This window comes from Sus scrofa, chromosome 12, assembly GCF_000003025.6.
Source record: "Sus scrofa isolate TJ Tabasco breed Duroc chromosome 12, Sscrofa11.1, whole genome shotgun sequence".
Taxonomy (NCBI): domain Eukaryota; kingdom Metazoa; phylum Chordata; class Mammalia; order Artiodactyla; family Suidae; genus Sus; species Sus scrofa.
The window spans coordinates 22,389,770-22,459,363 of NC_010454.4; the positions used below are offsets into that span (position 1 = coordinate 22,389,770).

The following is a 69,594-nucleotide window of genomic DNA, read 5'->3' on the forward strand; positions in this document are numbered from 1 at the left end:
AGAAAAATCTCAAGGAAAAGTACTGCAAGGAACAGCAGTAGCTGTTGGATCAGGCTCTGAAGGAAAGGGTGGAGAGAGTCAACAAGTTGTGTGAAACTTGGAAATAAAGTTCTTCTGTCAGAACATGGAGGCTCCAAAGCAGTTCTGGACGACAAGGATTATTTCTTACTTAGAGCTGGTGATGTCCTCGGAAAGTATGTAGGCTGAAATAAGCCACGATTGAAATGGCATCACCTGAAGCTGCCCATTCCACTGAAGTTCTGAGATCTTTTCATCATGTAATTAATTTTTATGCCTCTCTTTTATTTTTGTCTCTCTTTTATAATAAATTAATGATATCCATACTAACGACATCCACTGTCTCTAAAATTTGGTTTCACGGTACCAATACAAATGTTTTTGAATAACAACATAGTAATGAAAAAAAAAGTCCTTAGAAAAGAGAAGAGTGGTATTTTCATAAAAGAAGAAAATGCAAAAAAAATGAAAATAAAAATAAAGGACAAAAAAAGGAGTTTCCATTTGGCGCAGCAGAGACGAATCTGACTAGGAACCATGAGGTTGCGGGTTCGATCCCTGGCCTTGCTCCATGGGTTAAGGATCCAGCGTAGCAGTGAGCTGTGGTGTAGGTCGCACATGCGGTTTGGATCTGGCATTGCTGTGTCTGTGGTGTAGGCTGGCAGCTGCAGCTCTGATTAGACCCCTAGCCTGGGAACCTCCATGTGCCATGGGTGCGACCCTAAAAATACAGGAAAAAAAAGAAAAGAAAGAAAATGCCATTATTAGGGGAACTGGATGAGAGGCTGGCATAGAAGGGAGAGGTCCGTTAGCATGCCCTAATGACAGGCGAGGTTGCAGGGAGACTCAAGGGCTGTGGGAGGGAAGGAGCCAGGAGCAAGCGTGGGTGTGGGTGGGGTGGGGCCGAGAAAGCATCTTGGAGACTTGCAACTCTGAACCCGGCAGCGGTGAGGGGGGGGTGGAATGGCCCCTGCAGTCTTGCTTCCCTTCTCCAGGGTGGCTCCCTTCAGCATCTCCCAGCTCGGTCACCACATATAGTCGGGCTCACCCCATGCTCCTGGAGCTTCTTTAGCTTTTTGTGCTGGTTGGGGCAGAGCTGGCTCTGAGTGGGCGGGGCTCTTTTCCTGTCTGTGTCCAGCTCCCTCTGTGGCACCCCTGGGTCCACCCTTGGCAGAGAAGAGTGTGTGTGTGTGTATCTCAGGGGGACAGGCAGCCTGTGGCTGCTCCTCTTGGTTCTTCCGTGACTCCCTCTGTGACCTTGGATGACTCACCATCCCTCTCTGGGCCTTGTTTTTGTTTTTTGTTTTTTTTTTTTTTGTGGCTTTTTAGGGCTGCACCTACGGCATATGGGAGTTCCCAGGCAAGGGGTTGTCTATAGCCCAAGCACCACCAGATCAGAGCTGCCTCTTCGACCTAGGGCACAGCTCACGGGAACTTGGGATCCTTAACCCACTGAGCAAAGCCAGGGATCGCACCTATATCCTCACGGATACTAGTAGGGTTTGTAACCCCCTGAGCCACAATGGGAACTCCTCTGGGCCATTTTGTAAACTGAAGATCCCTGCCAGCTCTGTTCTGGATGGAGACGTGGCCCTTGGTGTCAGCATCCTTGGCTGGTCTGGAATCCTCAACCTGCCTCTCCCCTCCCTGCTCTGCAGCTCACCTGTTCTTAGATTTTCCAGATCATTCGCAAGGCTAAAGTGTGGGATATCCAGGGAGTTCTGACATTTGCTGTTGACTGTGACAGAGATTTTTAGCAGGAGCCCTAGGACTGCAGTCTTGGTAATCTCAGAGAATTTCTTTGTTCTCCTGGACAGACACCCTGCCCTGGTGCTTCTTCCCACACATCCCTTGAGGGAATTTTCCCTAATGGTTTGACTCTGCATCATAAATGGCCCTGGGGAATTCCCGTCGTGGCGCAGTGGTTAACGAATCCGACTAGGAACCATGAGGTTGCGGGTTCGGTCCCTGCCCTTGCTCAGTGGGTTAAGGATCCGGCGTTGCTGTGAGCTGTGGTGTAGGTTGCAGATGCGGCTCGGATCCCGCGTTGCTGTGGCTCTGGTGTAGGCCGGTGGATACAGCTCCGATTCAGCCCCTAGCCTGGGAACCTCCATATGCCGAGGGAGCGGGCCAAGAAATAGCAACAATAACAACAACAACAACAAAAAAGACAAAAGACAAAAAAAAAAAAAAAAAAAAAAAAAAAAAAGATAAATGGCCCTGACCCCAAAAGTGAATGAGAATTGACGGCTGACCTCAGACGTTAATTTTAGTATGAAGACTTGAGAAGTTTTTTTCTTTTTTTGGTATTGTATTTAATTAATTATTTTTTTTAACATTCTTTTTTTTTTTTTTTTTTTTTGTCTTTCTGCCTTTTCTGCCGCTCCCAGGGCATATGGAGGTTCCTGGGCTAGGGGTTGAATCGGAGCTGTAGCCGACGGCCTACACCACAGCCACAGCAACGTGGGATCTGAGCTGCGTCTGTAACCTACACCACAGCTCATGGCAACGCCGGATCCTTAACCCACTGAGCGAGGCCAGGGATCGAACCCGCAACCTCATGGTTCCTAGTCGGATTCGTTAACCATTGTGCCACGACGGGAACTCCTATTTTTTTTAACATTCTAAAAGAGGAGGACAATGATCATCCGAAGTGCAGACATGAGTATTGTGACCTGGAGGAGATAAACTGGATTCCAGGAACCCGAGGCATGTGCGTGGGTGTGACGGTGGTCATGGGACATTCTTCAGGGACTCAGAGATGAGGACAGAGAAGGACAGTGATGTGCTGACTCAGGGGCTGGAGACTCCAGAGCCATCTTCACTCATCCAAAGGGCCCTTGTGTCCCAGGGAGACTGGGCTACTCGGCACAGCCCCAGGGCACATTCCCGTCCGGTGGGAGGAAGGAACAGGGAGGCAGCCAGGCAGAATGAGCATTTTCCAACAGTCGCTCTGCATTCTTTTCTCCTGCCCTGACAGGAAGGAAACTTTCTCAAATGTATCACCTGTTCCCTGTCCCTGAGAGTAGACACTCCGAGATTTGACCTTTCTGGCAGGTAAGTCAATGAGATTAAGATTGTGTGCTTTCTGGAGTTCCCGTCGTGGCGCAGTGGTTAACGAATCCGACTAGGAACCATGAGGTTGCGGGTTCGGTCCCTGCCCTTGCTCAGTGGGTTAACGATCCGGCGTTGCCGTGAGCTGTGGTGTAGGTTGCAGACGTGGCTCGGATCCCGCGTTGCTGTGGCTCTGGCGTAGGCCGGTGGCTACAGCTCCGATTGGACCCCTAGTCTGGGAACCTCCATATGCCGCGGGAGCAGCCCAAGAAATAGCAAAAAGACAAAAAAACAAAAAAACTACCACCTGCCAATCTGGAGTGGTCTACCTCTTTCTTCTATCTTTCCTTCCCCATGATATGTGCAGGCCAGTTTGTGGACAAGTGCCTGGGAACCTTAGGCAATGTATACATCTAATCTGTTACTGAGTTCTCTTGTAGTTAAAAAAAAAAAAAAAAAAAAAAAAAAAAAAGATTGTGTGCTTTCTATTTGCAATAGCCAAGACATGGAAACAACCTAAATGTCCATCGCCAGAGGAGTGGCTCAAGAAGATGTGGTATCTATACACAATGGAATATCACTCAGCCATTAAAAGGAATGAAATACTAGCATTTTTAGCAACATGGATGGACCTAGAAATTATCATGCTAAGTGAAGCCAGCCATACAATGAGATGCCAACATCCAATGCTTTCACTGATGTGTGGAATCTGAAAAAAGGACAGACGGAACTTCTTTGCAGAACAGATGCTGACTCTCAGACTTTGAAAAACTTATGGTCTCCGAAGGAGATAGTTTGGGGGGTGGGGGGATGTGCTTGGGGTGTGGGATGGAAATCCTGTGAAATTGGATTGTGATGATCATTATACAACTACAGAAGTGATAAATTCATTGAGTAATAAAAAAAAGATTGTGCACTTTGCCAGTGTCCATAGGCCCCTTTGTCCACACAGGGCCATTTAGAAGACCCTCCAGGGCCTGAATGCACTGCTTTTTGAGTTATATATATATATACATTTTTTTTTTTGGTCTTTTTAGGGCACCCGCAGCATATGGAAATTTCCAGGCTACGGGTCAAATCAGAGCTGCAGCAACCGGCCTACACCACAGCCACAGCAATGTAGGATCTGAGTTGCATCTGTGACCTACACCACAGCTCATGGTAATGCTGGATCCTTAACCCACTGAGTGAGGACAGGGATCGAACCTGCCTCCTCGTGGACCCTAGTCAGGTTCGTTATGACTGAGCCATGATGGGGACTCCTATAAATACGTTTAATAATGTCCCTCCCGGCTGTTGTCCCTCACAGCTGTTATTCTGTCTGTAATGAACTTTTACCTCCTTCAAATATACTTCTTCTAACCTGTCGTATACAGGACACCATAGTTCCAAAATGATTAGAACTCTACGTAAAATAAGACTTTAAAAATGAATATGGAGTTTCTGTTCTGGCTTACTGGATATTATTTCTGTGAGGATGTGGGTTTAATCCCTGGCCTCATTCAGTGGGTTAAGGATCCAGCATTGCCACAAGCTGTGGCATAGGCTGCAGCTGCAGCTCTGATTTGACCTCTGGCCCAGGGACTTCCATATGCTACAGGTGTGGCCATAAAGAGTAAAAATAAAAATGGGTAAAATAGGAGTTTCTGCTGTGGCCCAATGGGCTCGGCAGCATCTCTGCAGCACCAGGATGCAGAGAAACCCCTTCATCTGAGCCAACTGAGTTAGAACTCAGTTGGGGGCTGGGATGTCAGAAGCTGTAGCTTCAGCTCAGCTTGTCACAGGAGACTGGACAAAGTGGGAGCCTCACAGACTCAAAGAAGCTCCTGCTGCAGTGACAGTCTCCTGAGACCTTCCCTCGGCACCCTGGCATCCAGGTTGTGCTTGTTCACTGGGCAGGCAGGAAGGAGTGGTGTTCCTAGTTTTACCTCCATCCTTATTTCTGCCAGAGACCCGTGGCCATAGGATAGTGTTCCGAGACGCCACCTTGGCCCAGGCAAGGCAGCTGGGTGGCCTCATTTTTGTTGCCTGCTCCTGGACCTCCTGCCTGGTGCTGAGGAAGAGGGGGACACACCATGTCAAGACTAACTTGTCCCGGCGGCATATCCTGGAGCCAGGAGCAAAGCGGCCAGGTACCAAGAGATCCCAGCCATGTGCCCAGTCCAGCTCTGAAGCAAGAACCCAGGAAGGCTTGACCCTGCCTTGGCACCATTGGCAGCATGGCTCCTGTAGCCAGCAGGCTTGGGGTGGGGTGGGGAGGCAGGAGAGGAGAGCCCTTCCCTCAGCCCTTCCGCCACCAGCTTCTTCCGGCCCTGTGGAGCCAAGCCTGGAGCAGCAGAGAAAGCAGATGCTGCCCTCAGGGAAGCCTCAGTCTACAGAGGAGAGTGAGGACCCTAATTCTCAGGGAACTCTTGGACTAATGGAAGGAAGCAGGTCCTTTCTCTTTGGGGAGCTCTGATGCTGGTGAGACCAAGATGCCTCTCAGACCCAGAGACCAAGCACCTGTAAAACCTGGTTATCTACCAAAGAAGGTGGATAGAGATCAAACTGAGTATGAGGGAGCTGAGGGAGGCAGTTACGAAGCAGCAGGTGGGGGCATTCCTGTCATGGCTCAGTGGTAACAAACCCAACTAGTATCCATGAGGACATAGGTTCCATCCCTGGCCCCGCTCAGTGGGTGAAGGATCCAGCGTTGCTGTGAGCTGTGGTGTAAGTTGCAGATGCAACTTGGATCTTCTGCCCCATTTGTCCTCCCTCTTCCCTTCCCTCTTGTCCTAGCTCAGAATTTGAGCCAGATGGGAGCCATGGGGACAACTAGTGGGACATTTGTTATCCAGGGAGCCAGGGCCCAACCTGATCTGGGCTCCAGGCAAAGCGTCCCTCCTGGATTTTTCCCATCCTGAACTCACCTTTGAGAATTGGGGTTGGGGTCAGGGTAGGGGAGCCCACTCTTTGCAGGCCTTAAAGATGCTATCTCTGCTGCTCAGGATGATGGGAGCTAAGTGAGGCTCCAGGAATGGGCACCAATGAAAGGGACATGGGGCCCCAGCTGTCACCCACCTTCTATCCCCACAGGTTGCCACAGTCTGTTTCCCAGAACCCGGTGAGATGTGTCCCAGCCTGATTCCAGAAAGGGTGGGACAGATTCTGAGAGTGGCAGGAGAGGGACTGATGCAGGGTTGGGTAGGGATGGGGCCAGGATTCCAAGGCCAGGGCAGGATGTGGCTGGGATGGATGATCAAAGGTACAACCCCAAACGTCTCATATCCAAGTTCTGGAGAGGGAGGCCCGGGTCTCCTGAGAAAAGAAGATAGAAGTGTGTGGGCCGGGGTGTCCCAGGTTTTCCTGAGATAAGCTAAGCTGAGGTTTCCGGATGATGTGGGCTTTTCGGCCTTGGAGTGATGGGAGGAGGGAGGCGGCGGCAGGGCTGGAGAGGAGACAGGGAAGCCAGGATGGGTCAGAAGGACCCGCCTCTTCGCTTTGCTGCTCCTTTGCTGCTCCTTCCTAGTCTGCCCCAGGCTCTGCCACAAGTTGGGGGGAACCCTGGTTCGGTGGTTCGTATCTTCAGTGCCTACTGGGGCTCCCATGAGCTTCCTTAAAGTGGCTGTTTCCTCCATAGAAGCCACACGGGTGAGTCACCCCATAGGGGTGGCAAGGGACAGGGTGTTTTGGCCCTTTTGGGTCCCTTGAGAAACCTCTTTGGAGACAGGGATCTCTCACACCGCCCCTCCCCCTCTATCCAGGAACTTTTTTTTTTTTTTTTTTTTCTTATTAGGGCTGCATCCACAGCAAGCACACGTAATTCCCAGGCTAGCAATGTGGAATCTAAGCTGCGTCTGTGATCTACACCACAGATCACAGCAACACTGGATCTCTGACCCACTGAGCAGGGCCAGGGATCAATCCCACAGCCTCTTGGATACAAGTCATATTTGTTTCTGCCGCGCCACAACAGGAACGCCAGGAATTCTTTTAGTGACTTTGAGCACCTCTGGTTTCTCCCTACCGCCCACTTGGACTGCCTGCTCCAACTCCCACCCAGAGGAGCTGATGGCTACGAGAGCAGCGGCTCCCTCTCGCTTTGCTCTCTGGGGCCCATCCGGCAGGCTAGAGGCTGATGCCCGGGCTTTGCCCTCCTTTTCTCCTCCCTGGTTGCCCTCCCTCCAGGTCTCCATCCAGCCCTCATCCTTCCTGGTCTCTCATCATTAATGCATGAGCCCTGCCATAGACTCTGGTTTCAGGAGCCGGGAGGTTGTGGGGAAGAGAGCAGTTTGCACCCAGCCCAGCGGGAGCCTCTCTCACCAAAGATGTGGTGGAGGTGACAGTGAAGGAGTCAGCCCCCTCCCTCTCCTCACTGCAGGGCCACCTGTGTTCAATGAAATGAACAGTAAGAGAGAGGTTGGGGGAGTTTCCGCTGTGGCTCAGCAGTAACAAACCAGACTAGTGTCCACAGGACCCGACTAGTGTCCATCCCTGGCCTCGCTCAATGGTTAAGGATCTGGCATTGCCGTGAGCTGTGGCGGAGGTCGCAGATGCAGCTCAGATCTGGTATGGCTGGGGCTCTGTTGTAGGCCAGCGGCTGCAGCTCTGATTGAACCCCTAGCCTGGGAACCTCCATATGCTGTGGGTGTGGCCCTAAAAAGAGAGAAAGCAACAAACAAACAAAAAACAAGAAAGAGATCAGGGGTATTGATGAAGGGACTTTATTGAATTGTCCAGCGATATTCTGGGGGTGGAAAACCCCCTATCCCCACAACCCCTGCATCCTGCTTCCAGCTTCTAGTGACCCATCTCCAGCCCAGGTGTAGCCGAGACCGCTTTTCTCCCAAGGGAAAGCCCTTCTGTGCATAAAGGAGAGAGCAGACAGATAGAGTATGTCTGGAAAAGGAAGCAGAGAACCCTGAGCCAGGGGCTCTGCAAGAGAAGGTACAGGGAGAGAAGCCTGGGGCCACGAGAGAGGCGAGAAGCAGTCCCACCATCTCCTTTGCCTCTCTGCACCCTCTGCTCCAGCTCCCAGGCGGGTCTTGCCGCTGCCTGGACAGTCCAAGTTCTTTTCCATCTTCTTCACTGTTGTTCTCTTCCTTCTTCTGCTGGAAATCTTCCTTGTTCTTTTTCTTTTTTTGGTCTTTTTAGGGCCACTCCCACGGCATATGGAAATGCCCAGGCTAGGGATCGAATCGGAGCTGGAGCTGCCGGCTACACCACAGCCACAGCAACGCCAGATCTGAGCTGTGTCTGTGACCTACACCATGGCTCACGGCAATGCCGGATCCTTAACCCGCTGAGAGAGACTGGGGATTGAACCTGCATCCTCATGGGTACCAGTTTTGTTCATTACCACTGAGCCACGATGGGAACTCCAGGTCTCCTCATTCTATTTTTTGTTTGTTTGTTTGTTTGTTTTTTTGCCTGTTCTAGGGCCGCTCCCACAGCATATGGAGGTTCCCAGGCTAGGGGTCTAATTGGAGCTGCAGCCGCCGGCCTACACCACAGCCACAGCAACACCGAATCCGAGCCACATCTGCAACCTACACAACAGCTCACGGCAATGCCAGATCCTTAACCCACTGAGCGGGGCCGGGGATCGAACCCGCAACCTCATGGTTTCTAGTCGGATTCGTTAACCACTGAGCCATGACAGGACCTCCTGGGTCTCCTCATTCTTGAAGAGTCAGATCAAACATCCATAAGTAGAGCTTTGAGATTACCTCTGCTACGCTCTCAAGCTGCCCGCTCCTCCTCTGAGTTGGCACACACCCTGCCTGCGGCCGTTCTCTGTTCTGTCGTCCCCTGTCCCCCGACTTGGCTCTGGGCATCTGAGTCTAGCACAATCCCAGCCCAGAGTAGGCACCAAAGATGGTGTTGGTGGTGTGAGAGAGAGCAGACCTTTCCAGGAGACAGAGGGAGAAGAGGGATGGCCTTGGGGGATGGGAAGGGGCTGCAGAGGAGGGGGGAGGGGTCGAAGGGAGGAGAGGGCAAAGGGCACGGGGCCAGAGGGGTGGCCTTGGTCATCAGACTACTGTGCTGAGGATGGAGGAGTCCTCAGAGCGCACAGGCAGCATGCGGACCCGCTTGAGAGGACGGCGGCTCTCATCTCGGTTCTGCCACACGTAGTGGACCAGATAAGCCACCACGAGCACCAGCCAGCCCCCCATGGTGACCAGGAGGGCCACGTCGGTGCTCCTCTGGGCCCCACCCCGCCCCGCCCCACACAGCTCTTCCTCCCCTGCCAGTGGCAGGAACTCCTGGCCCACGAGGTCTGGTCGGGCTCCTGGGCCACACACGATGCCCGTCCCAGTGCCTGGTGCCAGCCTCACCTGCCTGAGCACCTCCTGGAGGGCACAGTCACAGCGCCATGGGTTGGCAGACAGGTTCACTTGGATCTGCAGCCCCATGAAGGCTTCCACGGGCACCGAGGCCAGCTGGTTGGCAGAGAGGTCGAGGTGGCGCAGCGTGCCTGCCAGGCCCTGGAAAGCGGCTCCCGAGAGGTGGGCTAGGATGTTATGGGACAGATCCAGCTCCTCCAGGACAGGAAGGTGCTGAAAGGCGCCCGCGGGCACTGTCACCAGCTGGTTGGCATCCAGGTAGAGCTTGCGGGTGTCGTTGGGGATGCCGGTGGGCACGGCGCTCAGGCCCGCCTGGCTACAGCGGAATGTCCGCTCCCCAGCCTCCTCTGCCACGTAGCAGCCTTGGGGAGATGCTGGGTGGCTGGGCACACTGCCCCCTGTGCCTATCACCAGCAGCAGGGACAGGAGGTGACCAGCTGGTGGGAGCATGGCCACAGATTGGCATAGTCCTGGAGTGGAGCAGGAGCTGGGGAAGAATAAAGCCCCATAAAGGAAGAGTGAGTCAAGAGAACGCCATTCCCAGGAGTTCCCATTGTATCTCAGTGGTAATGAACCCTACTAGAAACCATGAGGATGCAGGTTCGATTCCTGGCCTCACTCAGTGGGTTAGGGATCTGGCATTGTCGTGAGCTGTGGTATAGCTTGCAGACTCAATTCTGCACGGCTGTGGCTCTGGCACAGGCCTGCGTCTACAGCTCTGATTCAACCCTTAGCCTGGGAACGTCCATATGCCGCAGGTGCAGCCCTAAAAAGACAAAAAAGAAGGAAAAAAAGATAGAGAGAATGCTATTCCCTATAGCCAGCTCTCTCTTGCTGGGGCTTCTCCTTTGGGTGATGTTTTTGCTTCTTTGGGGTGTAAGACTCCTTCCTGGGCCCTTTGGGTAAAGGGTCTCCTGGGCCTGAGATTCTTCTAGAGTCTCTTTGATTCTGGACGGCTGATCTATTGGCTCTCAGCCCAAGGTCCTGTTGGCCCTTCTGGATCTGGGGGCTGCTAAGCATTTGCCTCTGCTCACATATTGATTTCCTTCATTGGAATAAAGGCTTTTCCTGCCAGCCTCCCTGGGTGGCTGCCAGGCGGGCCAGGTACCCCCAGAGGGCCCGAATGGCACTTGTGTGAAGGAGCTGAGGAGGACAGATCAGCACTTGGACTTCATGGCACCCAGCGAGGCTAGGTGACTCAGGCCCACCTTCTGTGCCCCTCGCCCCCTTTTCCTGGGACACCCGCCCCTCTGCCCATCCCAGCTTTGTCCCCTCCACCCCACGCTTCCTCCCCCGTCCTCTCCCTCTTCCTCCCAGCCTCTCACCCCTGTTGGTGGGAGAGCCTTCTCCTGTGCTGCCTTCTGCCCGGAAGCACCTCCCTGCTGCTCGGCTCTGGAGACCCGCTTCCTCCACCAGAAGCCCTGCTCGCTCGTAGCTGCTGGAAGTTGGGGGCTGGGACCAAGTATTGGGTTTCCTGGCATGTGACTCTGGGCCCCAGGTGTCGGATACCTGAGCCCTGGCCTGGCCAGATGATGCCAGGAGAGGGCAGATCCTGGACCCTGATGAACTTGGCCATGGGCAGACCAGGCCCCAGTGCCACTCCCTGCCCCAGGCTCCCCTTCCAAGGCCTTGACTTTGCCACCTTCCCTCCTGGCTCGCCCAGCTGAGGCTGAGACACTGCCTTCTAGAACCTCTGCCCTTTGCCCACAGCCTGGCTGAGCAGAAGGATCCCTGCGTGGCAGGCCTGGGGAGACCGTGCAGGGGCAGCCCCATCGTACATCCACTGCCTCCAGCAACCTGCCCCTCCCACCTCCCCCATCCTCTTCTGCCCTCTGCTCTCCTAGGGTGCCCTGTGGCCCCTTCTTCCTCGGTGAATAAACTTCCCTCAGACTTCGCCTTGGAAAACGTACATCTCTCCCGAGGATCTCGCCTCCTGGCTCCCTTCTTGCCTGGGGGTGGGGGACACTGTGGCTCAGCTGTGGTTACTTCTCTACTCTGTTGCTAGATGGCCCCTTAAGGAGATGGAAGGGGTTCTTCAAGGCTTCTGACGACTGACCTGGTCATCTACAAGTTTGCTCACTGATATTCTGTTCTGGCCTGGAGCTGAGTCAGGCTCTCTTAGGTTGCCCGAGGCTTTGAGCTCCAAGTTGGTACTCTTTTATTTCATTTTTACAGCCGCCCTTGCAGCACATAGAGGTTCCCGGGCTGGGGGTTGAATCAGAACTGTGTCTCCGCCACAGTCCCAGCAACTCTGGATCTGAGCCGCCTCTGTGACCTATGCTGCAGGTTGTGGCAACACCAGATCTTTAACCCGGTGGGCGAGGCCAGTGGATGTCCCAGAGATTTGCACAAAGGGCCCTGAGGTCACATGCTGTGAAGACATTTCTGAGAAGGAAAACCTTGCTGGGTTTTGTAAGAGACTATGGGTGACCAGGATCAGACACAACTGCAGGGCCCAGTGTAAAATGAAAATGGGGGCTCCTTTGTTCAAAACCATTACGAATTTCAAGACGGCGACAGCAGCAGGTCACAAAACCAAGCGCAGGGCCTTCTGAATGCAGGGCCTGTGGGCCTGGGGACTGCACAGGTTGCATGCCCCTGAAGGTGACTTTTGAACAAGCAATTTCAGAAGCGTGAGGGAAGCGAGAATCAGAGGGTAGGTAACTGGATGATGTCATCTCTGGGGAGGTGCTCATCACTGACTCATTCTGGTGACATTGACAGAGTCATTTCTCAGACTCAACATTTGTCCAAGGAATGAGATAAGACACATTTTCTTCTTTTCTCTTTCGGTCACTCCTCGGCATATGGAGTTCCCGGGACCAGGGATCAGATCTGATCCTACACTGCAGCTGCAGCAATGCCAGATCCTTTAACCCACTGTGCCAGGTGGCGGTGGCGGGGGATCAAACCTATGTCCTGGCAGTGCAGAGCCGCTGCCACAACGGGAACTCCTGTTGTTTTCTTTTCTTTTTCTTTATTTTTTTATACGTGCCTTTAGCCCAAAACAATCCTTTGAGCTCTCCTAGGTTGCAGATCTGGCGTTGCTATGGCTGTGGTGTAGGCTGGCAGCTGTAGCTCCGATTGGACCCCTAGCCTGCGAACCTCCATATGCTGCGAGTTCGGTCCTAAAAAGACAAAAAAAAAAAAAAAAATGTGGAAAGGGATCAGATCCCTGTGTGTACTATAGAAATTTTCTTTTCTTTTTTCTTTATAGCGCCACACCTGTGGCATGTGGAAGCTCCCAGGCTAGAAGTTGAATTGGAGCTGTAGCTGCTGGCCTACATAACAGCCACAGCAACACCAGATCCAAATTGCATCTTTGACCTGTGCCACATTTCCCAGCAACATGGGATCTCTAACCCATTGAGCAAGACCAGGGATCGAACCTGCATCCTCATAGATACTAGTCTGGTTCTTAACCTGCTGAGCCACAAGGGCAACTCCTACCACAGAAGAATTAGGACTTGGTTCCGTGGGCAATGGAGTGAAGAGTTTTAAAATTAGCATTGATACTGGAGTTCCCACGGTGGCTCAGTGGTAACGAACCCGACTAATGTCCATGAGGGCATGGGTTCGATCCCTGGCCTCGCTCAGCAGGGTAAGGATCCAGTGTTGCCATGAACTGTGGTATAGGTCGCAGATGTGGCTTTGCTGTGGCTGTGGCATAGGCCAGCAGGTGCAGCTCCAACTTGACCGCTAGCCTGGGAACTTCCATATGCCGCAGGTGTGGCCCTAAAAAAAAAAAAAAAGCAAAATTGAAAGGAGGAGGGCTTGCTACTTTACCCATCACATCAGCCAGAGACCCATCTAATGCCAGTCTCTGGGCAGAGGGGCAGGGCACCAAAGGCCTTCGCTATTCTCGTTCCTATGGAAACTGACAAAGGGTGTACACACCTGGTGCTCCTGGCCTCAGTTGTGCTCATTTGTTCAACACACACCTTCTGGGCCTCTCAGGCATTGGGAAGGCAGAGAGAAGTAGAGCAGCCCCCGGATAATGGGGGAACATGGATATGTACACGGATATGGCCGCCTGACAGACTCTAGGCCACCTGGGTGTTTGCAGGTGTCAGAGGAGCCCAGAGGCTGAAGCAGTGGACTTTGCTTGGACAGCTGGAGAAAGCAACAGGTGAGGGATGGCCTTGTGGGACAAATAGGGGTCTCCCAGATGGACAAAGGCATCATAGGTGGAGACAAGAGCAAAAAAAAGCAAGGTGCCTCCTAAGAGTGGGAGGGGTTCGGTGTGGCTGTAGTTTGGCCTGTGTGGGTCTGTGATATCCTTCAGCTAACATTTACTGAGAACCCGCTATATTTAGGAAATGCAAACAGGAGTAAGACAAATATGGAGCAAAGAGCCTACAGGGGAAGCAGATGTGTGAGAAATCACTTGCATACAGCGCCCTCAGTACAGGGTCAGAGTCTTTGCAAGCACCTGTGGAAGCATGAGGGCTATATGGTCGGAGGGGTATGTGTGGCAGGAACGGCTTTTGGGAGAAATGCCACTTCCTAGCTGTGTGACCTTGGGAAGCTATTCAAACTCTCTGTATGACAGTTTGCTCATTTGTAAAGAGGAGACAGTAAAAATATCTACACAGGCCTATTTTATTTATTTTTACTTAGTGAACTATCCATCCTTTTCTTATAGCACTTTGATTATTTATTTCTTTTTCTTATAGCACTTTAAAAATTAAAGTATAAGGAGTTCTCAAGGCGGCTCAGTGGTAACAAACTAGACTAGTATCCAGGAGGGTGTGGGTTTGATCCCTGGCCCTGCTCAGTGGGTTAAGGATCTGGTGTCGCCGTGAGCTGTGGTGTAGGTCGCAGGCGAGGCTTGGATCCCTCATTGCTGTGGCTGTTGCATAGGCTGGCAGCTATAGCTCTGATGTGACCCAAACCCTAGCCCGGGAACTTGCATGTGCCATGGAAAATAAAATAAAAAAATAAATAATAAAACATTATAGTCGATTACAACGTCATGCCAATTTTTGCTTTACAGCAAAGTGAACCAGCCATACATACATACATATATATGTGTGTGTATATATATATATACATTCCCTTTCTTCTATTATCTCCCATCATGGTCTATCCCAAGAGACTGGATGTAGTTCCCTGTGCTGTACAGTAGGACCTCATTGCTTATTGCTTATCCATTCTAAACGGAATAGTTTGCATCTACCAACCCCAAACTCCCCATCCATCCCACTCCTTTTTTTAAATTGAAGTATGGTTGATAGACTATATTGTGTTAATTTCTGCCATACAGCAAAATGATTCAGTTTTACATTTACGTATGTACCCTTTTTTTTGTTTTGTTTTGTTTTTTTTTTTTTGTCTTTTTGCCATTTCTTGGGCCGCTCCCGTGGCATATGGAGGTTCCCAGGCTAGGGGTTGAATTGGAGCTGTAGTCACCAGCCTACGCCACTGCCACAGCAACACAGGATCCGAGCTGCGTCTGCAACCTACACCACAGCTCATGGCAACGCTGGATCCTTAACCCACTGGGCAAGGCCAGGGATTGAACCCGCAACCTCATGGTTCCTAATCGGATTCGTTAACCACTGAGCCACGACGGGAACTCCTGTATGTACTCTTTTAAAAAAATATTGTTTTTCCATTATGGTTTATCATAGGACAACAGTCTGTTTTAAAGATTAAAAGAGTTTATCCATGTAAAATCCTTTGCTCAGTGCCTGGAATGGAACAAATGCTAAAAAATGTTGGCTGTGATTGTTACCGAAGGAGGAGCTGGTGTCAGGAGAGGAAGGAGGAAGGTGCTCTGGAGAGGTGGCCGTCCAGAATTTCTAACGAGGTGGGGCCTCCTGGGGTAGTAATGCAACTGGAAGGGTGCTAGGAGAGCTTTCCTTTCTTTTTAAAACAAATTTAATTTTAAAAAATGGGGGGGGTCGGCTGGGGATTTGGGATGGAGATGCTGTAAAATTGGGTTGTGATGAGCATTGTACAACGATCAATGTAATAAAATTTATCAAGTTAAAACAAATTTTTTTTAATCATTTATTTATATATATATACTATGGCCGCACCTGCAACCTACGTAAGTTCCTGGGCCAGGGATTGAATAGGAACCGATGCGGCAACACAGGATCCTTTAACACACTGTGCCAGGCCAGGGGGCTGCACCTGTGTCCTGGAGCTGCAGAGATGGCACTGATCCTGTGGCACCACAGCAGGAACTCCTTTAATTATTTTTTTTTAATTAAAAAAATTTTTTTATGGGAGATTTTCTTAAAGCTACTGTTTTTATATCCAATGATTGACTTTTTGATCTATAATATTTACAGTTTTCTAAACTGCTTCTTTTCATGGGAGAAAATCTCAATTGTCTGTATCAAAGAGTGTGCAGATTGAGGGGTTCCCAAAGAAGAGCCTGCTCTTGGCTCCCAGACGGAGGTTGTGGTTCCCTGGCCTTGGCTTTGATCCTAGAGGCCCTGGCCAGCTCAGCCCTTTCCCTCTGCAGCCCAAAATAGCGAACCACAGGGCTGGGCGAGGGGAGGAGAGCGGACTGCCTACTGGCCATGCTGCCTGGCCTGGCACCTCCTCCTGTTTCTCACCAGTGCTCTGTCTGCTTGCATCACTGCACCCTCTTCCGCTGCCATCACATGTCTGGGATGCCCTCCCCCCCCCTCAAAAAAATAAACATAACTGCCAAAGAAATAAACAGCTCTTTACGTCCTTGCACTTGCTCTGGGTGTGACCTCAATACCAACCCTTCGGGAAGGAGGGAGGTGAGGTGGAGGGAGCAGGGGGTGGAAGGAATGAATTGGAGGGGAGTAGGGGATGGTAAGAGCGGAGGGGTGCCAGTCATGCCCCAGTGGTCAGGGGAAGGGGCTCTGAATCTCGATGCCCCACCTCCTCCCTTCCCACCACGGCATCACCCCAGGAATGTGTTCCCAGCTTAAACTCCGCCCGTGTTTGCTATCTTGGTCCACACGGGTGTATCTACCGCAAGCAGAGGCCATGCCACCCCGCGAGATGGAAACACCCCAAGGCGGGGAACGCGTCTACTTGAGCAGACTAAGGAGCTCTCAGAGGGCAGGGAGGGTCTGTGAAGGTGGCTCACTCGGTTTTAAAAACACAAACACTTTCCATCAAAAATTTAAAACTAATAATCTCATGTTACACAAAGTTTGAAACTAGAGAATGAAAAAGATCACCCCCAACCCCTCCATCCTAACACAAGATCTGTTTTTATTTTACTGAATTTCCACAGCCTGGTAAAGTAGATGCTCAGATATCATTCAAATGTGGAATGGATTAACATAAGGTGAGACATATGGAGCATGTATTATATGCCAGGAATCGTTCTAAGTGCTTCACGCTTAATGACCCATTTAATCTTCACAACAACATGAGGTAGGCATTAGCGTGAGCATCAACATCCTTCATTTCTAGGAAGTGCAGCACAGAGAGGTTCGGTAACTTGCCTAAGGTCACACAGCTGGGAACTCTAGGAGCTGGGAGTTTACCTTGGTGCCAGGATCTTACCAGTGTTGCTCTCTTTTGTCTCAACATAATGCTTATTGCATGTGCAGGTTTATAAGAACATTTTATTATGGAAAGTTCAAACATAAAAAAGCAGAGAAAATGATGTAAGGAATCTCATATCCCCATTTCCCAGTTTCAATAATTATCTCCTCGGGGCCTGACCTGTTTCTTTTATTCCCGTCCCCCATCCCTAGTGCGGATTATTTTGAAGCAAATCCAGTCACCATATCATTTCCTCCACATTTTAGCAGACACCTCCAAAAGATAAGGAAGATTTTTTTTGTGTGTGTGTGTGTTTTAGGGCCACACCGAGGCATATGGAGGTTCCCAGACTAGGGGTGGAATCGGAGGTGTAGCTGCTTGCCTACATCACAGCCACAGCAATGCCACATCCGAGCTGTACCACAGCTTGCAGCAATGCTGGATCCTTAAACCACTGAGCAAGGCTAGGGATTGAACCCCCATCCTCATGGATACTAGTCAGATTTGTTACCCCTGAGTGACGATGGGAACTCCTGAGTCTTAATTTCTTTTAAGTCTCTCCCTCTCCTTTTTTTCTTCCAATTTTTTTTTTCTGGCTTTGCCTGAGGCACATGGAAGTTCCTGGGCCAGGGATCAACCCACACCACGGCATCAACACAAGCCACTGCAGCGACAACACCCGATGTTCAACCTGCCACATCACAAGGGAACTCCTCCAGTTTGTTTATTTCTTTTTTTTCTTTTCCTTTTTTGTCTTTTTAAGGCCGCACTCGTGGCATATGAACGTTCCAGGCTAGGGGTCGAATCGGAGCTATAGCTGCCGGCCTACGCCAGAGCCACAGCAACGTGGGATCTGAGCCGTGTCTGCAACCTCCACCACAGCTCACAGCAACGCCGGATCCTTAACCCACTGATCGAGGTGAGGGGTTGAACCCATGTCCTCATGGATTCTAGTCGGGTTCGTTAATCGCTGAGCCACAACAGGAAGGCTTCTCCAATTTATTTGTTAAGGGAATGGGGTGTTTGTTTGGTTGACTGCATCCCTGGGGAATGCTCATGAGATTTTACATCCTGACTTTTTCTTTCTTTTCTTTTCTTTCTTTCTTTCTTTCTTTTTTTTTTTTTTTTTTGTCTTTTTGCCATATCTTGGGCCACTCCCGCGGCATATGGAGGTTCCCAGGCTAGGGGTCCAATCGGAGCTGTAGCCACCGGCCTACGCCAGAGCCACAGCAACTCGGGATCTGAGCGGCATCTGCAACCAACACCACAGCTCATGGCAACGCCGGATCCTTAACCCACTGAGCAAGGCCAGGGATTGAACCCGCAACCTCATGGTTCCTAGTCGGATTCATTAACCACTGCGCCACGATGGGAACTCCCTGATCTTTTCATATAACCTAGAAAACATTTTCCCATACTGCCGCATGGTACTCATAATCATTTACTATGTGGCTTCCCATTTTGCCATCCAATGGATAGTACTGTAATGTTTTTTTCTGGGGTATTTAGGTGGCTTTCGGGTTTCCATTGCTATAAATGATGTTGGAACGTCACCCTCAATATATAGGCTGTACTTCCTCAGAACATGCTACCAGAAATGTAATCACGGCTCTGAGGCCTGAACGATTTTTCAGCCTCTTGGCACACAGTTACAGTTGTTTGTCCAAGGGGTTATGCAGTCCCCACACCACATAAGAGCACTGTCAGTGAGTACCTACTCATTCTGAACAATTCTTAGGCCAATTCAAGGCTGAAGGATGTTTGGAGTTCCCATCGTGGCTCAGTGGTTAATAAACCCGACTAGCATCCATGAGGATGGGGGTTCAATCCCTGGCCTTGCTCAGTGGGTTAAGGATCCAGTGCTGCTGTGAGCTGTGGTGTAGGTTGCAGATGCAGCTCAGACCCGGAGTTGCTGTGGCTGTGGGGTAGGCTGGCGGCTATAGCTCCAATTCAACCCCTAGCTTGGGAACCTCTATATGCCACAGGTGCTGCCCTAAAAACAAAACAAAACAAACAAACAAACAAAAGCTTCAAAAAGAGGCCCGAGTTGGAGCGAGGAGGACATGCTTGGGTGAAAGGAATGGGCTGGGGAAGTGCTGGGTGTAGGGAGCAAGAGGCTGCACCAGCCGGGGTCCCCCCACCTCAGATGCCCTTGGGGCCTCAAATGGGCTTCTCCTTCCCTCCTTCCCCACTGCTGCCCACATCCAGCCTCACGTGTTCTCAAGGGCAGCCAGGAGTTGCCTGGGTATCCGGGTCCCCAAGACCTCGACGCTGTGCTTCCTGGACCTGTAGGTGGCCACTTCAAACATCATGTTTTCAGGTAATTTCACTGTCAAACCTCCCTTTGAATCCACGTTGTCTGTAACTCGGAACGGAGCCTTATGGTCTAGAAAGAGAAGGGTAAACATCACACTGAGGCTGACCCAAGACCTCTCGGAAACCCTGCCTGGGGCGCCCTGTCCTGGGCTCCCCTCCGTGATCGCCGCCCCTTCTGAGGACGTCTTCCAGCTGTGGCTCCCCAGACAATACCCTTCTCACCAGGAGTCATTGTGGTCGGAACCCACTCTGCCACCTTCTTACCAAATGACCTTGAATAAGTCCCTAAACCTCTAAATCTGTTTCCTCCCCATAGGAGAATAGGAGCAGTACCTACTTCCTGTGCTTGTGGAAATTAACTAACAAGGCAGTGAAGCACTTAACAAGCGCCTGGGGAGTTCCCACTGTGGCTCAGCAGTAACAAATCCAACTGGCACCCATGAGGACTAGGATTCGATCCCTGGCCTCGATCAGTGGGTTAAGGATCCAGCGTTGCCATGAGCTATGGTGTAGATCACAGACGCAGCTCGGATCCTCTGTTGCTGTGGCTGTGGCATAGGCCGGTGGCTACAGCTCTGATTCGACCCCTAGCCTGGGAACCTCTATGTGCCTTGGGTGTGGCCCTAAAAAGACCAAAAAAAAAAAAAAAAAAAAAAAGGCTGAAGGATGTTTGGTGAAGATGTAGTAATTATGAGGGCAGAGAGCTAGAGAAGAAAGATGATGACAGAGACTCAGGCTAAATTAAGCAGAAAGTGATCCACTATTTACCATGAATGTAGTGTGTGAGTCATTTACTCTGTTCATTCCCATTGTGAAAAAACAAACAAACAAACAAACAAACAAAAAAAACTGACCTGATAACAAAAGCTGTTAATAGCGCACAGCACATCCAGCAATCTTTCTGTTAGACTATGTGTTTGTCGGCCCTTGTTTGTGAGGTGGATCCAGTCTGGGTTACTGAACTTCACAGAGAGTAAGGAAACTGGCAAAGAGCAGAGCCCTGATCAACTTCAGAGAGGCTGGAAGAATCCCAGAGAAAAGGTGAAGGAGTTAAGCAGGCTCACTTCGGGGAGGGGGGAAAGACTTTTTTTTTTTTTTTTTTTGGTCTTTTCTAGGGCCACTCCCTGGGCATATGGAGGTTCCCAGGCTCAGGGTATAATAGGAGCCGTAGCCGCCCGGCCTACATCAGAACCACAGCAACGTGGGATCCAAGCCGTGTCTGCGGCCTACACCACAGCTCACCACAATGCCGGATCCTTAACCCACTGAGCGAGGCCAGGGATCGAACCCATGTCCTCGTGGATACTAGTTGGGTTTGTTGCCGCTGAGCCACAACAGGAACTCTGTTGAGATACATTCTTTTGAATTTGCACAACCTCAGAGGTAGGTTTACACAGGTGTGGAATCAGAGATTAAGAGATGTTATTGGCCTAGGGTTATGCAGGTGGTGAGGAGTGCCTGATAAGTCTACCTGGTAAATCTGTGCCAGGAGAAACCTGTGCTTTAGCCTTTAGAGCCTGCAGATGTGAAAACTACAGACTAGAGACCCTCCCACCCCAAACCACACAGCTGACTTGGGACTGGGACTCAGGGTTGTAGTTATTCAGCAGGGAGTCTTCCCAAGTCACATGTCCTCTTCCCACATCTAATGTGGTGAAGCCCAGGATGTGGCCGGTCCCAGGCCAGCCCGGGTCAGAGGCAACTGAGCAGGAGACAGTCTGCCCACAGACTGCGTTCTCTACCCGCCAGACTCTTATCCTAAAAAACATCGTGAAAAAACCCGCTTCCAGGAGGGCCCAGCAAGGCAAACAGCTAGGCTAGTCGTTTGACGGAGGGCCAGGGCAGAGGCAGAGAGGTGGAATTGAAAATATCTGACTTGGGGTCAGAATTTCTGGGTTCGGGTCCAGCTTGGGGGCGAGCAGGGACCTATGGCAAGTTACTTAAAACTCCAAGTTTCTTCATCTGCAAAACCCGGCAAGAGTGATTTCCACAGGAGCGCGGATGCCAAGGCAGGAATTGTTATGCGCCAAGGCGATACCATCTGAACTTTGTGACGCGCACGTACTATTAAAAACCTCCGTGCGGCCCCAGCGGCCTGGGCTGGAGCAGGGGAGAAAAACTACAACTCCCAGGAGGCGTCGGGCGGGCAGGCGCTGAGCGGTGACGTAATGGGGGCCGGCGCCGGGCGCTGATTCGGCCCGAGCTGCCAGCGGGGTGGCTGCCGCCGCGGGTTATTACAGCTGCTGGAGCAGCAGCGGCCCCCGCCCCCGGGCACCCCTCCCGGGCCCTCGACGTCCGGCCCCGCACGGTGAGTCCGGAGGAGCGGCCTCCAAGTGGCTTAACCGGGAGCCTCCGGGGGCTAGCAGGCGGGACGGGAAAGAAGGTGGGGGCTGTTAAGGAGGCGTCTGGGACTGGAGGGGTCCCGGACTGGCTGAGCGGAGGTTGAGGGGGTGCATCAGCCGAGAAGGGTGCATCACTCGAAGGGATGGGGAAAAGGGCAAGTGGGGACTGGAGGCCGGGGATGGAGCGTCGAGGAGGAGCGCTCGGGCTGGGGGTGGGGGGCGGGGAGCAGCTGGGCTTTGGGGATAAAGGTTTGGCAGCTTCCAGGGCTGGGTGAACGCGGGGGGTGGGGCTCCAGGCCGGGCCAGGCTCCGAGTGAGAGGTCCCAGGCTGGGGAACGGAGCGGAGGCCCCCCATTTCGGCTTGCAGTCTCACTCAGAAAAACCCCAACAATAGTAAGGACTCCGCCTCCTCGCTTCGCCCTCTCCCCTTGCTAGTTAGGGGTTCGCTGCTGTACTCGACATCTTTCCGTTCCCACTGCCCCCCAGAGTCCCGGAGGCAGGGCCAGAGCTGAGAGGTAAGCGAGCGACGGTAGCCCTCCGGGTTAGGGGGTGGGCAGAATGAGAATGGCATTCTGGCGTGCTGCCAGGGACTCCCCGCTGGGGTCCAGGTTGCAGGCTTGGATGCTTTGTGCTCCTCACCCAGAGAAAGATTTGCTGCCCTGACTTGGGGGAGAGACTCGAAAGTGCTCACCTGGCTGCTGGCACTGTGGCCTTGGCTTAGGTGTCTGACAGGCTGGGCAGGGATATTTGTGTTCAGAGCAAGAGGGGAAGAGAGGGAAGGAGTAGGAAAGAACTACCAGCGAGAAAGTGGTTAACAGAACAGAGTTGCTGCAGGCTCTGGTTTGAGGCAGGTTATGAAACCACATCAGGGACTGACGCGAACAGCCACCTGCCAGCTATGGCAGTAGAACTTTTCAGCCTCAGCTGCTGTATGTACACTTTTCTGTCTTTGCCAGCTTCTCCCCACTTCTCCCGTCTGGGCTGGGGGAAGTTGGTTATTTCACTAATGGAAGTGATATGTAGCCTTAGTCACACAGAAGCCTCAAGAGTGCTTCTTGCTGCCTGTCATTTTCTTAGTTTATTGACCTCATCTGTCTGTTGGGGGTGGGGGGGGGCGTCTCCTGGGGTATTCTGCTTTCAGGGCATCTAGTGTTTCAGGCTGCAGAAAGAAGCTTCCCTGGGAATCGGTTAAGTCATAGGTCTGAGTCCTTCCTAGAGTCATCAGGCTTTGTTGGATGCCCTGTTACAGCCAGGAAGGAGTATGGGATGATCTGGGACTCAGCAAGGCTCTTGGCGCTCCTGGGCAAAATACCAGGGAGGGCTAGAGGTCTTGCTCGCTACTTTAACAGCCTTGTAGGTCAAGGTTAGGGAGAAGTGGGGGAGGGCAGCGGTTTCTGGTCAGACTCAGGGAACTCTTTCTCTCTCCTTAGTCAGTAGTTAAGTCCTCAGAGCCCTTACTTCTTAGCGAGTTTCCCCCTCTTCCCCCCCCCAACATTCCACCTGGTGGAAGCATTTGCATGGTAGGTGTCCCAAGAGCTGTGTTAGGGTAACTGAAGCCCTAAGCCCTGGGGAGGTAAACAACCGAGCCAGTCCTGGTTTTCTAGTTCCTTGGGTTTCTGTGAGGCCCAATTATCCAGCTTAATGGGTTGAGCTGATGGGCCGCAGGAGCATCACTGCTGCTAGGGTGTGTCCTAGCTGTCGTTTGTCTGTTTGTATGCTGGCAAGGTGTGTTGTGGGTCATGTTTCCCCTGGGGTCTCTAAGTTTGGAGCCGCCTAAGAAGAGAACATCGTTCCCATTATCCCGGAAGTAGGGAACCGATCCTTGAGAATTCCAGCTCCCATGCAGGCTCTTTGATCCCAGCCAGAGATTGAGGGCAGCTGAGCCTGCGGGTGGGTCTGTTGGTTGCAGCAGGGTGAGGGGGGTGGCCTTCTGGGTGCTTCCAGGATCCCCCCATCTGTATCCCCAGGAAAGATGAGGCTGTTACCATGGCAGTGACCTTAGGGTCTTTATCAGGTAGGATCTTCCCTCAGCTAGGGAGGTGAGCCAGTACAAACGTGCCACCTGTTCAAACCTCCTGCTGGTCACAGGGATCCGGGGACAGCTGAGCTCTGGACAAGGGGCTGCTCGTTCCCCTTCTTACCTGCATCCAGGAATGCAGCTGGGCTGCATTGTTTCCTGGGCATCAGGGGCAGCCCTCCTGATTCCTCCTGCTGCAGGGCTTCTGCCCTTGGAGCTGGGCAGGGGAAGGCATGGTGCTAACTCACACCTGGAAACAGGTGCTGGGCAAGGAGGCCAAGGCGAGGACGGGTGGGCAGTGAGGAAAGGGGGTAGGAGCGAGGCCACAGGTGTGGTTTTGTGTCCCTGGGAGAGCTGTGTTGACGTGGGCCCCAGCCACCCGTGGGAGCTGGAGCCATTGGCCGCGTTCTCCCTCCTTGCGTCTCCTCTGGTGGAGAAAAGCGCCCTGCTGGTGTGGCAGCCAAGTGGGTGTCATCACGAGGGTTAGCTGAGTGGCTGCCAAATGGGTAAAACATCTGGACGGGTTGTTTTCATATGACCAAGAAGACGGCTTCCAGGTCTAGGCAAAGGTTGTCTCTAGTCTGTTTTCTCTTTTTCTCTTTCTTTCTACCCACCAGTCCTGCTGGGTCATGACGGGGGGAGACCCAGGATAGGAGCGTTAGGGAAGATGGGCAGAAGTCGTGATCCCCAAATATTTCATCTATCACTCCCTGCTCTCCCCTCCTTTGATTCCTGCTCATGGGGAGGCTGGGGGCCTCAGAGGTGGCAGTGTCCCACATTGGACCCTCCGCGGCGAGATGGGTCCAGCAGGGGACATGCTGAGTGATTCTCAGGGGACAGGCCTCCTCTCTGGTCCCTTGGGCTTTGTGGGAAGAGGGCCCGCTGGAGGATGAGGTTGTGGGATGGGCAGTGGCTTCCCCGCGCTGGGGCTGGATGCTTTCGGATGATCTGGCCACCCAGGCAGTCCCAGTCCCTGGAAAGGCACCGTCCTGATTGGATGATGTGTGGAGCAGCCTGTGTTTATCTCAACCCGGCAGTGGGACCTGAATAGAGTTACGTCTACTTGCTTGAGAATCAAAACAGTAGACGTGCTCAGAGTTTGTGGGGAGGGTAGAGCCTCTCTCCCCGCAGGATCCGAGGGCATGAGGGGGCAGGGAAAGTGGTATGACCTGTCTCACTTGTGCCGCTTGTGCCGCAGAAGAGCAGCAGGAGAGGGGCGGCAGGATGAATGTGGGAACGGCGCACAGCGAGGTGAACCCCAACACGCGGGTGATGAACAGCCGCGGCATCTGGCTGTCCTATGTGCTGGCCATCGGGCTCCTGCACGTCGTGCTGCTCAGCATCCCCTTTGTGAGCGTCCCCGTTGTCTGGACCCTCACCAACCTCATCCACAACATGGTGAGGGCCTGCCTTCGGGTGCCAAGGAGGGGGAGGAGCCCCCCAGACGGGGGCCACATGTCAGGGTGACAACATACCCATCACTAGACCCCAGACCCAGCTTTCTTGTCTCTGCCCCACTCCCCCTTATTGGAACTCAGATGTTGGGAGTTCCTGTGGTGGCTCAGCAGTAATGAACCCAACTAGTATCCATGAGGATGCAGGTTCGATCCCTGGCCCCACTCAGGGGGTTAAGGATCCAGCATTGCCGTGAGCTGTGGTGTAGGCCGGCAGCCGTAGCTCTGATTTGACCCCTGGCCTGGGAACCTCCATTTGCCACAGGTGTGGCCCTAAAAAAAAAAAAGATCTGCAGATGTGTCCACACCTCGAGGATGGGGTGGCTTGTGGGTCTGGAAGATGGGCCATTGAGAGCTGAACTAAGAGCCCCAAAGAGTCTGCAGGCCCCAGGTGCCTAGCCCGGGGCACAAGTACCCCTTTCCCAAGCTCGGATCTCACAGCGTCTTTCCCTCTTGCCCCTCTTTGCTCCCTCACTGCCTGCTCGCTTCCTGGTGCTCTTGGTGGGCAAGCAGGGCACCAGTTCCTTCCTGTCAGCCTGCCCCCTCCCAGCTGGCCCAGGGAGGCTGGCCCTGGGCTGGAGGGGTGGCACCGCCATGCTGGTTGTGTGCCTGCCTCCTCCCCGTGAGTTCTCCTCATGCCAGGCCTGCCCTCTACCTGGTGGGTCCCCTTATTCTCCACCCAGGCTCCTGGCTGCTCCAGCCTGACCTGCGGCCTGACCTGCCCAGCAAAGGGGGCTCTAGATCCCCTGGAGCCTACGTGTGTGGCTCGGGGGGCGGAGCGGAGCTGGAGGGCCTTTGGCCTCTTGTGTCCTCTGACAATACCCTTCGCTCCAGGGCATGTACATCTTCCTGCACACGGTGAAGGGGACACCCTTTGAGACCCCGGACCAGGGCAAGGCAAGGCTGCTGACCCACTGGGAGCAGATGGACTATGGGGTCCAGTTCACGGCGTCTCGGAAATTCCTGACCATCACCCCCATCGTGCTGTGAGTGGCTTGGGTAGAGGAGGATGCCAGCAGGAAGGCCATGGCCTGGGGGACCCTGGGGCCCGCTAGGCTTAAGCCCTCGCCAGGAGCAGGAGGGCAGGGGGCAGGGGGGGAGCATCCCTGGGTCCTTTGCTGGGTACAGGCCTGTGCTTCCCTGGTCCTGGTTGGGGCTTCCTTTCCCCCAGTGCGCTGGGCCCACAGGCCTGGGGGAGAGCCAGGGGCCGAGTCAGCAGGGGCTTCTTTAGAGCCGGGGGAGGGGGGATCTGGCCACCCTGCATCTGTTCTGGGCGTCTTTTCCATACCTCCTCGGCTGTCAGGATTCTCTCCCCCTGCCCCCGCCAGGGAGTGCAGGAGAAGGGGGTCGTCCGGACAGTCTCACGTCTTTCCCTGCCCTTCCCCACCCAGGTACTTCCTCACCAGCTTCTACACCAAGTACGACCAGATCCACTTCATCCTCAACACTGTGTCCCTGATGAGCGTGCTCATCCCCAAGCTGCCCCAGCTCCACGGCGTGCGGATTTTTGGAATCAACAAGTACTGAGGGTGCAGCCCCTTCCCCTGCCCGGGATGGCAGGGAGGGGCAGAAGCCTGTGCCGTGAGGCTGACGATGACGGAAGGAGCCTCTGGGTACCGCCAGGGATGGAGGTGGCGCCTCGGGGCCCCAGTTTCCCCCTCTCTTCCCCCGCTAGCAGACTCGAAGTAGCTTGTAGTGGGTTGGGGCGGGCCCCGCTGGGGCTCTGACCCCTGCGATTTTTTTGATCTTTTCCTTTTGCCTTTTGGATAGAGACCCTGCAGGGTGGTCTTGGAATGGGCTGGGCCGCTGGGCTGGACACAGACCTGCAAGGTTGAGGCAAGAGGCCAGGGAACGCCCCGGCTCCCTTGCTCATCCTCAGACTGCTAAAGCACTTTACCCCCTGTGACGGGGGCAGAGGGGACGGTACAGCTTCTAGTTTGTTTCACTTTAATTCTTAAGTCTTTAGAACGACACTCAGTGCGTGCTTCTATGTATATATATATATGAAAGCAGGTGTGTGACACGCCTCATCCCTCTGGGTAGCGAATCGTCTAAGCCAGGTCAAAGAGCTCCCGTACAGCCCACCCCGGGTACTGGGTGCGAGTGGGGAGGGTGAGGAGAAGGAGAGCAGGGCTGAGTGTGGCTCGCGTGGTCCCAGGGGTGGGGGGGCCAGGGCTGCCGCCATCCTGGCCCTGGTGGAGGTGGGGAGGGGCTTTGGGGCCGGGGTGGGCATGGTGAATTTAGACTTAGAGGAATGGGGCCACATGGCAGCAGGGGTTGGCGTGGGAGGGGTGGGGGAGAGACTCAACCTCATTCTTTGGGAAGCAGTCTGGGAGGGGGGCAGGCCTGGAGGGGTCCTGTACCCATAGCACAGATCGGGTAATAGGAAGGGAGGCTGCTGTGGGTTGGAAGCTCCTGGGTTGGCGTGAGGGGGTGGAGATGGGTGGGAAGGGCCCATGAGTCATGAAAGCACAGGTCCAGTTTGACGCTGTCTCTGCAGTGGTGTGTGGGGCGTGGGGACACTGGGACTGAAACGATGAATGGTGGCCCGTTTGTAACCTCCTGGTGCAGACTGAGGCAGGGCCTCTCGTGTGACATGCACATCGGGGGCCATCAGGCCACATCCCAGACAGGGTTGCTGGGCTGCAGAGTCCTGCACGGTCCCTGGAGGAGCAGGGAGTGATGGGAGCGACCTCACGGTGCTCCCAGCTCAGGCTGAGGAGGTGGCTGGGCTCTGACTGGGGTCTGTGCTCCTTCTGAGGTGTGGGTGCCAGGGCCTCGGGGGAAGTGGGGGAGGTCACCGGCCCTATTTTCAGCCTCCTGGTCCCCCCAACCCCCACCCCATGTATCATAGGGAACTTTCACCTCAAAATCTTTCTAAGCAAAGTGTGAATAGGATTTTTACTCCCTTTGTACAGTATTCTGAGAAACGCAAATAAAGGACCGTGTGTTCCTATTTCCCCAGAGTCTGGCCTCTGCTTCCTGGAGGGCCCTGGGGGAGGGGGCAAGGGTGAGGGCAGGGCGGGTGCATCAGTGGATGGAGGGGGCTACCTGGGACTGCTGCCCCCAGCAGAGCAAGCTGGAGGGGCTGTGGGGAAACTGGCAGAGGCAGCAAGCCAGCCAGCCAGCGAGCAGCGTTCTGCTTGGGGCTTGGCCTGGCTGTTCCCCAGACAGAACTGATGTCTCTGGGCTCCACCGGCTGGCTGAGCCAGGCCAGGCTGGCAGAGGGATGGATAGCTTGTGCCACGGCCTGGGAGGGCATCGGTTCGGCAATGGCTTCACTAAGAAGCCAGAGGCCCAAGGGCTGCCCAGTCCTTTCCTCTGAATCCCTCCCCTGCCTCACTTCCTTTCTATAAGGGCTGCATCTCCTCCTGGCCTTTGTGTCTTTAGAGGAATCTTCCTGCTTCCTCCTCCCGCCCCAAGCAGGAGTACCAGGGGCAGAGGACTTACTCAGTCTCACATGGCTGGAAGAGGGAGGGGTCCTTCCAGTGTGTTCCGGGCACTGTCATCTGTGTGAATATGTCTACTTCGCACCTGCTCCCTGGGTCCCTCCTTGGTTTTGTTTTTCTTTTTAGGGCTGCACCTGTGGCATATGCAAGTTCCCAGGTTAGGGGGTTGAATCAGAGTTGCAGCTGCTGGCCTACACCACAGCCACTGCCATATGGGATCTGAGCCGCATCTGTGACCTACGCTGAGCTTGAGGCAACACTGGATTCTCAACCCACTGAGCAAGGCCAGGGGTCGAACCTGCAACCTCACGGACACTCTTTTGGGTTCTTAATCTGCTGAGCCACAACAAGAACGCCTTCTGCTGGGTTTCTTACCTTTGGCCTCTCTGCCTCCAGCCCAGCCTCAATTTGGCTTATCAAAAACCTTGAGAGGCGGGGCACCTAGCTTTCCAGTTTTTTTTTTTTTTTTTCATTTCCACATTATAGCTTCCTGAGACAGTGGCCAGGAACTGTGCAGAGAGATCTGACACAGAGGGGATTCGGACAACCTCCAGTTTTGGTGAGTTGCTGAGGACAGAAAAGAGGTTGGGTGGCCCCTGAGCTGGACCTGGGGGTCCTGGGCCCTGCCTTTCCATCACCCAGAAGAATTCCTAGGTTGGGAGTGAGTTGGGAGTCGGCCACCATGATGGGGGCAGGGACAGAGAGGGGAGCATGGGTGAGTAAGGGCCTGGGCTGGCCAGAAAGGACTTGGGGGAGGCGGCCAGGAAGCTTGTGAGGGGTGGCCTGGCCCTAGGAGTGAGGCAAAGGAGTCTAAAGAAAGGGAAAGCGATCTCAAAAGGAAGGAGTTGTAGAGTGATTGATGGAAGGAGAGAGAATAGGAGCTAGAGGAAAGAGAGCCCAGAGGGTCCAGCGGGGTGAGGACATAGCTGTTGCTGGAGCTCCTGTCGTGGCTCAGCAGTAATGAACCGGACTAGTATCCATGAGGACGGGGGTTCGATCCCTGGCCCCACTCAGTGGGTTAAGGATCCAGCATTGCCGTGAGCTGTGGTATAGGTCGCAGACATGGCTTGGATCCCACGTCGCTGTGGCATAGGTAGGCCAGCAGTTACAGCTCTGCTTCAACTCCTAGCCTAGGAACTTCCATATGCCTCAGGTGTGGCCCTAAAAAGAAAAAAAAAAAGAAAAAAAAAAAAAAAAGAGCTGCTGCTTAGAGGTATTGAACTGGCGATGGGCCTACAGAGGGTCCCACAGGGCAGGTGCCGTGGAGGCTACAGGCAGACCAGGAGAGGGTGAAGGGGTGAGTGGGTAGGAGGAGATGCCCCAGGTGGGGTTTTGGGGTTCATTTTATTTTACCAAGTGTGAGGAGACCCTTCAGAACGTGACTAGAAACTGAGGTGACAGGACTTGGGGGTGGGGGGCACTCTCCAGGGCGCCCAGCTCCAAGCCACTCTTGTACTTTCTCTTTCCTTCTGAGGCCAATGTATCACTGGAAAATGGTGGGTGGGGCCACCCATTCTGCTGCCTTGCAGAAAAGGAAGGGAGGGAAGCCCAGCAGTCAGAACCCAGGGGAGAAGTGATCTGTTGGGGTCCATAACGTGAGGTCTGGCAGCCAGGCCCCTTGCCTCTTCCTAGGAGAGAGACTGGCTGGGGGCTGGCTGGGGTTGCTGGGCCTGCCTCCCCACCTGTCAGGCCCCTCTGAGCAAGGGGGCATCTCTGCTGTGGAAGCTGCAGAAAACAGGTCTCAGTTTCCTACGGGGCCATCAGCGCTCCGTCTTTCCTCCAGAAGGGTTCCACGAGGGCCAGAGGGGAACCTGAGTGGGTAGGGAACACCACACCCTCCAGAAACAGGGAAGGCAAATCATTGCAAGTTCGGGTGGTCCTAGAACTTCTGGCTCATGCTTGACCCCCAGGCTGCCAAAGATAGAAGGTGAAAAAACCTGAACCTGTATCCCCTTCCCCTCAACAGAAATTGGCATCCTTTCCCCAGTTGGCCCAGGCACAATGCCCAAGGAGTTTGAGGCAGCCACAAGAGCTGTGGTCCGAGAGGTGGATCCTCAGGGGGATTGGATTGCCGTCCGAAGCCTCACTGATGCTGACAGATTCCACTGCCTCTACCTGGTGAAGAAGAAGAAACGGTTCTTTGGCCACCAGTACGACAAGGCAGACCTTAGACTAGTGGACATCCTGGAGGTGCAGGAGGGTGACGAGCTCTTTGATAAGCTGGTGTCTGGGCTCCAAGGTCAGTACCAAATGGCTGAGAGACATTGTCAACTCCTACCCAACCCGACTCTCAACTCCCCATTGCGATCCACTAAGTCAACTAGTCAGCAAAGAAACGGTGGAGGAGTTCCTGTTGTGGTGCAGCAGTTAATGAATCTGACCAGGAACCATGAGGTTTCGGGTTTGATCCCTGGCCTTGCTCAGTGGCTTAAGGATCCGGCGTTGCTGTGAGCTGTGGTGTAGGTCGCAGACATGGCTCGGATCCCATGTTGCTATGGCTCTGGCATAGGCTGGTGGCTACAGCTCCGATTAGACCCCTAGCCTGGGAACTTCCATATGCCGAGGGAGCGGCCCTAGAAAAGGCAAAAAGATAAAAAAGACCAAAAAAAAAAAAAAAAAAAAAAAGACGCTGTGGAGTTCATACGTATGCGTCCATACACCTCAATTTAAGCAATGTGCAGAAGAGGAATTCCCATTGTGGCTCAGAAGGGTTAAGAATTTGACAAATATCCATGAAGATGTGGGTTCGATCCCTGGCCTCGATCAGGCACTGCTGCAAGTTACAGTGTCGGTCACAGGTGCAGCTCAGATCCGGCATTGCTGTGGCTGTGGCAGGCGGGCAGCTGCAGCTCCAATTGGACCCCCAGCCTGGGAAGTTTCATATGCCATAGATGCAGCCCTAAAAAGAAAAACGATAAAAAACTGTATGGAAGATCTGCATGAGGAAAAGGGAAAAGGAATCATGGAAATTTCTTTTCTTTTTTTTTTTTTTCTTTTTTAGGGCTGCACCTGCAGCATATGGACGTTCCCAGACTATGGGAAGCTTGATCCCAGCGAGGCCAGGGACTGACCCCTCATCCTCATGGATACTAGTTGGATTCTTAACCCACTGAGACACAACAGTGGGAAACATTTTTATGGGAAACGCTTCCTAAATAGTCTTCTTTAGTAGTTTTTCCCCTTTGTGAATAGTTCACCTTAATTTATTAATTGTCTTTTTAGGGCCGCTCCCGAGGCATATGGAGGTTCCCAGGCTAGGGGTCGAATCAGAGCTATAGCTGCTGGCCTACACCACAGCCACAGCAACGTGGGATCCATGCCGCATCTGGGATCTACAGCACAGTTCATGTCAACGCTGGATCTCTAACCCACTGTGCAAGGCCAGGGATCGAACCTATGTCCTCATGGATGCTAGTCAGATTTGTTTGTGCTGTGCTATGGTGGGAACTCCTTAATTCTCTTTTAAATTAGCAGAAGTCTTCTCATGTGTTTATGTTTATCATTTAAATGGGTAAATAAAGGGAGGTTGTTTGCTTAGTGACTAAGAAAGGACTCAGGCTAGAGCTGGGGGCATCTCACTTCTTTTTTTTTTTTTTTTTTTTTTTTTTTGTCTTTTTGCTATTTCTTGGGCCACTCCCTCGGCACATGGAGGTTCCCAGGCTAGGGGTTGAATCAGAGCTACAGCCGCCGCCCTACGCCAGAGCCACAGCAACACGGGATCCGAGCCTCGTCTGCAACCTACACCACAGCTCACGGCATCGCTGGGTCATTAACCCACTGATCAAGGCCAGGGATCAAACCTGCAACCTCATGGTTCCCAGTTGGATTCGTTAGCCACTGAGCCACAACGGGAACTCCATAGCCTGGCTCTGCCTCTAACCATTTGTGTGACCTCTGGACAAGTTGCTTTATCTAAGTTTGTTTGCTCATCTATCAACTGGAGAAGACTGTTGCAAACATCAAATGATATAAATTTTGTAAATCATTTACCACTGTGTCTGCACAGAGGGAGCTTTTCATAGATGCTCGCCCCAGTCACTCTGCTGCTGGCGGTTATTATTCCTTCCTGTCCCCTGGAGATCTTGACTGAAATGGGAAGTTGCTGGTGAGCACAACTCCCTCAGGGCTCCTTAGCAGAGGAGTCTGTTCCATCCCCCTGCATCCAAGCTCAGCGATTCCTGGGGTTCTGGCGGTTTCAGAAGCCCCAGGGTAGGTGTTGATGAACACTCACTTGGAGACTTATTTCAGCATTTCATGCCCCCCCCACCCACCCCCCGCTCCGGTGAGGAGTTTTATAGCTCAGACGTCCCTGGCAAAGTCCTTTTGGGTCTCACCCAGAGATGGAAAACACTTCTACCACCACCACTGTACAGGTTTACAGCTCCTGCCATGTGCCAAGCGCTGCTGTTAATATGGCCAAGAAGGTGCCTAGATTACCCAGAGGTGGGGGCTTTTCCACAAGTGGAGTTTATTTTATTTTTTGCTTTTTAGGGCCGCACCCATGGCATAGGGAGGTACCCCGGCTGGGGGTTACATTGGAGCTACAGCGGTCACCACAGGTCATGGCAACGCTGGATCCTTAACCCACTGAGCCAGGCCAGGAATCAAACCTGCAACCTCCTGGTTACTAGTTGGATTCGTTTCTGCTGAGCCACAGTGGGAACTCCCCACAAGTGGAGTTTAACTAAGCAAGGCAGGGCCTTTAGGAAAATTTCAGCTTAGCATTTTTCAGGCTCTGAGTCAATTCTCTAAAAAAGAGAATTGCCCAGAGTCAAAATACTAAATGCCAGGTCTCAAAAAAAAAAAAAAAAAAAAAAAATCAGTTGGCCAAACAAGTTCACTGAAAACAGAGAAAAACTCTAAACCCACTAGGATGTTTTGCAATGATCATATAACTCCCCAGGGGCCGGGGCAAAGTTTAGGTATGGAAAAACTAATTTGATTAAGTCAGTTAATTTCCTTTCAGGCAAAGTTTCTTTGCATAAAAACTTCAGAGGCAAAGGTGAAACTTAAAAACTTGAAAAAAAAAATCCTTAAGAATGAGGTGAACTGGTAATTTAAATTGATTTTCAGCAACTTGGCCTGCTCTCTTTTCGAATGGATTATTATTTTTTCAACTATATGTTCAGTTTGGTGTGCATAGGTGTTTTTGTTTGCTTTTTGTTTTTGCTTTTTGGCTGCACCCGCAGCATATGGAAGTTCCCTGGGTAGGACTGAATCTGAGCCTCAGCTGTGACCTACATCACAGCTGTGGCAATACGGGAACCTTAACCCACTGTGCCAGGCTAGGGATCCAACCTGTGCCTCTGCAGTGACCTGAGCTGCTGCAGTCAGATCCTTTATCCGCTGTGCCACAGCAGGAACTCCTACATAGGTGTTTTTTTTTTGTTGTTTTTTTTTTTTTTTTTTTTTTATAACTGAAGTCCTTTATTCAGATTCCCTTAAGTTTATTTTTTTAATTTATTTTATTTTTTTATCTTTTGTCTTTTTAGGGCCGCACCCGCAGCATATGGAGGTTCCCAGGCTAGGGGTCTAATCGGAGCTGTAGCCGCTGGCCTACACCACAGCTCATGGCAACGCCAGATCCTTAACCCACTGAGCAAGGCCAGGGGTTGAACCCCCAACCTCATGGTTCCTAGTCAGATTTGTTTCCGCTGCTCCACGAGGGGAACTCCAGATTTCCTTAGTTTTTATCTAGTGTCTTTTTTTTTTTTTCCCTCTATTCCAGGATCCCATCCAGGACACCCTGTTACATTTCGTTGTCATGTCCCCTTAGGCTCCTCTTGACTGTGACAATATTTCAGACTTTCCTTTGTGTGCATGTGTGCGTTTTGTATTTGTTTTTGTCTTTTTTTAGGGCTGCACTCTTGGCATATGGAGGTTCCCAGGCTAGGGGTCGAATTGGAGCTACAGCTGCTGTCCTACACCACAGCCCCAGCCACGCTGGATCTGAGCCATGTCTGTGACCTACACTACAGCTCATGGCAACACCGGATCCTTGACCCACTGAGCAACTCCAGGGATCAAACCTGTGTCCTCATGGGTACTAGTCGGATGGGTTACCGCTGAGCCACAACAGGAACTTCCAGACTATCCTTGTTTTTGATGGCTTTGACAGTTTTAGGTAATACTGCTCAGCCCGTTGGAGGTTGCCCCTATACTGGAATTTGATGCTTTCCTCTCGTGGTTAGACCTAGGTCATGGGTTTGGGGGAGGAAGACTGCAGAGGTCAAGGGCCGTTCACATCGCATCATGTCAAGGCTACGTACTATGAACTTGACTTATCACTATGGAAGTTGACCTTGGTCTCCTGACTGAGGTAGTGCCTGGCAGCTTCCTCCACTGTAGAGTTACTCTTTTCCCCTGCCCCTCTCCACACTGTCGTCTTCGTATGCATAAGCTGTGATATTTCTTTCTCTCTGATAAAATATACACACACTTGTATGTTTCTCAAGAAACAGTGGGTCACAGGAGTTCCCATCGTGGCTCAGTGGTTAACGAATCCGACTAGGAACCATGAGGTTGTGGGTTTGATTCCTGCCCTTGCTCAGTGGGTTGAGGATCCGGCATTGCCGTGAGCTGTGGTGTAGGTTGCAGACGCAGCTCGGATCCCGAGTTGCTGTGGCTGTGGTGTAGGCCGGCAGCTACAGCTGCCATTAGAACCTCAGCCTGGGAATCTCCATATGCCATGGGGGCGGCCCTAGAAAAGACCAAAAAAAAAAATGAATAAATAAAAAGAAAAAGAAACAGTGGGTTTCAGGCACTCTTTCTAGGGCTGACATGTTTCCACGAGTTTGGAAATGCATTTTTTTTTCCTCTGGAAATCCATCCCTGCCTCTAAAATCCAACCGTAGAAACTCTCCCTCCTCTGTAGGTTCAGACCTGGGAGGTGTGAGAGAAAGGCGCTCAGCCGGGCGGCACCTCCACACCTGCTCCACTAACTCCGGGGCAGCAACTGAGTTGGGATCCAGGCCCTTACGCAAGGCCTTATGTAAGGCCAGGCAGAGTCCACACGGGTGGGCAACTTTCCAGAGTTGCCTCATTTTACACCGGCACAGTTCACATAAACCCAGAGACTGAACTCTGCATAATTTTTATTTCCCAATCTTCGGGGGGCGGGGGAGGGCACTGAGTCTTTCGCTTTACTTCTTATCTCATTCTAGCCTCTCAGAGAATTAAATAGGATGAGCTTACATCTTTTGAGCATTTTGTAAGTGTACCAGGCACTTTTTTTGTTTGTTTTGTTTTGTTTTTGTTTTTGTCTTTTTAGGGCCGCACCCACAGCATATGGAAATTCCCCGGGCTAGAATTGGAGCTGTAGCTGCTGGCCTATACCACAGCCACAGCAACAGAGGATCCGAGCTGCATCTGTGATCTACACCACAGCTCATGGTATCACTGGATCCTTAACCCACTGATCGAGGCCAGGGATCAAACCCCGGTCCTCATGGGTGCCAGTTGGGTTTGTTACTGCTGAGCCACAGTGGGAACTCCCCAGGCGCTTGTTAAGTGCTTCACTGCCTTGTTAGTTAATTTCCACAAGCACAGGAAGTAGGTACTGCTCCTATTCTCCTATGGGGAGGAAACAGATTTAGAGGTTTAGGGACTTATTCAAGGTCATTTGGTAAGAAGGTGGCAGAGTGGGTTCCAACCACAATGACTCCTGGTGAGAAGGGTATTGTCTGGGGAGCCACAGCTGGAAGACGTCCTCAGAAGGGGCGGCGATCACGGAGGGGAGCCCAGGACAGGGCGCCCCAGGCAGGGTTTCCGAGAGGTCTTGGGTCAGCCTCTGTGTGATGTTTACCCTTCTCTTTCTAGACCATAAGGCTCCGTTCCGAGTTACAGACAACGTGGATTCAAAGGGAGGTTTGACAGTGAAATTACCTGAAAACATGATGTTTGAAGTGGCCACCTACAGGTCCAGGAAGTGCAACGCTGAGGTCTCGGGGTCCCGGACACCCAGGCAACTCCTGGCTGCCCTTGAGAACACGTGAGGCTGGATGTGGGCAGCAGTGGGGAAGGAGGGAAGGAGAAGCCCATTTGGGGCCCCAAGGGCATCTGAGGTGGGGGGTCCCCGGCTGGTGCAGCCTCTTGCTCCCTACACCCAGCACTTCCCCAGCCCATTCCTTTCACTCAAGCATGTCCTTCTTGCTCCATATTCAGGTCTTTTTTTGAAGCTTTTTTTTTTTTTTTTTTTTTGCTTTTTAAGGCCACACCTGAGGCATATGGAAGTTCCCAGGCTAGGGGCTGAATTGGAGCTACAGCTGATGGCCTACCCCACAGCCCCGGCAACATGGGATCCAAGCCATGTCTGCAACTTACACCACAGCTCATGGCAACGCTGGATCCTTAACCCACTGAGCAAGGCCAGGGATCAAACCCATGTCCTCGTGGATGCTAGACAGGTTCATTACCACTGAGCTACAGCGGGAACTCCCAGGTCTTTTATCTGGTGTCTTTTTTTTTTTTTTTTCCTGTTCCAGGATCCCATCCAGGACACCATGTTACTTTTAGTTGTCATGTCCCCTTAGGCTCCTCTTGGCTGTGACAATATCTTACGCTTTCCTTGTTTTCGATGGCTTTGACAAGTTTAGGTAATACCATTCAGGCCCATTGTAAGTGCCCTCCTCTCTTCCCTCGCCTTCTCATTTTTCCAGCATCAGCCTCTGGGAACCCTTCTTCTGATGCCTCCAATTCACTCACTTCCTTGCTAGACTCTAGGGTGATTGGCTACTCTGGCTTGGACCCAAACCAACTGGTTTCAAGAGGCCGCTCTCCCCTGTTTTCCTACACCGTTGCCCAAATCTGTATTTGCACTCCGTCTTGCAGCAAGCCAGCGGTTTCCCGGTCCCCTCTCTCTCACTGCACCAAGGACAGCTTGTGCCCAGGAACTGACTTGACTAACCTGTTTCTCCCAGCACACACTACTCAGTAAGAGAGCTCCAGTGAAGCACAGGGAACATTTCCTGCCCAGGAAGTGCCACCACCCCTCCCCTCCAGGGTGGCACCAATCAAGTGCCACAGAGGTTCTGATAGCGAAGGGCGTGGTCCTTCCAAGGGACTTAGAGGATGTCACCAGCCTTCCCCCTCCAGTCCTGTTGTTGTTGGTATTGGATTTTCTTCCTGAGCTGGTGGTGTGTTAGACAGTGTGGATGGCTCAGGGTGAGGGGCCCCGCCCGCCCGGCTGGCTCTTCCTGAGCTGGGGGCGGGGGGCGGGGGGGGGAAATGCCTTCACTTTTTCCTTTTCAATTAAAAACCAAAAGGCTGGCGTTCCTGATGTGGCTCAGTGGTAACGAACCTGATTAGTTTCCATGAGGACGCAGGTTCAATCCCTGGCCTCACTCAGGGGGTTAAGGATCCGGCATTGCAGATGCGGCTCGGATCTGATGTGGCTGTGGCTGTGGTGTAGGCCGGCAGCTGGAGCTCTGATTGGACCCCTAGCCTGGGAACTTCCAAATGCCGTGGGTGCGGCCCTAAAAAGACAAAAACAAACAAATAACCAAACAATCCCCAAAAGGCTTACGGTGAAATTTTACTGGTCCTCTGGCCTCTCCCTGCTACCATAGCACAGCTGGTGAGGGACCTTTGGAGTTTTTCTAAGGGAAATCATTTTTTTCTAGAATGCTCATTGTGTGGCGGTGTTTATAGGTTGTGGGGAGGTTGCTGGCTAAGCAGAGGAAGGTCAGAATTGCCAAGGCTGTAGGTCTTTCTTGCGGGTCTTTGGGTCACCAATAACCGAAGTTGCATCAGGCTGTTTTATGTCGCAGCTTGAACCTCCTTATGGAATCGGAGATGCCTCCTGCACCGCAAGGGTGGATCCTGCGGCCAGGCCCCAGAGACCCAAGCGGGGAGCTGGAGCCCCTTCTCAGAGAAGAGGGTGTTGTGGGCCGGGGGGATGCCTATCTCAGGGCCCCGGGAAGGGCATCAGCTTTGGTCTCATACAGACCAGGGTTTGCATCCCCGCTGTGTACTCAGTAGCTGCGTGAACTACGACCGTTCAGGACCTTTCTCTAAGCCTCTTATGACAAATGGATGCAGTCCCGCCTACATCCTAGGGTTGGGGTGAGGGTTAAGTGAAATGACAGGTGACATATTCATAGAACTGGCACACTGGAATCTTCCAGACCTGCAGATTTCCCTGCCCACTGCCCCCGTGGGTGAAGTGAACTGTGCTGGGGCTGCCGTGTTCCTCGGTTTTCCAGCCTCAGAAATGCTTAATCTCACATAGGAACTCGCTGGTGGAGAGGGAGGAGCGTCCTTGGGAGGGAGTGGGCTTCTCATTCCCCCTTGACTCCCTCCAGGAAGCTGAAGCGTAAACTGCCCGATTCGTTCCAATCGATCCGAGCAATGAGAGAAGACCTGTATCTGGTGACAGAAACCCTGACGACGACAAAGACTGAAACCCTGGAAAGCGAACAAGGATGTGTTATTCAGCTCCTGGTGGATTGTTTGGGTTTCCGATACAGACGCAAGGTTGGGGTCCTGGGAGGCGGGGACTCTGGGAGAGCCCACGTGGCTCAGAGCTGCAGGATAGGGGGGATGCCAGCCCAGATGCCAGGCTCATCAGCCCTTTCTTTCCACCTCTCCCAGCGGTTTGCGTGCTCCTTGGCCTTCTTACAACTTCTCTTCTTGCCCCAAGGAAAGTGCAGGTGGCATCACTAACTCTCTGCCTAGTTACTCTCTAGGGATGTTCTGTTTTCATTTGCTTCATGGCGCTTCCCATGCTTCATAACTACTCGGGTGTTTTTTGCTTGTTCCTCATCTGCCTTCCTTTCTAGGAGGCGGGAGGGCAGGAGCCACAACGCTTGGAACAAAACAGCCATGTTTTGTCCTCAGTAAATATTTATTGAATGAGGAGTTCCCATCGTGGCACAGCGGAAACGAATCCGACTAGGAACCATGAGGTTGCCGGTTCGATCCCTGGCCTCGCTCAGTGGGTTAAGGGTCCGGCATTGCCGTGAGCTGTGGTGTAGGTCGCAGACGCGGCTCGGATCTGGCATTGCTGTGGCTCTGGCGTAGGCTGGCAGCAACAGCTCCGATTAGACCTCTAACCTGGGACCCTCCATAGGCTGTGGGTGCGGCCCTCAAAAGACAAAAAAAAGGAGTTCCCGTCGTGGCGCAGTGGTTAATGAATCCGACTAGGAACCATGAGGTTGCGGGTTCGGTCCCTGCCCTTGCTCAGTGGGTTAACGATCCGGCGTTGCCGTGAGCTGTGGTGTAGGTGCAGACGCGGCTCGGATCCTGTTGCTGTGGCTCAGGCGTAGGCCGGTGGCTACAGCTCCGACTCAACCCCTAGCCTGGGAACCTCCATATGCCGCGGGAGCGGCCCAAGAAATAGCAACAACAACAACAACAAAAAGACAAAAGACAAAAAAAAAAAAAAAAAAATTTGTTGAATGCAGTGGAAACGACATGAGCTCTGGGCTTAAATTCAGGTCCAAGTTTCAGCCCTGCTGCTATGAAACAGGCCCATCCACCGACCCTCTCGGAGCCTCGGTTCTCTCATCCATAAAATGAGGATGAAAACATGCACCTCCCAGGATGGTTTGGGGGGTCAGGCGAGATAACTAGGGATCAATCAACATGAGCTCTTTTTTCCCAGCGTCAAAAGGCGGTGACCGTCCCCCCTGGGACAGTCCTGGGCTATCGCCTAAAGCAGCTCGTCTTCCCCAACGAGGAGAGCATGAGTAAGGGAAGCCTGGTGGGGCGGTGGGGCTGGGGCTGGAGGCTGGGGGTCCTTTTAGCCAGGCTCTGTGTCAACCAGGAGGGGCCCTGGTGTGATCAAAGGTTGGGGGGAGTTCCCCTGGGAAGGAGGGTGGAGGGTCCTTGCTCAGACGCCACCAACCCAGGATTGGCCCCAGCCTGACACTAACTCTCCCTAGAGGTATTAACTCTCTCTCCCGGTATTTTTACAAATTTTTTTTTTTTTTTTGGTAGGGGGAAGAGTGGGAAGATTGGGGAGAAACTAGAAGAGGAACTTGCAGAGAGAGAACTGAGCTTTCTGATAACTGCTTTTTTTTTTTTTCTCTCTCTCCCTCTCTCCTTTAACTGGTTTAGATATTATTTCTGAAAAAACAAAATCCTTTCCACACGGTGAGTGAGCTTCTGGGCCTTCTGTTCATTCCAGTATGGGCAAGGGTACTATTTTTATTCATTTATTTATTGTATTTTGCTTTCTAGGGCTGCACCCGCGGCATATGGAAGTTCCTGGGTTACGGGTTGAATTGGAGCTGCAGCTGCCGGCCCACACCACAGCCACAATCACAGCAATGTGGGATCCAAGTTGCATCTGTGATCCACACCAAAGCTCACGGCAACGCTGGATCCGTAACTCTGTTCGAGGCCAGGGATCGAACCTGCATCCTCATGGATACTAGTTGGATACTTAATCTGCTGAGCCACAACAGGAACTCCCAAGCGTACTAGTTTTAAAAAAGAGGATATCAAATGGCCTGGAATTACAGACTTGTTAGTGCTGAGAATGTAATGGAACTCACCCACGTGGGAACTATGGTAAGGGCAGGAGAAAAATCTGCCTATGGAAGTGGGTTGGATTGCATGTTGGCCTAGGGTTTCCAGGCTCCTTGCTCTATGTAGGTCAGTGTGCTGGATCCTGGGCTCAGAACCCTAAGAAGGCTTGTTGGCCTGGGAAGCACAATGGAGCTGCTCAGCCAGTTCTGACAGAATAGCACCAGCTGGGAAAGGAGCACTGGACTGGGACTCAGATGGTCTAAGGGTCTAGTCCTGGCCCTGCCATCCACTAGCTCCATAGCCTTTTGAGCTATGATTATACCAACTTTAAAATGAACTAGCAACTTCCATATGCCACGGGTGCGGCCCTAAAAAGACAAAAAAAAAAAAATTTTTTTTAAATTAAATGAATTAGGATTAGTCTAGAAGATCCCTATCATTCAGAATGTGGCTTCCTCTGGAATTTCAGAGTCTTTCCCTGAATCCTATAACGGCTGTACTGCCAAGAGGTCTTGTGAAGGCGTAGAGAGAGGTCTAGATGGGGTAGAAAATTCCAGGAAAATGTCTGGAAGTCGTAGAAGTTGCAGGTTCAGTCTTGGCAAAGTCTTGCTAGCTCCAAAGAGACTCCTTGTCACTGTAAAGTGCCGTAACAGGAGTTCCCGTTGTGGTGCAGTGGAAACGAATTCGACTAGTACCCATGAAGACTCGGGTTCCATCCCTGGCCTCACTCAGTGGGTCGGGGAATCTGGCGTTGCCATGAGCTGTGGCGTAGGTTGCAGATGTGGCTCAGATCCTACATTGCTGTGGCTGTGGTGTAGGCCGGCAGCTGTAGCTCTGATTCTAGCCTGGGAACCTCCATATGCCGCGGGTGTGGCCCTTAAAAAAAAAAAAAAGCAAATAAAAATAAAGTGCCATAACTGAGGAGTCAGGGGATAGATTCCACTTCCTGCCCCAATCCAAATTTGCGGAGTGGCTGAGGGCTCAGTGCACCCTCTCTGGGCTTTCATTTCTCCTTCGATCCTGTAGGCGCCATCCTCTGGCTGCCTGTTTCTGAGGATGCAGGAAGGGTCTGCAAATAGAGCGCTTTGTCATTTACACACAGTGATGGGGAGGGAGGCTCCCTGGCATAGACAGTGAGGGCTCAGGGTCCAGATATGAAAACTTCCACCACTGGGGAAAGAACGTCCACAGTGGGGTGGAAGGGACCTGAAGGCTCTCTGAGATCATTCTTCCTCTCTTTGCAGAGAAAGATGGTGGTGCATCTTGCTTAGGTAAGGATGGGAGGCAGCTGAGTTCGGGGTAGCTGCACTCCTCACCCTCGAGCCCTCTGGCCTCAAGGTGTGCAGCTCGGGTGGGGTAGCTGAGAGAGAGAGAGAGAGAGAGAGAGAGAGAGAGGGAGTGTGTGTGTGTGTGTGTGTGTTTGTGTGTGTGTGTGTGGTAGTGGGGTGTGTTGGGAGGAGGATAGAGCAGCGCTCACAGCAAATTTCAAATTTAGAGGTTACATCCGACTTTAAACACAGTGATTCTCATTGATCATACATAGACATCACCTGGGGCTTACTTTAAAATTAGTGATTCCTGAATCCCACCTCCAGAAACTTCCAATTTAATTGATCTGAGGGTGTGGCCTGGTGTGGGCGTCAGGATTTTTAATTCCTCCCCAGGTGAATCGCATGCACAGTGAAGGCTGTGAACCACTGTTCTAACTTCTTTCAAACCCTCACCACTCCTTTTGCAGTCCAAAGACTGCACTTTGAATGGCAAGGACTAAGTAAGCTTGGATTTCCTAGAGGTAGAGAAGAATTGGGGGTTGGTGCTAGGCTGGGGGAGGGTGGAAGGGTGTCATTGGGAGGCAATGACGGTGGGGGTCTGGGAAGAAGGATGCTTCATTTTACAGGAAAAGACTAACGAAGGGAAGATGCGGGGAGGTGGTCTCTAGAAGAAAGACCGACAAAGGATGGGGTCTCCAGGGCCCTTGGTAATGGAGCTTGCTGGGCTGGGTAGGTTGGGTTCCTAATTTCTGCCTCTACAGGGAAGTCCTTGAGTTTGGAGGGTTCCAGAAGCATGAAGGAGAAGGTGCAGGACCTGGTGAGGGTCCTCCAGGATCTGACGGAGAAGGAGCAAAAATGGGTGCTGAGCTGCCTCACTAAGTGCCTCACTGAGGATGAACAGCTCCGGGATCTACAGCAAAGAGTAAGAGGCCCATGGAGGACCCAGGGCAGAGAGGGAAGGCGGCCTGTGGGGAGGGCAGCGGACTCGCTGAAGATCACCTGCTGCAGCGGGACGGGGCTCATCTCCCTCGACTTCTGGCTCCAGGTGTCTGAGGTCCAGTGCTCCGGAGAGCTACGGATGGAGGGCCCAGCAGATCCTCTCATAAGCAGCCTTTTTAACACAGCTGGGATCTTGGTAGAGGCGCGCGTGGAAGCCCTGTGGGATGTCCTGGATGCCTTGGAGGGTGAGGAGGGCTCTGGACGTCGGCTGGGGTGGAGGAGATGCTGCGGGGCCTGTGTGGAATCAAATCTTGGGAGGAAAGGGGTATACGTTGTCTCTTACATCTTCTGAGGCATAGACCCTCGCATCCCAGAAACCGGCTGTCTTTCCCAGTCCAGGGACTGAGCGGCTGCCTCCTCTGCCCTGCGGCTCAGTCCATGACCTCCTGCAGGCTACAAGGAAGGAGAGAGCCCATTTGGAATAACCTCCATCCAGCACGCCTGGGGGCTCTCCGGAACCTTCTGTGATGCTTGCCCCAGGTCCGATCACACCGTGAAACCGTGTCCTACTATGTGCCCCTCCTCTCTGCCAACCACCCTCTTTTTTGCCCCCAGAGTTGTCTGAGGAGCGGCGGTTTGTGGCTGAGGCCCTAGAAAACAGGACCCTGCCCCTGCTGAAGGGCGAGGTAAGATAGCCTGGGCTGAGGGCCCAGGTCTCAAGGCCCATAGAATTGAAGGCCCAGGCTCTCGAGGGATCCAGAAGTCCCGGGGACCAGTCCCTTCCTACTTCATAGTCCTCTGTCAGCTCAGGTCTATGCAGCTGCTTTGCTGCAATGCCCTGGACATACAGTTTCCAGGACAATTTGGGATGGGCTTTGTAGGTTCTGTTGCTTGCCTATGGGGCAAGAGAGGGGGTGGAAAATTGTTAGTCCTGGGAGGTCAGTGGCCCCCATCTAGAGGGCCAACACTGATTGGCAGCTCCTGTTGATACATGGGGTGCATGAGGCTCTCCGGGCTCCGCACGAAAGGGCTGAAAGGGCGCCATGATGGATTACTGCATCTGCCATGGGCTCAGGATTCAGGAGTGTGGCCAGGTATTTGCCACTTCTGGCATATTTCCTTGTCCCTAGCTTTTACAGTCTGGGTGATTTCCTTCCAGATGGAGTCTATCCTGGAGCAGAACCTGGGTGAGAAGCTGGGTGATGAGGGCTTTGACCCCGAGGCACGAACTCTCTGGGCCCTCTACGTGGTTGTCTCCATCCTGCTGCAGCTGGAGAAGCCTACCTCTGTGTCTTCCTAACACGCTGGTAGCTCTTTAACCATGCTCCCCACAAGCCCCTGGGTGGTCTTCGCCCCGGTCTATCCTCGCCATCCCGCTTCCCAGTCACCAGAACAATGTCTTTAAAACAAGCCGCTGGCTGGTTTTTGAGACACCCCATTTTTTGAGATCATGTCCAAAAATCAGCCTGGATTGTATGCATGACCTTCTGATTAAAAGTGGCAGTTTGACCATATTAGTTTCCTCTCCCTCTTGCCATCTCACCAAGTGACAGTAAAGCGATGGAACATATAGAAACCCACAAGGATAAAGGGAATTAGGCAGCAGATAAGGGATTTCAACACATCTTTGGAAGCAAGAAAGCAATGAGAGGAGTGCAAGCCAGGAGGCGTGGGAAGGGGTGTGGAGGAGGTAGGAGATTGCTGGTTTCCATCATAAGCCTTTTAGTTCTAGTTAATATGCATATATCTTAAGACGATGTAATTAAAAGAAAAAACGCTTGTAAAGCATTTCAGATATTTCTCAAAGTCGAAAGTAAAGGTACCCTGTGATCTCCCTTTTCCCTCTAATATAGACGCTGTTAACGTATGGGGGGAGGTGAACATTTTCCTATGGAGCAGTTTTAAAAATGGAGATTTATACATGAAGCCAGGATGATATAACATTTGTTTCTAACTTTTGAATTAGGGTGATTTTGCCTTTAAATCTGTGGAAATATTATATGCAGCAGGAACTCTCGTATGGGCGGCTGGAGTGTAGATTGGTCCACCACTTTGGTGGATACTGTCAAACGGTTTTCCAAAGCTGAGCATATGCCTATGACTCAGCAGCTCCACTTCCTCAGGATATACCCAAGAGAAATGAGTCCGCATATTCACCACAAGACTTGCATGTACAAAAATGCTAAAATAAGAGCCCCAAGCTTGAAAACTCTTCAAATGTCCAACATTAGGATGGATATATATATACTGTGTTATATTTAGGCAATAAAAGAGAGCAAATTACTGCTACATGTAACAAACATAACATGGATCGTTCTCACAGACATAATGCTGAGCAAACGAAGCCAACACAAAACCATGTATTTAATTTGGGTCCTCTGAGAAGTAGGTGCCAAAATGCAACCAGACAGGCCAGAGACTTATTAAGGGAAAAGCCTGGGAAGATGAAAGGGAGAGGGAGTAGGAATAGGCTTGACAAACCTTCAAATCCCAATGCAGGTCTAAAACTTGTGAGAGGAGGGAAGGAGGGAAAGACTGAGGAGGAAGAGTCTCCGATGGCAGCACGGCGTGGGGGGGTCTCAGCCAAGCCCATCTGGGCAGAGGGGGTCTGCCGGAGGCCTCCCCATCAGGCAGGATGGCCAGGCTCCAGTGTCTCCTGCTCAGTCTTTGGGTGGGAGCAGCCCAGGGGCGCTGCGGCGCAGGAGGCGGAGCCACCGGGGAGGGGGCGGGCTAGAGGCTCTCCATCAATTCTGCTTCCCACACACAGCAGGTTCTCCTAAAGAACACGTGGGTGGTACCTTCCATGGCCACCGGGATGCTGCGTGGTTCCACCTACCTGAGCCTCAAGAGCAGGCCAACCTAAGCAATGCTGGTGGAAGTCCAAAGAGTGGTTACCTTAGGGGGACGGTATTGATTAGGGAGCGGCACGAGGGAATCTTATGGAAATATATAAAGATTCATTGAGCTGTGAGAAGTCAGAGTAGTGGTTATCACAGTGGGGGCGGTCGTGCCTGGGAAGGGGCCTGAGGGAATGTTCTGGGGCCCTGGAAATATTTTATATTTTGATCTGCATGATAGCTGCATGGATGTTTATATGTGTACATATTGATTAAGCTAAACAATTAAGATCTGCACACTTTACTGTGAGTTTTTACCTCAATAAAAATAATTTAAAAACATGTATATGAAAACATATTTGAAAAGCACAGAGAAATATGAACAAATTAAGTAAAAGTTTCCTCTCAAACCCTTAACCTTATAATGCAGTCCCACTTCCTCAAGAGTCACATTAACCGTTTTAGTTTTTCTTTTTGTTTCTATTACAACTTATTTGTTTTTTAGGGCCACACCGATGGCATATGAAAGTTCCCAGGCTAGGGACCTTCTACCACCATCATTTAGTTTTGCTTGTTTTTCACTTCATTTACATGAAATTATATACGACGTACCTTTTCAAAAACCTTTTTTATTGATGTATAATATACTTACTGTAAAATATACTGATCTTAAGTGTTAGCTACAGCTGCCGGCCTACACCACAGCCACAGCAATGCCAGATCTGAGCCACATCTGCGACCTACACCATGGCCCATGGCAACGCCAGATTCTTAACCCACAGAGCAAGGCCAGGGATCGAACCCACATCCTCATGGATACTAGTCAGGTTTGTTAACCACTGAACCATGAAAGGAACTCCCACAACTTGATTTATCAATTTTAGATAGTATTTATTGACTCCTCAGTATTAAGGATAAATACTGTGAAAAAAAAGACACTGAACAAGAAGTTCAAAGTGGGAAGAGTGCTATAAAAATACAGGGTGCTATAAGAGTGGTTAATAAAAGTTAACGGGGTGGGTCCCTCTCACCTCCGACACTGTCTCTTTTCCTTTTCTTTAAACTCTGCTTCCAGCCACGCCAAACTATTGGTCTTTTATTTGAACACGTCACGTCCTTTTGTTGTTGTGTTTTTCATTAAAATGATTTTCTTTTTTTAAAATTTTCTTTATCATTATTATTATTTTGCTTTTTGGGGGCACACCTGCATCATATGGGAAGTTCCCAGGTTAGTGGTGAAATCTGAACTACAGCTTCCGGCCTACACCACAGCCACAGGAACGTGGGATCTGAGCCACATCTGCAGCCTACACCACAGCACACAGCAATGCCAGATCCTTAGCCCACCGAGCGAAGCCAGGGATCAAACCCGCAACCTCATGGATATTAGTCAGGCTTGCTACTGCTGAGGCACAGAGGGAATTTGCTATTTTTTATTTTTTCATTTAAACATGTCGTGTACTTTTACAATGACGTACTTTTTAAAAACAGGTTGCACTCTCTCTCTGACTGGATTGCCTCCCCCTCATCTTGTTCATCTTTTAAGCTGTGGCTCAAATATCAGTTCCTCAGAAGTTATCCCAGTTTCCAAAAAAATTTGGTTCCTTCTTCCTCTGAGTGGCCCATCGCATGTGAATACATTTCTGTTACGGCATTTATCATATTGTACTGAAGTTATTGTTGCAAATGTCTGTTCCATTGATGTGAAAGTTTCTGGAGAAGAGGGATTACTCTAAGTTTTACTTTACTAGGGTCCAGTACACATTGTTTGCTTCAAAGATGCCTTTGAATCGGGGAGAGTTTGGGAGACACATCCAGAATTTCATGAGGCTGCCTTTTTTTCTGTCTTCTCAGAGTGCCAGCAAGGGCCTACTTGTCTAAAGGGAGATTAAACTAACCCGGAAACCTGAGGCTCATATTCGATTTGCTGATTTCTCCCTTTTCATCTCACATTTCGGATTCCAGAGTGAAGTTCAATACAGTAATTGTATACGTCTATAAGGAACTGCCCTCTCCAGAAGCTGAAACTGGTGATGGAGACGGCTTTGAAATGGGGATAGTTGGGACAACCACTGAGTGAACTTGGAGGGATGGGGGAGATTCCACGACCTCTTACTCATTCTTTAGAACTCTCAGCCCAAGCAATACCCCCTTCGGAGAGTGTCTCTATCTTTCCAGTCTGAGTTAGAGACCCTGTTGAGAAGGAAACCATTTTGGAGAAAAGCTAGCTTAGCTACCCTGGGATAGATAAGATCCTACAGGGCTAGATGTTAACAGGTCTTAGAGAAGAGGGAAAACTACTGTGCAGGCAACAAATTGAGGAATTTATTGATTTTACTCCGAAGATGGAGGAGAAGGACACTGAGAGGAGGGAGCATAGAGAGAAGCACAAGCAAGACGGAGGGAGGCTGAGACTAGATGAGGTAATAAAAAGTTCTAGATATGAGATAGCTGAAGAATATTCAAGAATGGTGATGCTGCAGTTCCTGTTGTGGCTCAGCGGTTAACGAACCCAACTAGCACCCATGAGGATGCAGGTTCGATCCCTGGCCTTGCTCAGTGGGTTAAGGATCCCGCGTTGCCCTGAGCTGTGGTGTAGGTGGCAGACGTGGCCTAGATCCTGCGTTGCTATGGCTGTGGTGTAGGCTGTCAGCTGCAGCTCTGATTCAACCCCTAGCCTGGGAACCTCCATGTGCCGTGGGTGCGGCCCTAAAAAGACCAAAAAACAAAACAAAAAAAAAAAAACAAAAGAAAGAAAGAAAGAAAAGAATGGTGATGCTGATCTTGTTTCTGGTAACAGTGAGCTAGGTTATTTATTATCCTGGTAAATATATGGTTACATCTAAATGAACAATAATTGTATATAAAAATAAAACAATATTAATAATATCTTGTGGGGTTAAATACATGATAGCAATAACATAATAAGATAAAATAACATGATGAATTTAAAGTGTTCTAAAGGACTATATTTTATCTGGGAAAAAACATATTGCTTAATTTTAGACTTTTATAATTTAGTATAAATGCTATAATTTTTAAGGTAACCAGAAAGAGTAGGAATAAACTAGTGGAGGGAAAAAATGAGGTGATAAAAAAGATTATCAACAGAAAGAACACAAGAAAAAAGAGAAAGAGAAACCTAGAACAGGTGAAACAAATAGCCCAAAAGAAAATGGTTCAGGAGTTCCCATCATGGCGCAGTGGTTAACAAATCCGACTAGGAACCATGAGGTTGCGGGTTCAATCCCTGACCTTGCTCAGTGGGTTAATGATCCGGCGTTGCTGTGAGCTGTGGTGTAGGTTGCAGACGCGGCTCGGATCCCACGTTGCTGTGGCTCTGGTGTAGGCTGGCGGCCGCAGCTCCGATTGGACCCCTAGCCTGGGAAACTCCATGTGCCGTGGGAGTGGCCCAAGAAATGGCAAAAAGACAACAAAAAAAAAAAAAAAAAAAAAAAAAAAAGAAAATGGTTCACTGAAATCCAAATGTATTAGAAATTTGGATAAATTTATCTATTACGGTTTAGGAGACAAATCTAAATTATATGTGGATATAAAATATTGAAAATACAGGGATGAAAATGTATTGGCTATGTAAATACTAACCAAAAGCAAACTGGTATAGTTATATTAATATCAGGCAAAATAAACTTGAGGCATAAAGCATTATTAGTGACAAAGAAGGTCACTTCACAACACTAAAAGTTTGAATTCACCAGGAAAATACAGTAATTCTGAATCGCTATGCACATGATGTAATCTCAAAATGTAGAAAGCAAACATTGACAGATCAGAAGACAAAAGAGTCAAATACAAAACCATAGTGAAGGTTTTAACGCACTCTTCTTAATAATGTATAGAATAAGCAGCTAAAACATGTCAGTAATACAGATGATTTGAATAGCATGATTACCAAACTTGAGGAGTTCCCGTCGTGGCTCAGTGGTTAGCGAATCCGACTAGGAACCATGAGGTTGCGGGTTCGGTCCCTGCCCTTGCTCAGTGGGTTAATGATCCGGCGTTGCCGTGAGCTGTGGTGTAGGTTGCAAACACGGCTTGGATCCTGCGTTGCTGTGGCTCTGGCGTAGGCCGGTGGCTACGGCTCCAATTGGACCCCTAGCCTGGGAACCTCCACATGCCACAGGAGCGGCCCAAGAAATGGCAAAAAGACCGAAAAAAAAAAAAAATCCTAAAAAAAAAAGAACCAAACTTGACCTGATATACATATTTAGAAAGCTATACCCCACAGCAACTGAAGACTATACTCCCAGAACATGTATAAATATTGTTCATGTGTTGAGACATAAAATAAATTTCAACATATTTAAAGGATTGAAGTCATATATGGCATCTTCTCTGACCACAGTAAAATTAGGCTAGAAATCAATAAATAAAAACATTGCTAAATATCACCATATGTTAGGGAAATAAGACATACATTTTAAAGTAAATTAAGACTTAAGGGAGAAATGTTAATGGAAATGAGAACAAAAATTTAGCAATAAAAACGTATATATCAAACTTGTGGGATTAAGCTAAAGCCATTTTTTAGAGAAAAAATATGTATCAGCTTGTTTATGTTAGAAAAGAAGAAAGCTAAAGAAAATGAAATCAAAGTTAAGTATCTATGTCAAGAAGCTAGAAAAAAATGTTAGCAAAATAAATCCAAATAGGAGGTTCCCCTGTGGTGCTGTGGGTTAAGGATCTGGCATTGCTGCAGCTGTGGCACAGATCACAATGGCGGCATAGGTTTGATCCCTGGCCCAGGAACTTCCACATGCTGTGGGAGCAAAAACAATCAAACACATCCAAATAAATCCAAATAAATGGAAGGAAATAAAACAAAGAAAGGGCACAGCCAATAAAATAGGAAACAAATAATAAAGAGGTCCAGGAGTTCCCATCGTGGCACAGAGGTTAACGAATCTGACTAGGAACCATGAAGTCGAGGGTTCGACCCTTGGCCTTGCTAAGCGGGTTAAGGATCCAGTGTTGCCGTGAGCTGTAGTGTAGGTTGCAGACGCGGCTCGGATCTCACGTTGCTGTGGCTCTGGCGTAGGCCAGTAGCTATAACTCCAATTAGACACCTAGCCTGGGAACCTCCATATGCTGTGGGAGCAGCCCGAGAAAAGGCAAAAAGACAAAAAAAAAAAAAAAAAAAAAAAGAGGTGAAATAAAGACAGATACTCAGTCTTTGAAACAATTAATAAAACAGACAAAACTCTGAGAAGAGTGAGAAAAAGAAAACGGGAGAAAGAGTACATACAATCAAATTCAAAAATGAAAAGGGGACGATACTATGGATGCTACAGGCATTAAAAAGATAAAAGGATATTAGAACAATATTATGCCAATAAATTTAACATTTTAGATAAAATGAGCACTGCCTTGAAAAGTATAACTTGCTAAAAATAAATCAAGAAAAAAATAGAAAATACGAAAAATCCTATAACCACAAAGGACATTAGATCAACAGTAAAATACCTTCCCACAAAGAAAATTCCAAGCCCAGATAGTTTCTCCAATAAATTCAATTAAGCATTTGTTCCAACCTTATACAAACTCTTCCAGAGAACAGAAAAAGAGGGAACACTTTCTAAAGCATTTATAATGCTAGCAAAACCTAACAAGAACAGGAGAAGGAAAAATGCAGGCCAGTCTCAATGAACTTAGATGCAAAACCGGAAAATAAACAGCAAACCAAATCAAGCAATGAGTAAAGAATAAGTTCGTTATTACTGCAGCGGCTTGGGTTGGATCCCTGGCCTGGGAACTTCCACATGCTGTGGGTGTGGCCAAAAAAATAATGCATTGACTAAATTAGATTTATCTAGGATTTCAAGGTTGCTTTAACAGTGAAAAATTGGAGTTCCTGTCGGTAGCGCAGTGGCAATGAATCGGACTAGCATCCATGAGGACGCAGATTCAATACATGGCCTTGCTCAGTGGGTTAAGGATCTGGCGTTGCCGTGAGCTGTGGTGTAGGCCAGAGGCTACAGCTCTGATTCAAAGATTCAACCCCTAACCTGGGAACTTCCATATGCCATGGGTGTAGGCCTAAAAAGACCAAAAAAAAAAAAAAGTGAAAAATAAATTTATGTATTTTAACACATTAACAGTTTAAGAAGAAAGATGATGTGATTATCTCAATAGATACAGAAAATGCACTTGATAAAATTCAAATTCCATTCATGATAAAAATTCCTAGAGATTATCATATGAAATGAAGTAAGTGAAAGAAAAATTCATATATCACTTATATCTGGAATCTAAAAAAAAATACCAATGAATGTATTTACAAAACAGAAATAGACTCACATAGAAAACAAACTTATTGTTACCAAAGGGGAAAGGGGGTGTGGGAGGGATAAATTAGGAGTTTGGGATTAACAGATACACATTACTGTATATAAAATAAATAAACAAAAAGGACCTCCTGTATGGCAAAAGGAACAATAGTCAATATTTTGTAATAACCTATAGTGGAAAATAATCTGAAAAAGGATATATGTATGCATATAACCGAATTACTTTGCTATACACCTGAAACAAATACAATATTGTAAATCAATTATACTTTTAAAGAAGTTGACTGTTTTGAAGCAAAAAAAAATACGCTAAAAAAATTCCTAGAAAACTAGGAGTAAAAGAGAACATCTTCAATCTGATATACACACATATATAAAATATGTATAGTAAACGTCATATTTAATGGTAAAATGTTATAAGCTTTCTCACTCAATCGGAAACAAGACAAGGATGCCTACTGTCACTGCCTCTATCTATTTGACATGATATAGAAGGTCTAGCAAGTATAGTAAGCCAAAAGGGAAACAAAATATAGAAAGTTTTTTTTTTTTTTGTCTTTTTGCCTTTTCTAGGGCCGCTTCCGCAGCATATGGGGATTCCCAGGCTAGGGGTCTAATCAGCGCCGTAGCCACCGGCCTACAACAGAGCCACAGCAACTCGGGATCCAAGCCGCGTCTGCGACCTACACCACAGCTCACAGCAACGCCGGATCATTAACCCACTGAGCAAGGGCAGGGACCGAACCCGCGACCTCATGGTTCCTAGTCGGATTCGTTAACCACTGCGCCACGACGGGAACTCCGAAAGATATTTTTTAAAAGAAAATTGCATTATTTGTAGGTGATCTAATTTGTACATAGAAAGTCCAAAAGAATCTATAAATTATTAAAATAATTTAGCAATTTGCCAAAATCAATATAAACCAGTGTTGCTAATTTTTGAATACATTAGCAACAAACAAAAAATTACATTAAAAAATACCAATTGTAATAGCACCAAAAATGTAAAATACCTAGGAATATATCTAACAAAAGGTCTGAAAGAGTTCAATACATCCAATTATAATCTCTGCGAGACCTGAGAAGAGTTAAACAAAAGAAGGAATGCTATGCTGAAGGATTAGAAGACACAATATTGTAAAAGTATGAAATCTTCCCAAATTAATTTATGGATTCAATGCAATCCTAACAAAAATCTTAACATTTCTGTGTGTACATAACTTAATAAGCTGATTCTAAACCTTATATGGGAGTTCCTGTTGTGGCTCATTGGTTTAAGAACCTGACTAGTACCCATGAGGATGCAGGTTTGATCCCTTGGCCTCACTCAGTGGGTTAAGGATCAGGTATTGCTGCAGATGAGGCCTGACTTTGGCATAACTGTTGCTGTGGTTGTGGTGTGGTGAAATTACACGCTAATTTCAGCAGTTGCAGCTCCAATTAGACCCCTAGCCCAGGAACTTACATATGCTGAAGGTGTGGCTGTGAAAATAGAAAAAAAAAATATATATATATATACATACACACATATAGAAGTACACAGAGGCAAAAATAGCCATAATACTCTTGAAGAACAGGTGGAAAAACTTGCTTTGCCAGATATCAGAATGGATTATTAAAGCTTAGTGCAGCATTAGAGCAGGGATAGACAAAGAGAAAAATAGAAGAGGCAGCTCAGACAAAGATTCTCATGCATAAATGAACACTTGCTATGTGAGAGAAGTCTCATTGCAGATTACAGGGTAAAGGCTAGACTTCAATAAATGGCGCCAGGACAACCAAATAACCACATGGATAAAATATGATATTTGATGCCTAGCACACTTTATAGACAAAATTAATTCCAATTAGAATTTAGATCTAGATGTGAGAAGCAAGTCCATATAACATGAAAAACTTCTGTTCATCAAAAGACATAAAGAGGTAAAAAGACAAATTATAGGAGAAGATATTTAAAACATATAACTTAACACAGCAATAATGTCTAGTATAGGGAGCTTGTACAAACCAAACAAAAAAAAAAATGATGACTCAATAGAAAAAGACAAAAGTCTTCTACAGAAATTTTGGAAAAGAAGAATCCTAATGGCTAACAAACAAGAAATGATGATTAACCTGATTGGTAATCAGAGAAACACAAATTAAAACCTATATGATGGAGTTCCAATGTGGCTCAGCAGAAACAAATCTGACTAGAATCCATGAGGACCCAGGTTTGATCCCTGGCCTTGCTCAGTGGGTTAAGGATTCGGCACTGCCGTGAGCTGTGGCCTAGGTTGCAGATGTGGCTCAGATCTGGCATTGCTGTGGCTTTGGCACAGGCCGGCAGCTGCAGTTCTGGTTCAACCCCTAGCCTGGGAACTTGCATATGCCACTGGTGCGGCCCTAAAAAAAAGACCGGAAAAAAACCAAAAAACAACAAACTCTATGTGAGATATCATTACCAGTCTGGCAAAAGGTTAAAAGTCTGACAATATCAAATATTGGTAAGTATCTGAGCAATGAGAAGGGAAGGTAAATTAGTACTATCACTTTGAATAACATTTGGACATTACAAGTGGGAGATTTACCTACCTACCCTATGATCTAGAAATGTGACTGCTAGGCATAAACTCTAGAGAAACTTGTGCACATGTGCATCACATTGGATATACTTTCTTTTATTTTTTGGCTGCACCCACAACATGTGGAAGTTCCCAGGCCAGGGATCAACCCATGCCACAGCAGTGACCTGAGCCACCGTAGTGACAACACAGGGGATCATTAACTGCTAGGCCATCGGGGAACTCCACATGGGATATCCTTTAAAGAATTTTATGGTAGGATGTTGTGACAGTCAAAAACTGGAAACAACTTGAAAGTTCGCCAACAACAGAATGGATAAACTGTGTATATCATATGATGGAATACTGTACAGCAGTGGATACAAACAAACTAGATCTACAGGAGGTTAATCTTTAGGAAGAAGGCATGAAAGGATATATTCATTATGATTCTCTCCGTAATGTTCAAAAAGAGTGAAAGGATATGACTTAGGGATCTGCACTTTGGTGGTAAAACTCCAAGAAAAGGGAGGAAATAATTATTGTGATTCATCCTCTTTAGAGGAGGGATGATATTGATCAGGGACAGGCACCTGGGAAGGGAATCAATTTCTAGGATGCTAGAAATATTTTATTTCTTCACCTGGGTCGTGGGTTGCTCAGATGTTTATGTGATGATTATTTGTTAAGAGGTAAGTTTGTGGTTAATGTGCTTTTCTGTAAGTATGTTATATTTCACAATAAAAGCGGTGAAAAAAAAGAAAAAAGTAGTGATGTTTGCCTCATTGTAAGCTTTTTTGGTGTAAATCTTTCCTCTACCCACCTTCTGAAATCTGTGTCAAATCTACCACCTAAATACCCAAGGGACAGAGGGTCTTAAGCTGCTACCTAGGTCACAATGGCACTTCATCAGAGTATCCTATCTGTCTCAGACATTTGTCTGTGCCTCCCTGGTGACAGAGACCAAGACTACTGAGCATAGCACCTGCAGGAAATAAAAACTTATTAATTGAATGTATACAAATTACCATGAAAAGCGATGGATTCCTGCCCGTGTAGGATCACTACGTCTATCACAGGCCCTACACGCTAATACAGAGCCTTAGAATTGTTGGTGTTTTATGGTTTACACAGCTCTTTCATACAAATTATATGATTACATGGAGTTACATTATAAATGAGGCTGAAACTGGTATTAGTTTCCCCACAGCAGGGATGACAAAACTGTCTTTGCCAAAGATAGAAAATGATAAAGAGTCAGGACTAGAATAGGAAGCCATTTCCATTGCAAACTGCAGGTGTCTTCCTCACTCGCTTTCTGTCATTCAGGGGAGACACGTCTTGCAAGATGCTTTGAAAACCACTGGATATTAGACTCAAACAGCTGGGCCATAAAAAAGAAGGGGGAGTCCAATGCACTTATCTCCACCCCCAGTTTAGTCTTCCCTCTGCATTAAAAAAATCCGGTTGACTTCCGTCTGTGTGAACCACATTCCAGAAAACTTCCACAGAGGTGAGGCAGGGTCCAGGAGCCTGCATGAGAACTCTTCAAAGCTGTGGGCCCTGCATCTCCAAGAAAGGGACCTCAGGCTCGTTTGGACTGAGATGTGCTTCCTCTACGCCTTAAGTTGTATGCAACTTTTTCTAGTCAATAGCTGGCTGGTTTGAAGCACTTTCTTTTCTCTTTGCTTCCTGTTTCTTATCTTTGTTTTCCAAACACCCTCACTGCTCCATTTGTTTCCCCGGCTAGGTATCAGCGTGTTACCCAGGAATGATCCAAAGTGATAGCATGACATGTGTTCATCCAAACTTCAGGTCACATATCTAGCAAGGATCTATACCTTGGCACCAGTCATGTTTCTGCAACCTTAAAGGTCCTCTGGATCTGCATAATTCATTATTGTGCCATAGCTGCTGAAGTTATATTCCTTCCTGATAGCTACAATCTCTGGCTCAGTAAGAAATACAACAGTTCTTGGGCTATGTAAATTTTCAATCTGAGAAATGGATTATTGGTGAAATAAAAAGCCTGCTACCGTAAGAAAATAATTTCCACTCTATGTCACTGACTCTGCACAAACCCAGCAGGGATTGTAACTTAAAAATTACTTTTTTTCTTGAGATCCAGTTTTGTTTTTGACTATAAAACGATTACCCCTCATAGAGCTAAAGGTAATCATACTAATCTGTCAGTTTATCTATGTGCTTCCTTCCGAGGGACTGAAGAAACTTGTGAAACTGAAGGAGGAAGTCAAGAGGGGCCTGAGAAACATTTATCAGATGCGTGTGGGTAAGGAAAGCTTGCCAAGGGCGAACACAGTTAAGATGCAAATATGGCAGCAACCTAAAGAGTTTAAGGGCACTGAGGGTAAAAAACAAAACATAGAGGGAGAAAATAGCTTCCCGCCTTAGGGAAAAAAAGAAATCCACCAACTCAAGAGGAGTGCCTACACCCTGTGGGATTTTCTAAGCAGGGGGAGGAAACGTCAAACCGGAGGCAGCGTCATCAAAAAGCAGTTTCATCACTAGTTCACCCTTTAATCTAGTCTATTAGTTTTCCTTCACTGGGGTTAAAATTTGTATTTTGCTGTATTTTATTTGCCCAGTGGGCACTTTCCCACTGAACAGTTTTGTTTGAAGAGCTCATATAAAATGTTAGAATAGTTATTACCTGTTAAGGTAAAACTCACTGTGAAAGACAGAATTAGTAATTAAGAGCCTAGATCCTGGAGACTTTCAATGCCAACTCTCTTACCTGCTGTGTAACCTTGAGCAAATTACGTACAATTATGTGCCTCTGCACACTGTAAAATGTGAATAATTAGAGCATCTGCCTACTGTGATAACAAATGAAAACTAGAGAATAAATATGTCCAAAATATATACTTTTTCTGTCTTTTTGAGGGCTTCACCCACAGCATATGGTTTCCCAGGCTAGGGGCTGAATCGCCTGCACCACAGCCACAGCAATGCCAGATCTGAGCCGTGTCTGTGACCTACCCCACAGCTCATGGCAACTCCAGATCCTTAACCCACTGAGTGAGCCCAGGGATCGAACCTGCAACCTCATGGTTCCCAGTCGGATTCGTTTCCGCTGTGCCACGACAGGAACTCCCCCTTCTTTTTCTTTTTTTAGGGCCGCACCTGTGGCATATGGAAGTTCCTGGGCTAGGGGTCAAATCAGAGCTGCAGTTGCTGGCCTATGCCATAGCCACAATAATGCCAGATCCTTTAACTCACTGATTGAGGCCAGGGGTCAAACCCACATCCTTACAGATACTAGTCAGGTTCTTAACTAGTATTTGTTTTTGACTATAAAACTATTACCACTCAAAGAGCCAAAGATAATCATACTAACCTGTCAGTTTATCTATGTTCTGAATACATAAACCTGGCTGAGCCGTGATGGGAACTCCGAGACATTTAATTCTTCAGGAGACAAAAGTTTCCCTTTAAATTCTATCATTAAAATGTTTGTATTCTGGGGAGTTCCCACTGTGGCACAGTAAGTTGAAGATCTGCTGTTTTCTCTGTGGCAGCCTGAGTTGCTGCTGAGGCACAGGTTTGATCCCCAGTCTGGGAACTTCCATGGATGTGGACAAAAAAGAAAAAAATAGTTTGTATTCTGTTTCTCACGTTTATAAAATTCCACTGTTTCAAAATGAGACACGCTATTGTAAATAAAATTTTTTAAATGCTTTAGTCTATCTCAGGATTACCTTACATTCATTCACGTGTGTGCCTATTTTTTATGCTAACAGAAAAAAACTGTACAAACAATGAGATTCATCCTTACTGGAAGAGACACATATTCTGGACGTGGATATGCCTTCCACGCTGAGAATGCTTCCAGCAGCACTGTCACCAGTGGACGCACAGAATGCCGTATCCACATCCTGTCGTTGTACACAGCACTCTGTATCAAGAAACTCGCTTGAGAGCAAAGGAAGTGAAGATCATAACCATGGAGTTAGATAGTCTTACCGCAAACCTCGTGACCCGGAAGCAACTGGCATTAACTCAAAGGTGAATGGCTTGCTTGGAGTTCCCATTGTGGCCCAGTGGAAACAACCTCATGGTTGCAGGTTCGATCTCTGCCCTCTCTCAATGGGTTAAGGATCCGGTATTGCTGTGAGCTGTGGTGTAGGTCGCAGACGTGGCTAGGATCTGGCGTTGCTGTGGCTGGCAGCTGTGGTTCTGATTGGACCCCTAGCATGGGAACCTCCATATGCTGCATGTGAGTCCCTAAAAAGTTAAAAAAAAAAAAAAAGAAAGAAAGAAAGAAATGGCTTACTAAAATCCCAGTTACAGGAGTTCCTGTCTTGGCTCAGCAGAAACAACCTGACTGGCATCCATGAGGAGGCAGGTTTGATCCCTGGCCTCGCTCAGTGTGTTAAGGATCTGACATTGCCATAAGCTGTGGTATAGGTCACAGACCGTGGCTCAGATCTTGCATTGCTGTGGCTGTAGCGTGGGCCAGCAGCCACAGCTCTGATTCAACCCCTAGCTTGGGAACCTCCATATGCCTCGGGGGCAGCCCTAAAAAGCAAATAAGTAAGTAAATAAAATAAAAAATAAAATAAAATCCCAGTTACAGTGTCAGTTGGGAGGCACCACCCTAAAATGAGAGGACTCTGTTTTACAGGATGCAACATATGTTTTGAATCAGAGACCAACATACAGCGCTGTCTCCCTCAGAGCCAGAATAATCCAGGAATCAAAGGTGGAAGTGGGAGTGGATCCTCTCACCTAAGACACACTTGCAGAATCTTTGCTTCCTATCCTGATAGTTTTGAGCTCTGCTGGCTGGAGATCATTGTCTCCTAATGGGAGATGCTTCCACCTGGGGACACGAAAGTGGTTCTTCCCTGAATTGAGAGATGGACTGCCACCTGAACATTTTGGGTTCCGTATGCCACTAAATCAACGGGCAAAAAAAAAAAAAAGGAGGGGTGTTGACCTACCAGATGGAAGTGACTGATTCTGATTACCAAGGGAAAGTGGGTCGCTACACAAAGGCATCAAGGAGGGCAGTGTCTGAAACCCAGGAGATTCTCTGGAGGGCCTCTCAGTTCCTCCAGGCCTAATAGTAAAGATAAAAGGAAAACCACATAGCAACATATAAAAGGGCAGAACCACAAAGACTCACACCTTTGGGGAATGAAAGTTTTGGTTATTCCACCAAATAAAAAACCCAGAGCAATTGGCTGAGGGCAAGAAAAGTATCAAATGATTAGCTCAAGAAGGAAGCCATTGGTATCAATTACAACCTCATGACCAATGACAGAAACAAAGTAGTTTTGCATATTTTGCTTGTTATATTAATACCTTTTTTTTCTTTTTAGGGCTGCACCTGTGGCATATGGAAGTTCCCAGGCTAGGGGTCAAATCAGAGCTGCAGCCTTCGGCCTATGCTATAGCCACAGCAACGTGGGATCTGAGCTGAGTCTGAGACCTACATTGCAGCTTATGGCAACCCCAGATCCTTAACCCACTGAGTGGGGCCAGAGAGCGAACCCAATCCTCACAGATACTAGTTGGGTTCATTACTGCTGAGCCATAACGGGAACTCCATTCATACATTTTTGTTTTGGCTGCACCTGTGGCATGCAGAAAATTCCTCGGCCAGGGATTGAACCCATGCCACAGTAGTGACCTGAGCTACAGCAGTGACCTGAGCTGCAGCAGTGAAAATGAATCTTTATCCTGCTAAGCCACCAGGGAACTCTGTTCATATGTTCTAACACATGACACATCTTCATCTTCTCTCTTCCATTTTCATTTTACATACAAATTGTTGGAAGTTAAGTTTTTACAAGTTAGTCCTTGGGTAATAAAATGAGAGTGTGACTGAATTTGAGGAATAATTAATAGAGTTAGCAATAGAAACAATGACTGTCGGGGCTATGTGTGCCTGTATTTTGGGGAAATGGAGACGTTTTTGTAAGATGGATGGGTATATCTTCTGTAGAAATATAAAATTGCTTTGTCAATGTACAAGAGTTCACATGTATGAAGAAAGGTACATACGAAAGTTGGGCAGTCAAAGGCTTGGACTGTGCCAGTTATCAATTTATTGCTTCTCAGCTCCAAATCATCCTTTTTGCCTGCTTTGTGAAAATGGATCTGGGCCTTGTAAATATTCTCTTTCCCCAGCTGGTCCAATGTCAAATTTTTTCAGAAGATGATGTAGGAAATACACTATAGAAGGAAAGGAATTTTCTCCTTAGTCCTGGGTTGTTCCCTCGGCAGGCTCCTGCACCAAGGGCAATGCCTCCAGCATCTATACCCTGCAGTGCATGGTGGCCAGCAGTGTCACCAACAACCCCTGTTGTAGCAGAGTAAGAAATTTCCCCCACGAAGAGCTTCCCTTGGCACCGTAGAGGGTATATCTCTAGAAAGTTCCAGAGAATAAATTTCCAGCATCAGAAACTTTTCTGTCAACCAGTGACCCATGGTTGTGCCTTCTTCAATAAGGTCTAGATCTCTGGGAAACACTGGCTCTTTCTTGTTCATTCTATCTCAGCCCCAGTAGTAGGAGGTGCTCTTTTTATCTGCTATTCCCATATTCCTTAGGGCTTTCTTTATATCTTACTCTCCAATTCCTTGTTATTCTAATCCCGTTATGGTCCATAATTTTTTATATTAAACCTTCCCTATTCAATTACCTTGTGTTTTCTGTCTCCTGATTGGATCCTGACTGACATTCCTACAATGTTAATATTAACACTAAAATAACCCTAAAACTAAAACCAGGTAACGATATCATAAGAGAGCTAGAGACTAATATGTCTCCTAAAATAAATACAGAAATCCTCAACAGAATATTAGCAAATCAAATCCAACAATGCATAAAAACCATACACTACAGCTAAACTAAAAGGGATTTGTTTTGAATATAGATGGATGGTTCCAACATGTGAAAATCAACTAATGTAATCCATCACATCAACAGACTAAAGATGAAAAATCATATGATCTCATCAATAAATGCAGAAAAAGCATCGGACAAAATCCAATACTCATTCATGATAAAAACTTGCAGCAAACTAGAAATGGAGAACTTTCTCAACAAAAAACATCTATTAAAAAAAAAAAACCCTACAGCTAACATCACATGCAATAATGAGAAACAATGCTTTCTAAGATCAGGAACAAGACTAGGAGATTTTCACTGTTTCTACTGAATATCATACTGGAAGTTCTAGCTAATGCAATGAGATGAGATAAGGAAATAAAAGACATAAGACTGGGAAGGAAGAAATAAGACCATTTTGTTGGCAGATGACATGATTGTCTGAGAAGAAAATCCAAAGAATCCACAAAAAACTTCCTGGAATTAATAAGCAGTTATAGTAAATCACAGGATATAAAGTTACTATACAAAAGTTAATTGCCTTCCTAAATATCAGCAATAAACACTTGGAATTTGAAATTAAAAATCTAAGACCGGGAGTTCCTGCCGTGGCTTAGCCGGCTAAGGACTTGACATTCTCTGTGAGGATGTAGGTTCAATCCCTGGCCTCGTTTAGTGGGTTAAGGATCCAGTGTTGCTGCAAGCTGTGGTGTAGGCTGCAGATCTGGCTCGGATCCCACGTTGCTGTGGCTGTAGCATTAAGCCAGCAGCTGCAGCTCCAACTTAACCCCTAGCCCAGGAACTTCCATATGCCACAGGTGCAACCATAAAACAAAACACATACACACAAGTGTGTACAGAGACACACACACACCATTAACATTTGCTCCAAAAATTAAATATTTAGGCATAAATCTAAGAAACATGGAGAGGATCTACATGAGGACAACTACAAAACTCGGATGAAATGAATCAAAGAAAAATCTAAATAAACAGAGAGATAGTCCATGTTCCTACATAGGAAGACTCAAAATCATTAAGATGTCAATTTTCCCCAACTTGACCTATAAATTCAATGCAATTCCAATCAAACTTCCAGTAAGTTATTTTGTGGTTATCAACAAACTAATTCTAAATGTTATATGAAGAGGCAAAAGACCCAGGATAATTAACACAATACTGAAGAAGAGGAAAAATTCAGGGGATTGATACTAACCAAATTTAATATTTACTATACAGTATTTACTATATTCCTACACAGTAATCAAGACAGCATTATATTGATGAAAAAACAGATGACTTGACAAATGGAGTAGAACAGAGAACCCAGACACAGACCCACACAAATGAAGTCAACTGATCTTTGACAAAGAAGCAAAGGCAATTCAAAGGAGAAAGGATAGTCTTTTCAGTAAATGGTGCTGGCATTGTACTCCTATACGGGGAAAAAAAGAATTTAGACATGCAACTCATACTTTTCACAAAAACGAATTCATCTGAGACTAAGTGTAAAACATGAAACTACATAACTTCTAGAATACAACAAGAGCAAACCAAGATGACTTTGGGTTTGGTGATGAATTTTTAGGTATGACACCAAAAGCATGACCCATGGAAGAAAAAAATTGATAAACTGGATTTTACTAAAATTGAAAACTTTTGCTCAGTGAAGGACATTGTTAGAAAAATGAAGAGACAAACTACAAAATGGGAGAAAATATTTGCAAAACACATACCTGATAAAGAGCCTGTATCTAAAATATACAAGATACTTGTATTTTAGAACTAAGAATAAACAATCCAATAAAAAATGGAGAAAGATCTGAACAGACACCTCACCAAAGAAGATACAGAGTTGACAAATAAACCTATCAAAAAATGCTCAACATCAGACGTCATTATAGGGAATTTAAAATTAAACAATACGATATCACTATATATCTATTAGAATGACCAAATTCCAAAAAACTACAAGTACCAAAAGTTGGTGGGGATGAGGAATGACAAGAAACAAATCCATTGCTGGTGGGAATGTACAACAATAAACCGATTTGGGACATAGTTTGGCAACTTCTTAAAAAACTAAACATGGAGTTCCCATTGTGGCACAGTAGAAATGAATCCAACTAGGAACCATGAGGTTGTGGGTTCGATACCTGGCCTCGCTCAGTGGGTTAAGGATCCAGCGTTGCCATATGAGCTGTGGTGTAGGTCGCAGATGCAGCTTGGATCCTACATTGCTGTGGCTGTGGTGTAGGCCAGCCGCTGTAGCTCCGATTAGACCCCTAGCCTGGGAACCAAAAAGACAAAAGACAAAAAAAAAAAATAAAACAAGGAGTTCCCATCGTGGCTCAGTGGTTAACGAATCCGACTAGGAACCATGAGGTTGTGGGTTCAATCCCTGGCCTTGCTCAGTGGGTTAAAGATCTGGCGTTGCCGTGAGCTGTGGTGTAAGTCGCAGACATGGCTCGGATCCTGCATTGCTGTGGCTCTGGTGTAGGCTGACAGCTACAGCTCCGATTAGACCCCTAGCCTGGGAACCTCCATATGCCGTGGGAGCGGCCCAAGAAATGGCAAAAAGACAAAAAAATAAAATAAAATAAAATAAAAATAAAACAAAAACCCCAAACTAAACATAATCTGATCATACAATCCAGCAATCATGCTCTTAGATATTTACACAATTGATTTGAAAACTTATGTCCATGCAAAAAACTGCACACAAATATTTATAGCAGCTTTATTCATAACCACCAAAAACCAGAATTAACGAAGATGACCTTTATACACCCATAGGATGGAGTATTGTTCAGCAATAAAAAATGATCTAGTCACATAAAGACAAGGAGGAACCTTAAACGCATATTGGTAAATGAAAGAAGCCAGTCTCGAAAGTCTACATAGTGTATGATTCCAAGTATATGCCATTTTGGAAAAGGTGAAACTATAGAGATGTCATTATAGGGAATTTAAAATTAAAATAATAAAATATCACTATATATCTATTAGAATGACCAAATTCCAAAAAACTACAAGCACCAAAAGTTGGTAGCGGCTGTCAAGGGCTCTGGGGCAGGGGTGGGGAGATGAACAGGTGAAGCACAGGGCATTCTAACTGTATGGAACTATTCTGTATGAAAGTGTAAGGGTGGACACGTCATTAAGTATTTGTCAAAACAATGGAACTGTACTACACAAAGAATAAACCTTAATATAAACTATAAACTACAGCTGACAATCATGTATCAACACTGGTTCATTGACTGTAACAAACATATCACAGTAATGCAAGATGTTAATAATAGGGGAAGCTGGGGAGAGCTGAGGGTGTGGGCTGGAGTGTGTAATATCTGCTCAATTATTCTGTAGTCCTAAAACTACATTAAAAGATAAAGTCTACTATTCTAAAGACAAACTAAAAGCAAAGAAACTGAAAGAATAACTTTTTTTGGTTCTAATTGTAGAGGTAATATATACGCCTTTATATTATACAAGAGTGATTTCAAACAAAATAATACATGAAAAGTACAAAGCTTTTATTATATTATACTTTGCTAACCTTCTTGACCTTAATATAGTCTTAAGTACAGAGCAAGAGACTGTTTGTAAACAACAAACATAAAATCATCCACTGCTACTTACACTTTCTTTTGCACACTGGAGATATTACATCAAAAGCCTTCTTAGAAATGCCAGGTCGACTATCGTTTCAAGGTTTCTAAAATGTATGTTTCCAATATTTTGGTCTTAGTGATCATACTTAATGAAACTATCTATGATGCTCTGGGATATGAACAAATTATCTTATGTCCACCACCTCCACAAGCAAGTAGCAATGCTTCCACCTCTAGTTTTCATGTTGCGATTTCTGAAGTTTATGGGCAAGATTTAGCTCCGTAGATGTGGATAGAAACGCAGGTCTGACATGTAACATCAACATCGGGACTAAAAGTCCCAGGACCACAAACCACTGCAGAGGAAAACACAATGGAATAGATTATTATAATTTCAGTTAGAGGTAAGTTAGAGGTATTTTCCACCAATAATAGAAATTGTCATCAATGTCACACCAATTCTATATCTATTTTATATCTACGTTATACTGAGTTCAGCCAATTAAGCTGTGGAAGATTATTTATGAGCTTAAAACTTTGTTATCTGATGACCTTTTTCTTTTTCTTAGGATGAGGCTTTTATTTTTTTATTGAGGTACAGTTGCTTTACAATGTGTTAAGCTCTGCTATAAAGCGACTCACTTACACATACACGTATGTGTGTACAGGACACTGAGTATAATTCTCTGTACAGTACAGGAGGACCTTGTTGTTTACCCTCTTCATGTATAATAGTTGACATCAGCCAACCCCCACCTTCACTCCATCCCTCTCCCAATCCCCTCCCCCTTGGCAACCACAGGTCTGTGTTTGTCTGTGAGTCTATTTCTGCTTTGTAGCTAGGCTCATTTGCGTCTTATTTATTTATTTATTTGGTCTTTTTGTGTCTTATTTTAGATTCCACATATAAGTGATATCCTATGGTATTCCTTCTCTTTTCTGACAGATTTCACTTAGTATAATAATCTCTAGTTGCATCCATGTTGCTACAAATGGCATTATTTCATTCTTTTTATGGCTGAGTAGTATTCCACTGTATATATGTACCACATTTTGTGTATCCATTCATCTGCTGATGGACATGTAGGTTGTTTCCATATCTTGGCTATTGTGAATAGTGCTGCTATGAAGACAGGGGTGCATGTATTTTTTTGAATTATAGTTTGTTCTGGATATATGCCCAGGAGTGGGGTTGCTGGGTCATAGGTAGTTATTTAGTTTTCTGAGGAACTTCCATACTGTTTTCCATAATGTCTGAGCCACATCTGCAACCTACACCACAGCTCACAGCAACACCAGATCCTTAACCCACTAGGTGAGGGCAGGGATTGAACCCGCATCTTCACGGATACTAGTCAGGTTTGTTACTGCTGAGCTAAGAAAGGAACTCCTATAGACTTGTAATGATAGCCATTCTGCCCAGTGTGAGGTGGTACACAGATTTCCATTTCTTTAACAATCAGCGATGTTAAGCATCTTTTCATTTGCTTATTGGGTATGTCTTGTTTGCAGCAATGTCTATGCCTTCTACCCATTTTTCAGTTGGGCTGTTTGTTTTTTTTTTGTTGTTGCTGCTGTTGAGTTGTATAAGCTTATTTGATGATCTTAAAAGTAGGAGAAAGTTAGAATCTTTGCTATTTTTTCCTCTAGTATAAGCATTTGACAGTCTCATCTATGGAGCTCCATTTATGAGTTCCTATTTCTCGTTGTCTAATTACAATTTCCAATTCCTAGGTAGGACCGTTTTGTTTTCTTTCATAGTATAGTAGCCTAAGTCAGAACACTATAGAAATGTTTTTAAAACAAAAGAATACATAAAGGTAATTATATTTAGAAATTTGGGCTTTGAATTTTTACTTCCCTTTAAATATGTTTTTTGGCAAGAGAATCACTATATATTAGATTCAATTCAATTATGTGAAGTGAATTCTCACTACACAATCTAAATATTTAGATATATTTATATTTTATAATTACCACAACAGGTAGCACAATTGCTGTGTAGACCTTCATTTTTTCCAAAGCCTGGACGACAGCTATCCATACGTACTATTTGAAAACTGTGATCCACAAAATGCATAGCTGGTAGAGTTTTATTGAAGTCATGGTTGAAGATATATGCTTGGCTCCGGAAAAATTCTTCTATTCGATCTCTTGCCTAAGATTTAAAAACACCAGAGAAAAGTACAATCACTAATCTAAGAATTGTTTCTCCTCCTGTATCAGAGGTAATGAAATGTAGTATAAGCATGCCATACTTTACACAGCAAACTCCCGAAAAGTTGCATGTTAATACTAAAATTAGTCTAGCCTTGACCTTGACCCATCATTTTCAATTTTTATGTACAATGGTTAAAAAAATTAAATTGAGGTTAAAAAAACACTTGAATTATGCCTATTCCATATGCAGATAACCGAGAGTTCATTATTTCTAATTCCAAAGAGCCAAGCAAAATGGAAACCCAAACTATTCTCTAATCAGCACTACAGACTAATGATGTGATGAATTTTATTTTTTGAGGATAGGGTTTAAATAATAACTAATAATAACTGAGTGCTTCCCATCAACCATATATACCATTAAGGATTTGGGCCCAGGGGCTAGACTGGGAGAGCGAAGGAATTTTTTAGACTATGTCCTTAACTTCTAAAGAGACAGAGGAGAAAGCAACTATTATGATCACTATAGATACAATTTTGGAAAAACTACTGGTTTAATCTAGGATGACATGACTGTAAAATTGTTCAAGGTGCTGCTTAGTTACCATTTGGAGAACAAAGACTAGTGATCTACCCTCCTGTCTTAGGAAAAACATATAATGTTAGCCTGGGGGAGCTATATAACATTTCAGATATACTATTCCAAAACAAAACATCTTTACATTCTGAAGATGTTTACTTTACAATCTTGGTTTATAAAACAAACCAAAAATCAATAATATTTCATATTTAAATTTTTAAATAGCTTTATTGACTATTCAAATAATTGCCCCTTACACTGAAATTCTCACCTGGAGGATATTATGATTAGTGATATCTTCACAGTCAACAGACCCATTGCATGTACCTTTCCACCCTGGTGCAAAAGGGTTAACTGGAGGGGGAAAAAGTGACATCTTCACAAAAGGATTCTAAAAAGTTCCAAACATTTCAATAAAGCTCCAAATGCTGAATTCATTATGCATGTGTGTGCATATGTTTAATCTATGTAATCCTAGTAATAGAGGTGCACAATTTGACTAATTTATACATTATGATTTCACTCCATCTGGGGGTTAATGGAGGTAACTACAAGGCTTTAGAATGAATAAAAATAAATTTGGAGCCTCCCTTTTAAGTTCTCAAAAATACAATTTAAAGTTCTTTAAGAAGTTATAAGTTAAATAATAGCTGCACAGTTAAAGCTGTGCATCATAAAATGATTTATAAAATGATACTGACTTCTAAAAGAGAGGCAGCAATGTATTACAGTTAAAGGTAAATAATTAATGTGTTAATTTTTAAAGCCACAAACAGGCTAAGAACAATAATATGTTTTAGTGCTTAACAAACATGTAAGGCCTATTATTTGTAAGCTGTCTCATATTAATATGGTATATGGTAATTAACTTTGTAATCAAGATTAAACTCATAAAATTAAAGAAATATGTTAAATGTGTTTACCTTGAAAGGCTATAAACAGCTCATGAACGAGGCCATGTTTTGGAAGTTTAACAAAATGGCATTTATATGATGGTGCTATGACATGGCATGACAAATCAGAGATTAAATTATCCAAGATTTTCTTCAGCACTCTAAAAAGCAGATCATTATATTTTCCCACACAAGACTTTGTGGTAAAACGTACAGCCATCTGATATGAATAATCAGGTTCCCTATAGGCTTTAAAAAAAAGATGAGAATAAAAACAATTGTGCCTAGCTTAATATTCAAATAACATGTAATATTAAATCCCATAAATCTTGCAAAGTGGCACAGAAACTTAATTTATCTAATAAAACGTTTTAACAGTTTGTCCTCACAAAAAGATTTAAACCAATAGTGAGAAGAGGTTATTTTCCTCTGCTATATTATCTACTCGGTATAAGAAAAGATACAGCTTCTGTGAGCTGGTTACATATATAGAAGTTAAAACTATCAAGGAAAAAACAAGACTTCAACAGCGAGAGTCTTAATTTACAGAAGTGTTGTTGTCAGCATAGTCTAGTGAAAAGGATCATTAATTTGCTTTTAGAGAACTGAACATCAGTTTTTAAATTAGTTGGAAAAACTGAAAAAGTAGATTATGCCT

The 69,594-nt window shown here is 47.7% G+C and overlaps 4 protein-coding genes across 14 annotated transcripts in view; 2 read left to right on the forward strand and 2 right to left on the reverse strand.

Annotated features, from left to right (window-relative positions):
* LRRC3C (leucine rich repeat containing 3C) lies at window positions 8,694-19,613 on the reverse strand. Its single transcript, XM_013979562.2, has 2 exons — window positions 19,101-19,613; window positions 8,694-9,885 (listed from the first exon to the last, which is right to left on the reverse strand). Exons 1-2 carry the CDS (start codon window positions 19,292-19,294, stop codon window positions 9,084-9,086), a joined length of 996 nt encoding a protein of 331 aa, XP_013835016.1. The 5' UTR covers window positions 19,295-19,613; the 3' UTR covers window positions 8,694-9,083.
* Window positions 21,361-27,975, forward strand: ORMDL3 (ORMDL sphingolipid biosynthesis regulator 3). Of its 7 annotated transcripts, XM_013979685.2 has the most exons (5): window positions 21,570-21,585; window positions 21,980-22,059; window positions 24,760-24,959; window positions 25,850-26,001; window positions 26,407-27,975. In XM_013979685.2, exons 3-5 carry the CDS (start codon window positions 24,786-24,788, stop codon window positions 26,540-26,542), a joined length of 462 nt encoding a protein of 153 aa, XP_013835139.1. In that variant the 5' UTR covers window positions 21,570-21,585; window positions 21,980-22,059; window positions 24,760-24,785; the 3' UTR covers window positions 26,543-27,975. The 7 variants fall into 7 exon arrangements, with proteins under 7 accessions (XP_003131546.1, XP_005653978.1, XP_013835139.1 ...); XM_003131498.6 differs by lacking the exons at window positions 21,570-21,585; window positions 21,980-22,059 and adding an exon at window positions 21,361-21,510; XM_005653921.3 differs by lacking the exon at window positions 21,980-22,059 and having other exon boundaries at window positions 21,391-21,585.
* GSDMB (gasdermin B) lies at window positions 28,903-44,659 on the forward strand. 2 transcript variants are annotated; one of them, XM_005653922.3, is made up of 11 exons: window positions 28,903-29,023; window positions 30,431-30,703; window positions 36,283-36,454; window positions 38,766-38,937; window positions 40,067-40,151; window positions 40,522-40,557; window positions 42,180-42,206; window positions 42,968-43,128; window positions 43,252-43,390; window positions 43,761-43,831; window positions 44,305-44,659. In XM_005653922.3, the coding sequence occupies exons 2-11, from the start codon at window positions 30,466-30,468 to the stop codon at window positions 44,443-44,445; spliced, it is 1,242 nt and encodes a 413-aa protein (XP_005653979.2). In that variant the 5' UTR covers window positions 28,903-29,023; window positions 30,431-30,465; the 3' UTR covers window positions 44,446-44,659. The 2 variants fall into 2 exon arrangements, with proteins under 2 accessions (XP_005653979.2, XP_013835150.2); XM_013979696.2 differs by having other exon boundaries at window positions 28,916-29,023; window positions 30,452-30,703.
* ZPBP2 (zona pellucida binding protein 2) overlaps window positions 65,205-69,594 on the reverse strand; it is a 7,945-nt gene continuing 3,555 nt past the window's right edge. For 2 of the 4 annotated variants that reach the window (XM_005653912.3, XM_013979545.2), the window contains exons 5-8: window positions 68,967-69,185; window positions 68,315-68,397; window positions 67,281-67,461; window positions 65,205-65,659 (exon numbers count right to left, since the gene is read on the reverse strand). In XM_005653912.3, the coding sequence (XP_005653969.1) occupies window positions 65,565-65,659; window positions 67,281-67,461; window positions 68,315-68,397; window positions 68,967-69,185 (578 nt within the window). In that variant the 3' untranslated portion in view covers window positions 65,205-65,564. 4 annotated transcript variants of the gene reach the window in all.

Bases quoted from the DNA above. Each gene is read 5' to 3' on its own strand.
- LRRC3C (XM_013979562.2), bottom strand. From the start codon at position 19,294: ATGTTTACCCTTCTCTTTCTAGACCATAAGGCTCCGTTCCGAGTTACA. The intron at 9,886-19,100 runs GTGAGGCTGGAT...ATTCTTCCCCAG, and splicing joins CTGGCTGCCCTTGAGAACAC to CTCCTGCTCCACTCCAGGAC.
- ORMDL3 (XM_003131498.6), top strand. From the start codon at position 24,786: ATGAATGTGGGAACGGCGCACAGCGAGGTGAACCCCAACACGCGGGTG. The intron at 24,960-25,849 runs GTGAGGGCCTGC...CCTTCGCTCCAG, and splicing joins CCAACCTCATCCACAACATG to GGCATGTACATCTTCCTGCA. The intron at 26,002-26,406 runs GTGAGTGGCTTG...TTCCCCACCCAG, and splicing joins ACCATCACCCCCATCGTGCT to GTACTTCCTCACCAGCTTCT.
- GSDMB (XM_005653922.3), top strand. From the start codon at position 30,466: ATGCCCAAGGAGTTTGAGGCAGCCACAAGAGCTGTGGTCCGAGAGGTG. The intron at 30,704-36,282 runs GTCAGTACCAAA...TTCTCTTTCTAG, and splicing joins GCTGGTGTCTGGGCTCCAAG to ACCATAAGGCTCCGTTCCGA. The intron at 42,207-42,967 runs GTAAGGATGGGA...CTGCCTCTACAG, and splicing joins TGGTGGTGCATCTTGCTTAG to GGAAGTCCTTGAGTTTGGAG.